This window comes from Hipposideros armiger, unplaced genomic scaffold, assembly GCF_001890085.2.
Source record: "Hipposideros armiger isolate ML-2016 unplaced genomic scaffold, ASM189008v1 scaffold_477, whole genome shotgun sequence".
Taxonomy (NCBI): domain Eukaryota; kingdom Metazoa; phylum Chordata; class Mammalia; order Chiroptera; family Hipposideridae; genus Hipposideros; species Hipposideros armiger.
This window is the reverse complement of record NW_017731827.1, coordinates 200,020-264,052: the sequence shown is the minus strand read 5'-3', so window position 1 is coordinate 264,052 and position 64,033 is coordinate 200,020. Positions and strand designations below refer to the sequence as shown.

At 43.4% G+C, this 64,033-nt stretch overlaps 1 protein-coding gene across 1 annotated transcript; it reads right to left on the bottom strand.

The window, feature by feature from the left end:
* Positions 1-11,999: 11,999 nt before the first annotated feature.
* On the bottom strand, positions 12,000-41,813 carry MICOS10 (mitochondrial contact site and cristae organizing system subunit 10). The gene is made up of 4 exons (XM_019666741.1): positions 41,666-41,813; positions 16,411-16,458; positions 14,675-14,784; positions 12,000-12,250 (listed from the first exon to the last, which is right to left on the bottom strand). Exons 1-4 carry the CDS (start codon positions 41,727-41,729, stop codon positions 12,236-12,238), a joined length of 237 nt encoding a protein of 78 aa, XP_019522286.1. The 5' UTR covers positions 41,730-41,813; the 3' UTR covers positions 12,000-12,235.
* Positions 41,814-64,033: the final 22,220 nt, after the last annotated feature.

The window sequence follows — 64,033 nt, the reverse complement described above, 5'->3', positions numbered from 1 at the left end:
CTGGCTGCTGGGCTCTCAGGAAGTGGTAGCTGCTCATGCTGTATTATGCTTTCCCATAGAGGAAAAGCGTTTGTCTAAATTCACTCAGCGAGTCAGGAGAGGCTCGACTGGGCTGCGCGGCGCGCCGTCTGCGGCCCCGAGCAGGCGCGCGGTGCGAGGCAGCGGCGAGCGAGCGGCTCCGACGTCAGGGGTGTCTCCGCTCCAAATAGGGAGCGAGGGCGGGGGCAGCGGAGGGAGGGTGCGAACCAGAAAGAGCGGGCGGGCGCGCCGGCCGCTCCCTTCGCGCGCGCAGGAGGGGGCGCCTCGGCCGCCCGGGGCCCCGGCCCCTTCTCCCCGCCTGCCCGCGCGCCACGGGCCGGCCCTCCGCGCGGACCGACGGCGCGGCGGCGCCCTAAGGCCAGGGCCGAGAGCACGGTGCCCTCCGCCGGGCTTCTCTGCGCTCCGACTTCTCTCCGCGTAACTTGTCCCGAGACGCGGCCGTCAGGCCGTCCCAGGCCTCGGGGTGGCCAAGATGGAGGTGTTCCTTTATGGGGGAACCAGGCACCGCAATCTTGCTCCGAGGGTGTGGCCCTCCAGTCCACGGAGTCCGGACACCAGGAGACTGTCTTCACTCCGCGGTCCGGCGCGCCCAGCCTATCTGGCCCCCGGCATGCGACCTGGGTGAGCCCTGCAATCTCAGTACCTTAGTGTCACTCGCCCTCCGCCAAGCCTCCCCTCAACTCAGGCACTTGGCTTAAGCATCCAGAGAGGGGTCTGAGAGCCCCAGGAAGGACTATTCAGAACGAGGGCGCCAGGAAGTGGACTTAATTCTGTGGCTCCTGGGAAGAAGAGCAGAGCACCCGGCCCAGCGCCCAGCCGCACCTGGGGTGGGGGCCACCCAGCTAATCCCTCTGCACTTGGGCACTTGAGTGGTTTGCAGTCGTGCCTTCTTTGTTACGTGTGCCCAGTGGAGTGAGAAAAGAGCTTTGCTCTTGGAAAGTAGAAGCCGAGGACACAATCCTGGGACTTGGAGATTTGCTTTCTTATCCTAGTTGTCCGTGTCCAGCCTGGCTGGAAGCTCCCAGACTATCGCAGTCTCGCTCATGTGATGGCAGGAGGTTGCTGGGCATCCGGGGTGGCTCCTAGTGGCCTGCTGATAACTCCATGGTGTACTCGGCCAGTCTGGGCTCTCCAAGCCCAGCGTGCATCTCCATGTCTCCTAAAACTTGCTCATGCTGTTCCCTCTGCCTGCGGGTCCCTTCCCCGCCTTTCATCTGGTAAAAGTGTTCTTCAAGCACCAGATTGGGTAGCCTTCCCAAGCCCCTCAGGTGCCAGAAACTTCCTCTTCCGGTGTGATCCTGGGGCAGGGGATTACCTACCTGTTAATGCTTTCCCTTTAGTTGAGAAGATCTTTCCTCCACTAGATCATGGGCTCCTTGAGGTCAAGGATCACACGGATCACAGCGTCCCCAGCGCTTAAGGTGGAGACAGACAAGGTGTACAATATATTTGGTTGAATGCAGTATTATCCCCCATCGGTAAGTGCTTCCATGAGGATAACAATAATAGTCATAATAGCATACGTATATTGAGCACCTCACTGTGTGTCTGGTCCCATTCTAAAATGTTCCACCCACACAATACATCTATGAAATAAACAGTATTGTTATCCCCGTTTCATAAGCGAAAAACACCAAGACCTACAGAGAGGTGAGGTAGCTGGCCTAAGTCACACAGTAAGAGGCGATAACCAGCTACTGTCTGGTGGATGACCGCATCCCACAGAGCCCAACCTCGCCGCATTGCACGCAGCAAGTGCTTAAGAAATAGTTACCATTTTGCTTACCCCCACCATTCTCAATGTGGACCCCGGTAGGGTGGGGCATGAATGTCTACATTTTGTAAGAATCTACTCCAGCACTGTAGGAAGCTAATTGTGTTGCCTAATGAGATTGTCAGATCTCACAGAGAGCCAGGAATAGAAGCCCTGGACAGTTCAGCCATCACTCTCCCAAATGCAGGGAGATCCTAGAACATTCCCAGCTGTTTAATCAAGGATATGGGTTTGGAGTTGAGTCACACCTGTCTGGTGTAGACTAATAATTACAGGAGGGCTACAATGTGGGCAGGGGGTCTGGAAGGTGACTTGTTAATAATGTCAACAGCTGCCATTATGTGCCAGGCGTGATGCTAATGCTAAGCACTATCAAAGCCTTACCACAATTGCATCATTATTCCCATTTTACAGGTGAGAAAAGTCAAGGCATCCAAGTTTAGTTCCCTGCCCAAGATCACATGGCTAATGACCGACAAAACCGAGACTTGAACCCAGACCCGTCCGCTCCAAAGCCTGTGCTCCTCTGTTCACCACCCTTGCAGTGGCCTCAGAGCCCCTCCCCACACAGGGATCCAGGGTGCACTACCGGGATCCAGGGTGGTGGGGCCCCAGCGGAAAAGGCAGAACCTGTCACGTTGGAGTCTCCAAGCTCACGGAGATGCACCTGGTTGGCAGCGGTATGCCAGTTGCCCCAACAGGCCTGGCTGGCACAGGGCACGGGACTGAAGCCAGAGCCTGTTGGCCCTGAGCCAGCCTCTTGGGGCCGAGGTAGTGTGGGGCCCAGAGCTGGGGTAGAGGGCTGAAAGCCTCTCTCCCCAGCTCATTAGCAAACATCTGGGCTCAGGAAAATGACCGACCTGGAATGTGACGGGCTGTGGGGAGCTGCTCCCTCCCTGAGGCTGGGGAATGTGAGCTCCCTCCCGCAGGCAGGGCACCAGCGCAGGCCAGCTGTTTCCTCTAATCCCCGTCAGCCTGGCCTCGACAGGGGTCCAACCTCTGCACTCTCCTGGAGAAAGAGTGAAAACAAGCAAAAGGCCTTCCTTCCCAGTCCGCCCCACTGAATCACAGGGTTGGTACCGGGGCCCAGGAGAACCACAGACCCTCTGTCATCTGCCAGATAAAGACCAAGGGTGTCCACACTTCCAAGTTTTGAGTTGGAAGGGCCCTTAGGACTCATCACAGAAGGTTCTGGAGTCTTCCTACTTGGTTTGAATCCTTGCCCCATTACCCACTGACTCTGGGACTCTGTGCAAGTTGTTTCATGTCTGGGCCTCAGTTTCCTCCTCTGTAAAACACAGCTGGCATGGTGTATACTCTACACAGTTGTTATCAGGGGTCACTCATGTACTGAACAAATACTTATTGTGCCTACTATGTGCCAGAGGTGTTGGGGACACAGCCCTGGACTAGACCCCTCAGGTCCCGGCCCTCAGGAAGCTTAAGTTCTGCAACAGGGAGACAGAAAGTGTACAACTAAGCAGACGCATGGGTTTTTCATAATCAGTGTTACGAAGGAACTAAGTGAGCCAGTGGGTGATGTGAAGGGAGAAGCCTCCAAAGACATCTCAAAGAGGTGACATTTAAGGTAAGATTATGATGAGAGGGAGCCAGGACTCAAGGAGATAAATGGATGCAAAGTGCTCGGCACAGTTCCTGGAAAATAGCACGTGTCCCAGAAAATGAAAGCTATTTTAGGGAGGTTTGTATATAGCAGAGGGAAGGCGGTTGTGTCAGAGTGCCGGGATCAAGCCCAGGCTTTAGCACAAAGTTTTCTTGCGTGACTCAAGCAACGTACTTCCTGAACCTCAGTTTCTTCATCTGTGAAATAGGAATTTTGATAGTATTCAACTGCAGGCTTATTTCGAGAATCCACTGAGATGTGTGCCTGACACAGAGCCTGGCTGCTGGGCTCTCAGGAAGTGGTAGCTGCTCATGCTGTATTATGCTTTCCCATAGAGGAAAAGCGTTTGTCTAAATTCACTCAGCGAGTCAGGAGCGGAATCAGTCCATCTTACTCCATGGAGGGGTTGCGGGCACACAGTAGGAGGTAGAGGGAGCAGCTAGGTGGTGGAGGGCCTTAAAGGCTAGGCTAAATAATTTGGATCTATATCTGTGCGTTACTGGGGAGCCACCGAAAATTTCTGAACAGGAAACAACATGTATAAAACAGTATTAAGACTGACAGGCGGGGGGAGGCTGAAGGCGGGGAGGCCACTGGCAGACTGGTAGAGATTCTGGTAATGTGGAAACAACCCTTGAGCATGCTCCTTCCTCCACTGAGCTGGGACTTTACCGAGTGCAGGCACAGGCCAGAAAGAAGTTTTATGGCTGCTTTCTGGGGCCCAGGGGAGGAGTCAAGAAGCCTTAATAGATGTAGCTACCAGCTGACATGTTCTCTGCCTCACCTTCTGCGGCTTTATCTCCTGGTCTTCAAGAAGGGCATCTACATGGATTCAGGAAAGACCTATAAGTACCTTTATACTCCAGGACAGGGGAACTTTTCCTGGTCAAACAAGTGGAACTTGGGATTTATCCATGAAGTCCACCATAGAGAAGAGGAAGTAAACTGTGGAACAGCAGTGGGCTTTACTTCTGTGATATAAAAAGAGTCTGTCACGTGGTATCACAATGGCTATGCCAGCTTAAATGAGGGGTGATTCTTTTTATCATAAGTTGTTACACATTTGATTATATTATGAACTAATCACATTGCCCCTCAATAACAGAGTGTCTGACGTCACCTCGGTACTGAGTGGCAAGAAGGGCTCAAGCCTCTCACAATGAGGCCCAGAGAGATCAAGTGACTTTCTCATGATTACACAGTGACCCAGGGAAGCGGCTGAGGAGAACAGAGGATGCTGTATAGCAAGAATTTTGGGAAGCCTTTCTTCTGATTGAAAGTCACTGACCCATAGAAATGCTCAGTCAGGGCCACCCACTTAAAAAGGAAGTTGGGAAGTTTTAAAAATGTAGAAAACTAATTAAAGTCGACGGCCTCACTGAAAAACAGCAAGGATAAAACTAGGCCGTAAATATTATGATAATAAAATTGTACTCTGGGTCTTGATCACATCCAAAGATATAGGCAGCAGAAAAGGGAGGCGGCGAGGAATGACAGAAAGTGGAAGACATATGCAGACAAGGACTGAGAGAGTCCAGAGGAAACACACACACACACACACCCATCTCTCAAAGAACCACAGCACCATTCCTCTTCCCTATATACACACAGGAGCCAAGAAGACTTCATTTATAAATATTCTGTTTAGAAGTTAAATTCCTAGAGCCAGGTTTCTCATTGTTAGATAGGGAGTTAAGGACCAGGGGGAAGGCCAAACTAAACCCTGGGTTTTGGAATTAAGATGTCAGTGCGAACTTGAAATCTCTCTCTCTCTCTCTCTCTCTCTCTCTCTCACACACACACACACACACACACACACTCCCTAGCTCTGTCCCCTGAGGCCTAGAAGCGATGATGCACAAACAGCAATGAGCACATCTACAGATCTTGGTTTCTAACCACCACTCACTAAAAGGAACGAGGGGTTCTTGGAGAAATGGCGGATTCCAAGGCTGAGGTAAAGTAAATACAGAGAGTCTGAGGTGTCCAGTGCTTAAAGAATGGAGTGGGTATGCCAAAAGGATATAGGCACCATCTTGCAAGAGCTCCTATTAGAAAATTCTGGACAATTGGAGTAATAAATATTGACAGTAATGGCTTATAATCAGTATAATAAAATGAGCATCCAATAAAGTCCATTCTGATATAAATAAATGAACAAATAAATGGGGATAAGGGAAAGTTCTTCCGCACAGAATGTCAAGTAATAAGGAATAATAAATTTAGAAAATCATCAATGGATGCTAAAACTAATGATGGTTTGATCAGGAACAGGATATTTACAGTCTCAAAAGTATCTCCCCCCGCACCCCCTCAATGGGCTGGCCGACTGGCATGATGGTTAAAAGCTGGCTTGGGACGCCAGAGAGCCCCAGTTCGGATCCCACATGAGGGCCAGTGACACTGCCCTCCACAGCTAAGATGCTGAACAACAGCTCAGCCTGGAGCTGGGCTGCTGTGAGTCACCAGCAACGGCATAGGCTGCAGTCCCTGTGGCAGTGGGTTGCCATGGGCTACCATGTGTAGCCAGCAGCCAGCGTGAGCGGCCAGCAGCCAGCGTGAGCGGCCAGCAGCCGCTGTGAGCGGCCGTCCAGAAGCCGGCGACTGATCCGCCTCACCCGGGAAGAGCGCAATGATGGTGCCAACTTGGGCCAGTGAAGCAACGTCCTCCACAACTAGACTGAAGAACAAAAGGACAGCAACTTGTCTGTTCCCCTCCCCCCAATTCTCCAGCGCTGTTCCCAATTCCCCAATTAAAAAAAAAGTATCTCCCCACCATTTACTTAATAATTACAAAGAGAAAAATAATAAATTCACAGTGGAGAAGCCAAGCAAACACCACTTTAACCAAGTGACCAAAGTATGCATCACTACTGTTGAGACAAATGGGAATCATGACACACTGCAAAGGGACACATCATCGCTGCCCAAACTGCAAAACCTGAATCCAATCACGAGGAAACATCAGACAAACCCAAAATGAAAAACATTCTACAAAATAACTGGCTTGTACTCTTCAAATATGTGAAGGCCAAGAAAAAAGGCGGATGAACTGTTCTGGATTAAAGAAAGAGACTCAACAACGAAATACAATGCACGATCCTGGACTGGGGGAAATAACTAGACAATGTATTATTTCAACAATTTACAAAATTTGAATATGTACTGTGGATTAGAGAATACTATTGTATCAGTGTCAATTTTCTGATTCTGATTATTGCACTGTGGTTATATAAGATAATGTCCTTATTCTTAGAAAATATACACTGAAGTATTTAGGGGTAAATGGGCATGATGTCTCCAATTTACTCTCAAATGGCTCAAAAGTACTACTATACACACACACACACACACACACACACACACACACAGAATGATAAATAAGGAAAAATGTGAACAATTGGCGAACATGGGTACATGGGTAAAGGGTACAAAGGAGTTCCTTGTATTATTTTCACAACTTTTCTATAAGTGTAAAATTATATCACAATCAAAAACTACAAAAATATTTTACCCTTTAAAAGTAAAATATAAAGGTAGTAAATATTATCAGTATACCTTATAAAAGGGTTTCTTTCTACCTAGTGACGGGTGCATTTTACTGTTTGTAAATTATGTCCTAATAAAAAACCTCACTGAAAAGTACATATAGATTTTAAGATGTATAGGTCATCAGTAAAATGTCATGTTTTATATATTACAAGGATTTAGCAAAACTCATCAGTAACATTGACCTGAAGCTCTCATTGACAATTATATTTCTTTTTTTTTTTTTTAAAGATTTTTATTGGGGCATTGGGGGATGGGAACAGTGCTGGGGAATTGGGGGAAGGGGAACAGACAAGTTGCTGTCCTTTTGTTCTTTAGTCTAGTTGTGGAGGACGTTGCTTCACTGGCCCAAGTTGGCACCATCATTGCGCTCTTCCTGGGTGAGGCAGATCAGTCGCCGGCTTCTGGATGGCCGTTCACAGCAGCTGCTGGCGGCTCACGCTGGCTGCTGGCTACACATGGTAGCCCATGGCAACCCACTGCAGCAGGGGCTGCAGCCTATGCCGTTGCCGGCGACTCACGGCAGCCCAGCTCCAGGTTGAGCTGTTGTTCAGCATCTTAGCTGTAGAGGGCAGTGTCACTGGCCCTCATTGTGGGATCCGAACCGGGGCCCTCTGGCATCCCAAGCCAGCTCTTAACCAATGCACCACTTGGCAGGCCCTGACAATTATATTTCTGATTAATAAACACAGGAATTACTATTTTTATTTTTTAACAAATATGGCCGATTTCAAATTGAGTCAACTTGTTCTTACCAATTTAAACTCAATGAAACTGACTGGTCAATTTCAACCAGTTCAATCAGGTCAGTGTCAAATCAGGTTTAAACTAGATCAAACCATTGTGAATGATCCTTCTCCGTTTAAACCGCTTTCAACCAGCAGAGCAGAGTAGTTAAGAGTCTGGGTTCTAGAATGAGTAAAAATCCCACCTCTTAGCTACCTATCCTTGGGCGAGTTAATTTATCCTTTCAAAATCAGTCTCTTCGTCTATAAAATGAGGATAATAGTGCTTCTCTCATAGGATTGTTGTAAAAATTAGGCATCATGACGTATGTAAATCCTTACAATAGTAATTGGCATAGAGTATGAGCCCAATAAATACTATTATTATATATTCATTTGAAGTGATCAAATTAAGTTCTGCCTGGCTCAGACTGGCTTGACCAGGAATAGAGAAAGATGACTGGCAGTTGATAATGAGCTCCTTTTTCTTGTCCCAGTTTTTTCCCTATTAAAGGCTCACGCCTGCCCACTTCTGAACTCCTCCCAGCATTCTTGACATCGCAGTCCCTTGCTTACCCCTCCTGGCTCCCAACTGAGGATGGCACAATTGAAGCCAATTATCCCAAATGCAAATGCTCAGTCACTGTCCTGTTTCCTACGGAGCCAGAAGCTCCTGGAGTTCCTTGTGTCCTCTTCCTCCTCTCCCCTCCCCCTTCCTGGCCTAGCAGACTGTGTGCTCAGTAAGGAATCCTGATTTTTAAAAAGCTAAGGTGGAGTTTCAGAAGGGGAGACGCCATGGTGACTGCACTCAGGTGCGTCTTCATGGAGTGAAAACAACTGACGTGAATACTTATTCGTGAAGATTCAGTTTTCTAACCATTTTTCGGCTCTTTAATACCAGGAACTCATTTGAGACACCCTTTTTCCCCTCAGTTCTTGCTAATTTAGACTCTAAGAGCCAACTCCTTGAGCCCAAAGATTATGCCCTTTCTGTTCTAAAACAGTCCCCTACCTACCATTAAAACTATGCACTCTATTCAGATCCAAATAGCAACAACTGCTTTTTTAAATACTAGTGTCGGCACGTATATTTGACCCTCAAGGTAGGAATTACCTTTTCTCCCTTTACAGATAAAAGTGAAGTGTGAAGAGCTTAGGGAACCAAGCCCCATGGTCACATGGCAAGTAGATGGCAGAGGAGGACCCAGGTCTACTGACTCCGAATCCTATGCTCCTCCTGCCCCTCAGTCCTGCCTCTCACCTTGTTCCCCGTCTATCCTCTTCCTTGGAGGCACTTTACGGCTATGACTGTTATCCCTGACTCTCACTTGCTCCACACAGAGGCTGCTCGGTGAACATGGGAACTTCTGTCTTGCTCCCACCCGGTCTCTGGTGTCCGAGGGGAAGTGGTGCTTGCAGCACACTTAAGAGAAAAAAGTGGTGATAGCTTCCAGATGAGCTTGTTATTCTAAATTTAACATTCCTTTTGGTACTTAGAATTTCCACTTTCTCCCTTCGACCCCTTTGCATTTATGTAATTAGAAAGCATGCAGCAGGAAATTGTTTGGGTCTCAGTACCATCCAGGATGAAGGCTGTTCCAGCCCCATGGAGTCCATCCTTGTGGAAATACTTTGCAGAGTTTATTTGGACAGGTTCAAAAATAGTCCTGCAACAATACAATCAGATCGCACCACAACAAGTAAAATGTAATTATGGCTTGGTTACATTAAAAAAAAAATGTAAACAGTGAGGTTTGGAAAAACTAAAAGCAAAAGTATATAGATTTTCCCCTTCATGCCCAATATGCGCATTTCCTGCAAGCAGGATTTTAAGACTGCATCCTTGGATCTTTTGAAATGGATGGGAGGATGACACTCGCTAAAGGATACAGCTCCACAGAGTGTGTTCTCAGGCCACTTCTCAGAACAAAAGCAGACTTCTGCCTAAGGCTTGTGCAGCCTGATAAAGGCTCCCCCAGCGGGGACTCGGATTGCCAAAGTCATTCACCTAAATGAGTTCAAAATACATATTGTTCTGGGCCAAATTATACAGTGTCAAGCTCAGACTGTATGTATTTATGTATGTTGGCAGAGCAGGCCACTTTTGGGGCGCCACAGCTTGATCCTAGTATCCTGTGCCCAGTTGGGTTCCCATCCCTCTCTCCCCAAACCCATGAATTTCCTTGTATTTGGTTCCAGAAGGGCAGACAAGAAGCAAAGTCAAAGTTTCACAACCCCACAAGGGAACAGGGCCTCGGAGGACTTGAATTTCGAATGAAACTCCGAGTAGAAGAGAATCTGTGCCTTTGCCAACACACTGGAACTTTCTGAAGGTCGATGTGAGGTGGAGGCAGGGAGTGGGGACAAGATCGAGCATTGTGCTGTGGGCCGGTCTCTGCTAAGAGCCACGGGGCGGAAATACACAGTCCTCTGGGATTAAAGCAAACAGCCAAAGCTTCCTTTGGCTGGTCTTGGCCCGGAACTATTCCCTCACAGAGCTAACGAGTTTCTTAAAACACATTAAGTGGTAATTCAAAGATGCTGGGCAAAGGGGTCCATCCAAATCTAAGCCCTAGTAACCAGTGAAATAGAGAAGTCTGATTCCAGGGTCCATTTCCACTCCATTCTTCTGACAATTCTAGAGAATTAGTGAGCGTGTTGTTTCCTGTTGTCTTTTTTTTTGGAAGGGGACTTGTTATTCTTCTCTCTGCCTGGAAAAATTGGGAGGAAATATTACTTTTAAAGCAAATATGGAGAAGACAAGTGTATGGGATGAAACAGGTTGCAAGGTTATTTTTCTTTTAGTTACATGGGTTGGCTGATCATGGAATGAAGGGGGCAAAGTGAAAAACGTGGAGTGGCTGTAGCAAGCCATGGCCATGACTTCCAGTCCTGGGCTCAGGCCCGTCTTCGGGCTTTACCTCATCCAAAGAAACAAAGCAGCCCAGGGAGCAGAGGCGCCTGGACAGTGTGGGGCAGAGAGCCACTGCTGCTTCTTCTTGTCCAGAGCTTCACATACATCTCAGGAGAGAGGAGGAGAGAAGCGTGAGGGAGAGGAAAACAAGATGGGTATTTCTACCCTGAATCCACTCATTACGACACTTGCAAGAACTGTCTAATCACTGCTCCAAAATTGGGGTCAGACACGAGTCCCCCCCTGGTGCCCTGCCTCACCCCTCCATACCAGTCCCTTTCCCCTGCACGCGGGGCTACACTGACCCACTTCTAGTTTCCCAACTATAATATGCATGGCCAGGACTCCAAGCATTTGTATAAGTGACTTTCCTTATCTTTTTGGAATGCCCAAGTCAACTCCCAGTCCCAATCCATGTTATTTCCTCCTCTGCCAGGCATCCTAAGCAGACTTAGCTGTTCCTTCCCCTTTGTTCTCACCGCACTGTCTTCAACCGTCCTCTTCCAGTGTTACAAGAGTTGGCATGTCTGTCTTTCCATCACACTCTAAGCTGCTTGAAGGCAGGGCCTTGTGTGCCATCTTTTCATCTGTGTATCCCTGCTGCCTAGAACAGTGACTAGCTCACGGGAGATGCTCAATCAACAGTTACAGGATAAAGGGACAAGTGGGATCAAGTTCTGCCCATCGTAATTTTATCACAGAGGGAAAGAGATATGAAAAACTGAGTTCTGGAGTGCTGTTTATTTTCAGAAGAAATTGCTACAATACTAGTTTTGTGTCTAGCCTCCCTGGTTCAAGTGAAACCAAAGGAATAAAGTCAGAGGGCACTAAAAGTGGCCCTTTTGTCCTCAAACTTCAGCTGCCACATGAAGATATAATAAAATCAAGCCTTATGTGGCCTTCCAGCCAGGTGGGTATGCCACACGCTCTCCCTGCCCCAGGACAGAGCCCCCCGTGGAAGCCTGGACTGGGTCAAGCTCCAGGAAGCTGTGGGAAACAGTGACATCCATGGAGTGAGCCATCGACAGTCAGGTGGCATGCCCTGCCAACAGAGCCAGCTAGCTGACCTCAGTGCAGCAGGCCCTGCCAGGCCCGGGGGTGAGAACAACACACAGATCGTAAAGAGCTGCCACAGCAAGGCAAGGCTCCTCAAGACATCTGTCACCTTCATCAGACAACGCAACAGCCATCTCCACCTCCACTGAGATGGAGCAGTTCTAAGACCTTAGCAGGTGAGTGGGGAGGAATGCACAATGGCTGTGGTTTCAGGAAGGTTCTCAGGGAGGTGGGGACCAGGCGGGTACTGCTGCTGGCAGTTCAAATATCGTTCCTCATGCTCGGAGACCAAAGGCGAAGAAAATACAGGCTATGCACTGGGCTGCCTATTTTTGTTTAATTTATTTCTTTTAAGACCACCTCCTTGCAATTTCCAGAGAAAATACAAAACAAGACACAGACTTGGTTTCAAACACACAAACACTGTGCTGGAGTTTAAAGCATTGCTGGTAACATTGTTACAGGAGAACGTCAGCTTACTCCAGGGCACTTCAGTATTCCTGAGGAATAAACATGATTTCTCTTCCTCCCACGGGGATGTTCTCAGGGGTAAGTCACTGCTTCTGCTCCTGGTAAAATAAGGACACAGGTTAGAACTGTGCAGACCGTATCGTGACAACCCTCTCTGACTTGCGACTGCAGGTCAGACCCCAGGGACCAACGGGCCCCAAACCCTACCACCGTTTGCTTTCAAACTATCTCACAAGAGACCCGTAAACAGCCCGCCCAGGTTCTGAAGATCAGCTCCCCAACCTCTGAGGGAGGAGAATGGGCAAGGGCAGGGCCCGACAATCGGTACCTGGGTCACTATACTCACAAAACCCACTGAGGGATGGAGCACAGGTGAGTGGAAAGAGCATGGGTCTAGAGTCAAACAGCCGACTCGTGATGAGGTCTTTAGAAAGTTCCTTAACCTCAGTAAGATTCAGATGTCTCATCTTCTGCATGAGAATAATAAAACCTCACAGAGCTACTGGGAGTGGGGGTGGGCTAAAGAAGGACTAGAAAGCACCTAGATGAGCGGCAGGGCACAGCCGGCACTTGACAAGCAGTTACCATAACATGACGAACTAAAAAAGCCCCAAATTGGGATTTTGCTCCTCTTTTTTAGAGAATGGAAGATGACAGCACTCAAGCACAGGCTCAAGTTCAGATAAAGTTACAAGGCCATTTTGGAGCCGTACACACAAGGCTGTAAAAAATGTAACAATATTTTCCACAGTAACTCCCAGCCATTACATATAATCACCCCTGAGCCATTATCCATGGCAACTCAGTTTGGAACAATGAAAACATTCTAAACAATTAAAAAACCTGAAGCTCCTCTCCCTGTTCCTGTCGGTTCTCCCCCAAATTCAGCTGTGGAGCCAAGAAAGTGAAGGGCTCCGGAGAAGTGGGGACGGCCTGTCTCAGCTTTGGTGCCACGCAGCTGCGCCTCTCCTCTCCTCGCACTGTCCCTCTGATGACGTCACCCTGGCTCTGGCGCAGGGGTGGCTCGTTAATATGGAGGGCGGCGACAGGCCTGCCAGGCTTCCTAACTGGCCGACTCTCCCTGCTCCCATCCTCTCTCCAAACGTGTACATGGTCGGTAGGCAGCTGACACTCTGAACAGGTTCTACGACAGAAGCTGAGCTGTGGTGGGAAACTGCCATTTGAGATTTGGTGACAGCTTTTGACCAGAGTCGGCACACTCATTTGTACCCCATTTTCTGCTCTACTTGTTATAATGATGGAACGATGGACAAGTCAATCACCTTTCTTGGTTGGCCTCAACATTTCTATTTATATAGCACCTCACAGCTGAAAAACATCTCACATTTAATTCTCACAACAACTCTGTAGGTAGAGATTATTACCCTCACTTGAGAGATAGAGAAGAGAATCTCAGCGTGAAAAACTCAAGATCATACAGGCAGCAAGTGACCAGGGCTCACCCCAGGTCCCCTGGCTTCTGAGCTCTTCCCGCTAGCCTCCTGCTGCTGCCCAGATCACAGCGATTCTAGCTTAAGGGTAACCTAGAGAGTATGATTCTACTAATCCAGGGTATGCGAAGTTCTTCACTGAGTTTGTACTGCTACAAAGACTATGCCTTAGTAAGCCTGAGGCCATGAACACATCTAATAGGATATACTGGGGGTGCCCAAAAAATGTATACACATGACTTGTATTCATCTTTTGTTACTGGTATATATTGAGTATTAAATTTTAATAGTTTTTTCCTTTCTTAAAATGTGTATGTATTTTTTGGGCACCTCTGTATATACCCTTTACTTCATTCATTTGTTTTACATTTAAGCACCTCCTTTGTTCCAGACCCTGGGATACAAAAATGAACACACACCCCCGTCCCGGAGCACCCAGTTTCCTGCGACCTTGTCACTGAAACCCCACTGCAACCAGTCATCTAAAGGACGGCAATGTGAAATGCTGCTACATACAACAACGTTAGGAAACGGACTACCTTCTTCCCTCTTGAGATATGCGTTATAATTTTTTCATCTCGTCTGCATCATGAGAAATCCATCTGCAGACAGGGACTTCAGCCAAATTATGTGGAACTTATAGCCAAGAGCTGCCCTTTTCAATAAAAAGCAGAATGATGGCTGAGTCCCAGGAGTCTTTCAGTTTAGCTTGAGTATGTGTGAGACATTTACAGGGCACTCTGAGATCTTGAACAAAAGTGCTACCTACAGATATTTAACACTAACCTACTTTACCACAATGATAAACTTTCAGGCAGGTTTGTCAATTCCAGTGGGCTAACATATGAGCATATATCTGAATGCATGTCCGCCAGTCAAGGGACAGGGGAGGGGAGGGACTTTAGGCACCAAAGCAGTGTCATCCCTAAGGCCAAAGAGCAACTAGGGTCTCAGGGGTGCCACATGACACACACAGTTTATTAATTATTTACACTCTAAAGAACTCTTCTGGGACTCAGGAGAAAACTCTTTTTCTTTGGGAAGAAAGACAAATACCAGTTCTGTACATACTTTGACATATTTTCCATGTAGAAGATATGGAGCCTGGAAGTCGTGCTGACAGTTGGAGTAGGCCATTCCCAATCCCATGCCAGAACCAAAGGTTAACGGCCACATTCTCCCTGGTGAGCAGAAAAGGGAAAATCCCAACAGGGAACCATTAAGAGAAGACACAGCTTTTTCTCCGGCTTCGATTAATATTCAACAGGGATCATACTATGCCACATTTTGCCAATGTTTCATCAATGGTCAAAAAAAAGGAGAGGGAGTCTATTAGTAAACTTAATTTAGCAAGTATTTATTAAGTACCTATGCTATGTAATGGTACAATATGAAAACAGTAGGCATAATTGAACCTTTTAACTTCTCTGTATCAGTTCCAATCATTTGCTCACTTTATTTTCTTAGCATTAGCACAAATAATACCACCTTTCAGTAAGGTGCTTGAATTTTTAAAATGTAAGAATTTCGCCAATATTTACACATTTTGATTATAGTAAGTCATGCGGTTTACTCATGCCCATACTGTAAATTATTATTTCATATCACCGCTATGTGTTATGATTCTCTAGTTGTGTAGTCCCCATCAGTTCTTCATGCCAAGAGGTCAGTATTCTAACTTCAGAAGTTCTTCCCCAGAATGAAAGGGATAGTGCCTGCCCTTTGCTTAGGAGAGTTTCTGGTCAAAAAGCATGTCTTTCTGGGCCATTTGTTTTTATAACCAGCAGACCTCTCATTTTCAAGTTCCTTTAGAAAAAATTATAATTAATTAGAAATGTTTCAGCATGTAGATTTGGCCAAATGACTTGCTGGCATGAACTGCAGGCTTTTAAAATGATATCATCTTTAAGGTATCAGGTACCCTGACTCAGTGTCCGGGGGGAATTCCAGAGAGATCCAACACATTTTGATCTCTTCTGCATCCACATTCTTTGTCTAGCTCATTTACAGAGGCCTACCCAAACCCATCAATGGATGGTTTGGCAGCCGTGGATGTGTCTTCCAGAAGGGTCCCTGCTATATGTGCACATACACTAGGACATTACGTTGGAAAGGTAGGAGAGTCACATTTACATTTTTTTTTGATAGATGTGTTATCTTTATTGCAGCGATGATTTCACTTATATACATAATATATAGGTCAAAATAGTAAAATTTTACACTGAAATAAGTAGAGCTTATTGTATGTCAATTATATCTCAACAAAGCTTTAAAATATACATGGAGAAACACCATCCTATACACCCTCCCTAATAGTTCTCATTCATGATGATTTATTCACCATGTGTAAGCTGAGACCCTAGTTTTAATCTTCAACTTACAATTCCCTACTTAGCTACAGACCCATATATGCAATGATTTAATAAAATAAATGAACAAACGAAACAGAAACAGACTCATAGATACACAAAACAAACTGATGGTTGCCAGAGGGGAAGGGGGTTGGGGAGCTGGGTGAAAAAGGTGAAGGGATTAAGAAGGACAAATTGGTAGTTATAAAACAGTCACAGGGATGTCAAGTTCGGCCTAGAGAATATAGTCAATAATGTTGCACAACTATGTATAGTGCCAAGTAGGTGCCAGGCTAATTGGAGAGATCACTTTGTAAATCATATGTCTAAACCCTATGCTGTACACCTGAAACTAATATAAAATAATATTGAATGTCAACAGTAACTGAAAAAAATAAATGAATAATTTTTAAAAAGGGCAATCAGAAAAAAAAAAAAGTTAAATGGCACACTTACTTTTAAAGAAGGTAAGTGAGAAAACAAGTCCTAATCCAAAACCAGTACCTGCAAAGGAGGAGAAAAAAACATGTTAAATCTCATAACAATAACTTGACAAAAACAAAATAAATATTTCATAAACGTAAGATCTATAACATTTTTTTTTTTTTCGTAATTTGGTCTAGAGTTGCTTTTCTCATTTCCATCCTTCTTCTGGTCAGAGGCTTTACAGATGCCTTTGGTCCCCACAGTCGGGGATAAACACTATTCCCAATCTGCCTAGACAAGTCTGGGGTGGGGATCAGGCCACGAGTTCTTGAGGAGATGCTCTGCGCTGCTTGTAAACAGCCTTCGGCATTTTGGGCTCTCCTACCCATCTGCAGTAGGGGGCCGCAGCCAGAACATCAGATAAAAATGTCCACAGGAAGCTCCCTGTCCTTTCAGCACTTGGGGTGCCGGCTACTTTTTGAGGAAGATGGGAAGGAGGGATCCAGAACTATTCCTAACGGCTGTCACAAGTCACAGAGTCCAGACAGACGGAATACACCCTCAAAACTCATACGGCAATTTAACCACATTCTCTTTCAAAATAAAAGAACACACGCAAGCCCATCTGAAGGGTTTGGTAGAAAAAAAATTCTAATTAAACTTCACAGGAATCTGAGTTTGGAAAAAAAGACCAAATCCTCATTTTTACCATCATTTCTCAAACCTTGGTCATTCACTTTTTGCGAAATCTACACAACACCTGCACAATTATTTACTTAATAGTCTTCTTTTAAAAAAGAAAATCAATGCATGCATTTAATTAAATAATTTTTGCCTCAACTTAAATAATAATATTGGTGCAATCATAGATTTGAATGCTAGCTATATATTTTTCCATAAGGTATGTTAAGATAAACGTAGAACTATTAAAATAAAAATATTTATCTGTGGTACCACCTCAGGGAAACAAAAATCACTTGACATACTATAGTGATACATGTCCCAAACTTTGAGATCAACTTATTTTCCCATTATCAAAAAATGTACACAAGCCAAGGAAGAGAGCCAGATCTGATTTTTATTTTCTTTGGCTTGACAACTGTTTTCAGACCGTGTGGAGTACCCTGTGCCCTTTGCTGTGTAACTGTCTGCCGTGGGCAGACACAACCCCTGAGACAAAGGTAAGGGCTTTCCATCAAGCACCACATAAAAGTCCCGATTCCCACTGGCCTTAATGGTCTTCAAATTTGTACTACTGAAACTCCAAGAGCCTCTTCTCTGGCTCACCATGATTTTAGACCACTGCTGTGTGAATATTCAAAGTATTCCCTGTCCACTAACCTGACCTTTTCTGCTCCCAAAACAGAGAGCTTCATGTCCAGCAAGCAAGCTAATCCACATCTCATCTCTTCTGACCCACCTATGCGACCTTCCAGCTGATGCTGGCCTGAAGCAAGTATTTATGCTATTTACCCAGAATGATTACTGATAATTCTTCCCTACCATATATGTGTGCCCATGGTGTATATTTCTTTCCTATGACTGCATCCTCTACAAATATGAATTTTAATTAAAAATCATTACTTTGCCCTGTCTAATAGACCCTGCATGAGGTACTGGTTAACATGCGATATCTGAAAATCATTCATGTTATCCGTTTCCATATAATTTAATAAGATGGTAGAAAATCAGTCAATGTACAGACCATAACAGTTAAACTATGCAAGGCTGACATAGTGAGAAAGAAAAGGAACTAACAACTCAGTATTTCCCATGAGTACCCAACATTCCCTGCTCCCTCCAAATCATCTTTTAAACCAAACAACTTGATACGGTATTATCCCCCATTTTCCAGCTACAGAAAATAGCTTGCTCAAGGAGCCTCTGTTTAGTTAGTGGTAGAGCAGTGAACTGGGCTCAAGCCTGCCAGGCTCCAAAGCCACTGTACCCACTATGTCCTGACACTGGATTCCCCTATAATTTCAACCCCCAAACAATCACTGCTTCCCAAGGGAAGCTGGAGTGTCAAGATTTCTCCTGCCAGTGCAGTAAGATACAGCCAAAAACTAAATTGTACTTACCATGCAACAGCCCAGAACGCTAGGCAACCAGGGTAGTAACAAGTCTACACAAGGCCAAAAGGGCTTGTTCAGATTCATTCCCGGACTAATCCCATCGCACATGTCACAGACGCAAGTCTACCTGGTTGGCATGATTCAAGAACTTCAGGGAAATGGGACCTATCGCGATTGATACTCCTTGGCAAGAATCTGCTGTTGCTTGGTTTATAAAATGGCACCAGGTTCAATTTCAAAGAGACTTGCCTCACCCCCTTGCAGCTGGAAGATGAGTAAGACAGTAAATTGGTACGAGAAAATGAGGTAAAGGATTTGGACTGGCTTACAGATTTCAAACCAGGCAATGGGATGGGGAGGTAGGCCAGTAAAAACATAATGGCTTACAATCAGAGCTTTTGGTCTTCTCCATCTGGAAGGCAATTTTTTGGCAAACAAATCAAAAGCCCAAAAGGAAAATATTTCAGCATTTTTCTTGTCCTTCTGACTCCATGCCTGTCTCTCCTGTTTTCCCCCCAAGGAAAGAAAGCTCTGTGATGCTCAGCTTTTCCTAGCAGTGGACCAAGAATGATTCTAAGCCCACTGCTACCAGTATTGCTCAACCACAAAGATGAGAGCAAAGTACTTCAGCATCAATCAACAGAGCAGGAAGTCTTTAACCTCTAGGCTTCATTTAAGTTCAAGTATATGCCCAGCCACCTACTGTTGCTCCTATAAAAAACATTTATCCAGGGGCCGGCCGAGTGGCGCGTTGGTTAAGAGCTGGCTTGGGACGCCAGAGGGCCCCGGTTTGGATCCCACATATGAGGGCCAGTGACACTGCCCTCCACAGCTAAGATGCTGAACAACAGCTCAACCTGGAGCTGGGCTGCTGTGAGTCGCCAGCGACAGCGTAGGCTGCAGCCCCTGTTGCAGTGGGTTGCCATGGGCTACCCTGTGTGGCCAGCAGCCACTGTGAGCAGCCGTCCAGAAGCCAGTGACTGATCTGCCTCGCCCGGGGAAAAGCGCAATGATGGTGCCAACTTGGGCCAGTGAAGCAACGCCCTCCACAACTAGACTGAAGAACAAAAGGACAGCAACTTGTCTGTTCCCCTTCCCCCAATTCCCCAATTAAAAAAAAAAAAAAAGACATTTATCTGCAAGTATAGATATGAGCTCACAATCAAAGTTCCAACTCGCCAAGAGACGGGGGTGCCCTATGATATTAGTTAAATTGGACTGCTGTACTTTTAATTCTTAAGAGTGATACCCACCCATCCACACCCACCATTTCTGTATTTTTAACACAAAATATCAAAGAGTAATACAAAAAATGATTTTTCAAGGCCCATGTCTTAACATTAGCTATCTCAGTTATTTAAGAGATAAACAATGGTGGAGCTGCTGATGAGTTTTACAGGTTCAAGTTCTCACATGCTCAATTTTCTTTTAAAAGGCAACATGTTGCTTCAAAGAAAGTCCCACCTGATCAGGGGACACCAACTCCACAGCTGTTTCCACTAAAGATTGGCACCTCTAGGCCAGGTTTAAACTTCATAACAATAAAACATGAAAGGTCTGTCTTACAATAAAAACAAACCAACATGGAAAAGAGAAGAGCTTTCTCTGCCTTTGGCCACTTTTTTCTGTTGCTGCATGACAAGCTCCCTTAGAGGAAAAAAGCCAAACGTAAAGTACAAAGCATTTTTCACCTTCCCTGGAAGCAAATATTTAACTATGAATACAGTTTATGTAACTTTGCCTCCCCCCACTCAAGCCTATTCCTTTGGTTCACACTGTCTGGAATGACAAATCACCCTAAAGTAAAGAAATGCCTGATTCGAGGTACACATCTTCCTCATGGCAAAGTCCACTTATGGGGGAAGGGAGGGGGGAAGCAAAGCAAAAAAAAAAAAAAAAATTTAAGAAAGAAAAAGAAAAAGCCACAACAGAGGAACCTTATGGAATTGACATTAGGCAAGGAGCCCATACTCTGAACCATTTCTTTGGAGAGGAAAAAGAATTGGCACCAATTCTTTCAAAACGAAATTACTCCAAATCAATCTAACCCTGCACTTTAATGCATGCTGAGTGCCCAAAAGGACATCATAACACCGGCTGGTTAGATAAACACACATTTTTAGGAAGGAGCACCTCCCTAACAGTTCATCTGATACCATTTTAATAACAAAACAACAACGCATTCCCACTGACTCCATATAAAATACTGCCTTATCTTATGCCCAGGTAGATTTTATACCAAATGTAAAAGAACAACTAACCGCAGTATGCCAGTATACACCTTAAGCCACAGGCTGTAAGAAAGAGGAGGAAATACGTGCTGATGGCTATTACTGTGACATATGGACAATTTCCAGTTAGTCAATGCAACTTGATTTAGAAAAATCTTTCCTCTGACCATGCCACATATCGTAAAGCTTTACTTCACTGCAAATAATCAGGAAGCAAACAATCAGCAAGAGTTAACAAGCAGGCTACATAATCTGACTGCAGTCTTGGGGTAGAAGGGACTTTGGATGTCAGCCCCTACACAGAAAGAGTCAGAGCGACACATGCGCCTGCACAATCAACTGAGTCAACGTCGCAACTGCCAATCAATTTTCAATGGAGGAGGAATAAACTCACTGTTTGGAGAGGGACAGAAAAAAAAATCCTCAGAAATTCTCTTAGAAAACATTTCTATCAAATTTCAGAGGGGGTAAAAAAAAAAAAAAAAGACCACAGACCCATTTTATTAGTCTAGTTAGTATGTTATTTATGTGATAATTAAGATCTCACTCCAGCTTACATTTAACACTTTAAACCAAGCTCCTAAATTCATAAGCCTAATGTATAGTGATCAATACCAAATTTGATCTGCATCTAAAAATTAATTAAAATTGCAAAACTCTATTTTAATTTATGTAATAACATATCAAGATGTACGAGCAAAAACTTTACCATAGTCAATTTGCAATTTATAAATGGGAGAAGCTACAGGAATTACAAGCAAGTTTTTAAGATCCTAGAAGCCCTGGGCCAAACAACTTTATTCTTAAATGTCTGAAAGATACAGCTTCCAGAAAACGAGGGGCTTACTGACTCTCCTGCTGCATGGACTGGCAAGAGCACTGATGCTGTAGGAGTCAGGCCTAGTTCACACCCCTGCTCGACTCCTCACCAGCTGGCTCTCTGACCTTCACAGGGCTTTAACCTCGCCCAGCCTCCACCTCCTCATCTGCACAGTGAAACCCTTAGAGCAGCGGTTCTCAACCTTCCCAATGCCGCAACCCCTTAATACAGTTCCGCATGTTGTGGTGACCCCCAACCATAAAATTATTTTCGTTGCTACTCTATAACTGTAATTTTGCTACTGTTATGAATCATAATGTAAGTATTTTTTTGTTTTCCGATAGTCTTAGGCGACTCCTGTGAAAGGGTCGTTCGACCCCGAAAGGCGACCCACAGGTTAAGAACCGCTGCCTTAGAGGATTGCTCTGCAAGGAAAATGTAAGGTATCCAGCGTGTCCGACACAATTCAGAAAGTGGTAGTAAGCTCTGCTCCCTCTCTAATAAAACCCAAAAGATGTCAAAAGTGCAATGTAATAGTAAATCCTCTATTAAAATACAACTCAGGGCCGGCTGAGTGGCTCAGTTGGTTAAGAGCTCGCTCAAGAGTTTGAGCTCTGAGCAACAGCGGTTCGAGTCAGCCCGAGCTGAGCAGCCGTGAGCTGCCAACAGGTGGCGGGGTGGCTCAGAAAAAAAAAAATACAACTCGCTGGCTTGCTTAGGGTCACATTATGGGTGAGCCACAGCTGAAAATCAGAACCTTTTCCCCACTCTTTGCATAGCTGACTATATTTCAATGGCATTACCAATTGTTTCTAGAACTACCTCAGGTTTTGATATATACAGAGGGTGCCAAAAAATGTATATATATTTTAAGAAAGGAAAACTATTAAAATTGTAATACTCAATATACACCGATAACAAAAGATGAATACAAGTCAAGTTTGACTTTTGCAATTACAAGAGGTGCTCAAAGTGGTTACCATCAGTGTAATTTTAAGTTTTTTCCTTTCTTAAAATGTGTATACATTTTTTTGGCTCCCTTGTATATTTAAATGGGGGATTCCTGGGGCTGGCCGAGTGGCACATTGGTTAAAAGCTGGCTTGGGATGCCGGTTCTGAGCAGCAGGGCCCCGGTTCGGATCCCACATGAGGGCCAGTGACACTGCCCTCTACAGCTAAGATGGTGAACAACAACTCGACCTGGAGCTGGGCTGTTGTGAGTCGCCGGCGACAGCATGGGCTGCAGCCCCTGCTGCAGTGGGCTGCCATAAGCTACCGTGTGTGGCTGGTGGCCAGCGTGAGCAGCCGGCAGCCGGTGTGAGCTGCCAAGAGCCGCCGTCCAGAAGCCGGAGACTGATCTGCCTCGCCCGGGAAGAGTGTAATGATAATACCAACATGGGCCAGTGAAGCGATGTCCTCTACAACTAGACTGAAGAACAAAAGGACGGCAACTTGTCTGTTCCTCTTCCACTGATTCCCCTGCGGTTCCCCTCCCCCAATCCAATTTTAAAAATAAATAAATAAATAAATAAATAAATGGGGGATTCCTTCAGCTTCACTGCTGAACTAGAACACTTTGCTTTAAAATATAATAAAGGCTTTCCTAGAGCTGTCTGTGTTTAATAAAGCTATTTTTATGCTTTGAACATGGATTAATATCGAATTGGCCTATTTATAATGGGCATGTTTTCCTGTTCAATCATGCTTCTATCAACGCTATTACAATCATGAAGTGCATTTGTTATAACAAACAAGAATGAGCTTTTATAGAAAAGTGCCCTTGGGACTGAGTTTAGTGAGAATTACATTTCCAAGAAACATTCCTGATTTATGAAAGATGCTCAGGGCCCAATTTATGAGGGAAAAAAAATAGTTTTAAGTCAGCTCCAAACTGTGTTACTTAATCCTTTGAGGCAAAGACAGATTGTCCCAGGTGTCCATGTGTAAATGTCAAGTCCTGTGAATTAACCAAGAAAGTGTGCCAGGCCAAAGGCCCAGGGATGGTAAACTTGGTCTGTGTTAATCAACTTCTCAAAAGTCAACATTGCTGCAGGGTCTAGAGGAAACAGACTAAGAAGGTGGCTGTTTTACAAGACCTTAACCTTCCTGTGGCTTCTCGGGACTAGACAGAGGCTGGAACATCTGTAGGAATTTCTCAGGTGGACATCAATGGCCAGCATTCTGACCAGAACAGGCAAACCAGTCAGCAGGAAGGAGTAAAGATAGGGAAGGTAAACGTGGAAAGCATTACTGGTGTGCTCTGTTTCAAGAAGAGTCAAACTCACAAAAGGGTCCTTTTAAATGAGTGCATACAGCATATGATCCAACTTTCAGAACCTGACGTTTCCCAGAGTGCACAAAAGAAGAAACATAGTTGTACACATTTTACAAAACTGCAATTAGTTAATTCACATGTGGGCAGAGTATGTAGGAAAATGAGGAGCTCTGAAAGCTAATTATTAAAGGAAGACAAAAAAATGCAGAAATAAGTTTCAATAAACACAATAAAAGAGGCAATGCATTATATTTATGGGGGGGTAGGGAGCTTTGGAGGTACTAACATTTACAGTGTTAGGCACTGTATTTCATTTCTATACATTATTTCATCCACGGAACCACCTTTTAGGTGTATCATGATCCTCTCTTACAGAAGGGGAAACATTGTGGAAGGGTTAAGTGACTAACCCAAGCACACACAACTAAAACAGGAGAATTCAAACCCAGGCTGTCTGCCTCCAAAGTCATGGCTCTTTCCTATACAGGGGGATAAACCTCATGGAGAGGTCAGCATAACAGCAAGGACTTCGCTATTGTTACATAACAAAGTGTCTTTCTGGATTGTGGCACTCTGCATGGGTAACTTAGGACTGTGTTACTCTTCAGTCCCTCAAGAAAACAACACAAACTACAGATGTTGACTTACCAGGAGTGGTAACAAAAAGCCGGAAATTACTTACAATAGAATCAAGGAGAAATAGGCAACAAATCAAGCTGGGAAATACTTCCCTGTGCATAGCTAGAGATAAGATGGATCCAAATGGGCTGACAGCTGACAAATGACCCCAAATGAACCCAAACTGCTCAGAAGGGTATTTTTCAGTGAGTCCCTTCCCTCCCAACACTTCTACACCGCCCCACCACCCCCGCCTTAACATCAGTGACTGGATTCTTTTCATCCTTGTGAAAGCAAATACAAGGATCAGGGATCCCTTATGCCCTGTGTACACACCATTATACTGTTGCATTATTGCCGGTTCCTGATGCAAATGAAAAATTCAAGGGAGAAACAAGTACCAATACTTTCTTTTCCTTACACATTGACTTGATCGACATTTATCAAGTAGAAGGCCCTGAGGACAGATTTCTTTACTCTTGGAAAATAAGGATGCCAGTATAACAGTGCCTGTCCCTGGCTGGGGAACGGTGAGGACGAAATAACGTAACGTGTCGGGAAGTTTAGAACAGTACACTGCACACAGTAACTGTAGTTGTCTTCTCCCACAAAAAGCATTTCAAGAACAAATCGAAAGTTTAAATATTTACTGAGCACCGAAGGGCAAGAGTACTGGGTCCAACGAGAGTCAGAAACACGTAAGGCAGTCTCGTCCCTGGGTAGCCTGTGATCAAGAAGGGGTAACAAGTCAGACAGCTGGAAAACTGGACGATGGCAACGCCTCGGTGCCCTGAGAGGGGGACAGTGTTCGGTGGGTCCAGAGGAGGAGGGTGGGAACACATTTAGCCGGAAAGATTTTTTTTTTTTACTCTTTAAGAGGTGTGTCACCCAATAAATTTAATATTTAAAAAAATGAAAGAGGTGGCATTTGAGTTGTCTTAAATGGTAGACTTTTAACAGCCAGAGGTTTTATTGTGGGGGGTGCGGGCAGTCTAGCTGAAGCATGAGGCATGTCCTGGAGAGTGGGAGATAAGGCTAGACGGGGGTGGGGGGGTGGTGGGGGCATTCGGAAGGCGCCAGAAACTGGGCCAAGGAGTCCACACAGCACTTAATTCAGTAAGCAGGGGACTTCCCTGAAGAGTTTTTTAAAAGGCTAACAAGACTGAGGCTGTGCTTGAGGAAGATTCATCTGGCTAAGGTGTGTAGGGTTACTTGGAAAGGAAGAGACATTTTGCTGGAAGGATTTACAGGATTTAACTGATTAAGTGTATGTATGTGTATCTGGGCTTTTGGAGGCTGCAGTGGGGAAAGCTGTCAAAGAAAATGCTGAAAACTTCTACCTGGATAACTGTAAAAACATTGATGCTATTCATAAGTCACCAAGTAACCTTTTAGTACCAAGTTCCCTTAATAAATCTGAAATGTAACTTGATTTATAAAAACGCAGCATCGACATTGTTTTCAGGAATGCCATACGATATTAAATGAAGAGCAGTCGCTAGGAATTTATGCTTCAGGATTAAATCACCTCATTTTGGTCCTCACAATAACCTTCTTTTACTTAGCTCCACTTTATACACCAAGAAACTGAGATACAGAGAATTAACTTGCCTCAGGTCACACATGGCGGATTTGAACCCAGGCAGTCTGACTCCAGGGGCCTGGTCCTTGGTCACCATGCTACACTGCTGCCAGGGTAGTCCCCCCCCCCCCCAGATATATGAAGCCGTTATAAACATTAATTTTGATTTACCAAAGAAATCTAAACACTTCAAAATCCATCCTGGCCAACCATATGTATGGGCATTTCCTTAGTTATACAAACTGAGTACCTACTGTGTGCCAGGCACTATGCTAGGCCCTGGGGAATAACTTCCAACACTCATCCAGGTCACTGCCTAGTGTGGGAGCCAACTGATAACATACAAGGTACAATGACTGATATAGGATGTACTAGAAGCGCTGAGCAGGGTACCCAAACCATCCTGGAGAGTTAGAGAGAAGAGGGGGGAGGAGATGGCAAGAGGAAAGGACCAACGGGATCTCAGATTCTCTTTTCCATCCATCCGGCTGAACGCTGTCTTCCATACTTGGGTCTCTCCTCAACAGCCCTTCCTCTGTGCCTTCCCTATATTCCATTCTAGGCAAAAGTGGAGAAGACAGTTTAAGGTAAGCAGTGCAGATTAACGCATGACTCAGCGTTAATGATCAGGGATTAGGAACTTCTAGGAGTGGGAGTGACAACACTTACTGATGATTCTGAGATAATGGGTCTTTAGGTAAAGCTACACATTGTCATGGACAAAGACAAATGGGGATAGAAAAAAAGATCCAGTGGTTCTGCATTTAAGGTATTGTTGGTGCAAATGGTGACTAGCCTAAATCAGCTCTGCAAAGGTGTCGGAAGGACAGACTCACCTGAATCTTGGGGCTTTCCTGAGCAAGCAACCTCTTCTTTGCTGTTCAAATCTGGTTCTAATAAAGTGCCCGTGACTACAAGGCTAGGCCACGGCACCCAGGTGGCTCTGTATTATGGTAGCATTCTACAGTTGTTCTTAAAGGCATCACTATGCCAAATCAAGGGGCTTGCATACCTTAAGAAACCAAGAATTAGTTTTCATAAACTGAGTGAAGAAAAAGCCTTCTAAAAAGGAAATGATGAGCTGAAATAAAATGAATTTCAAGTTGCAGCTGGAACAAGAAAAATAAGTTATTTTTCAATGGTCACAGCCAATCTTTTCTGGGAATACATAAGATTAGTAGCATTTATTCTAATGTCAAGACAATATATGATTGGAGCAGTATACACTGTACTTCTTCTCAGAGTGGGATATTTATGAGCTTACAAGGTTCAGGGTTTGTCACATACAGGCCTATGCTGAAATTGTAAAAGAAAAAAGAAAAATTCCTACAACTAATGGATTTCAATTTAGTAATCTGAAATGATGCCAAGAAACTAGAAGCTTTCTTAGGACTACCTTCCTAGCAAAAAGTGAATTATGTTGCTTAAATCATTTGCTTCAGTTAATCATTTAGAATCTATCAAACAGGAATTTTGAGTGGTTTATATGTGTAGGTTTTGACAAACAATCAGAAACATTTGTTCTAACTTGTAAACATTTGTCATAGTTAAGTAAGTCTACAAATCTGTCAACAATTATGTCAGTGTTACAATCATTCTAAGTTATCCTAAGCATTCTAATGCACATTTAGATTGGATAAAGAAATTTAAAGGAAAAGTGGTGGATTTCAATTCCTCCCATATACACTGTAAACTATTAATCAAATAGTTTTAAAAATTTTACCTGAAGATGCATAATTAAAGCAACTTGGAAAGTCTGTATCATCCTAAAGAAGCCCCTCAGCCACACTGCGATCTGCCTGCCTACCTGCCCTGACTCCCAGGTGTGCTGTGCATTTTTCTATTCAGGTCCCTATTATCGATTAGTATTGACCCCTATTCTCATATTTTTCCTCATTTGTATTCATTTACCCTCTATTTCTTGTTCTTGTCATGCTGTCTAAACAGCATTTCAAATTCACTTTCTCTACTTCTTACTTTTTAAAATGACAAGTTATCAATTCCAATGGACTTTCACTTTATAAGTAATAGTTTTTTTGTCCTTTTTTTTACAAGCATGCATTTCGTTAAAAAAAAAAAGACCTTAAAATTATGAGCTATGCTTTTTAAAAAGTCATTCTAATTATTCTGTTTGTTCCTTTTTCTTATCTTCTTCATTTCCCATCTGTTTTAGTTGCTGGTCTGAGCGTTTTGGTTGAGTATATCTCACCAACACTAAGTATTTTTCATCTTTCTCATTTTCATTTCATTTTTGTCTTTTTGGTTTTTAAATAACTTTTTGAGGTATAATTTATGTAGAATAAACTACACCGATTGAAAGTGTACAATTCAATGAGTCTAACAGATGTACATACCCGTGAAACCACCACCACAATCAAGAAACAGAATACTGCTATCAACTCATTAGAACAAAGTTTGAGGGAAAGAGAGAAAAAAAACAAAAGAATACTGCTATCACCCCCTCAAAACTTTCCTTGTGCCCCACTGCAGTCCATCCTTCCCTCCACCTTTGGTCCCAGACAACCACTTACTTACTTTGTCATCATAGAGTGATTTGCATTTTCTAGAATTTTTTATATAAATGGAATCATAGAGTACATACATGCACAATTCGTTTTATTGTGTTTTGCTTTACTGCGTTTCACAGACGGTGCATTTTTAACAAATTCAAGGCAAGACCCTCCAGCAGCAAAAAGATGACGATTTGCTTCATCGCGATCTTGCAGTGGTCTGAAACTGCATGCACAATATCTCCGAGGTATGCAGGTACTCTTTTTTGTTTGTTTGGGGGTTTTTTGGTGCCACAGCCCGGGACAATATATACTCTTTTGTGTCTAGCGTCTTTCACTCAACACAATGATTTGAAATGCATGTATGCTGTTGTATGTGTTGTATGTTGTATGTTATTATTATTATTATTATTATTATTACCGAATATTCTACTCTATGGATAGTCCATATTTTGTCTATCCCTTCACCTATTGATGACATCTAGGTTCTTTCCAGTTTTGGGGCATTATGAATAAAGCTGGTATGGACATTCGTATACAAGACCTTGTGTGGACGTATGTTTTCATTTTTGTTGGGTAAATACCTAAGAGTAGAAAGACCAGATAGTATGTTTAACTTTATAAAAACCACCTAAAAGTTTTACAAAGTGGTTGTACCACTATTCATTCCCACCAACAGTAGACAAGAGTTCCAGTTGCTCCATATCCTAGTCAACCTTTAATGTTGTCAGTCTTTTATTTTTTTAATTAGTTTTCAGATGTACAAGACAATGTAATAGTTAGACATTTACACTCTTCACAAAGTGATAACCTCCCCTCCCCCAATCTACTACCCCTCTTGTCAGTCTTTTTAATTTTAACTATTTTAAATAGGTGCACACCTATTATTAGGGGCATCTCATTATGATTTTAATTTGCATTTCCTTAACGACCACTGATGTTAACATCTTTTCAGGTCCTTATTTGCCATGAGTATAAATTCTTTTGCAAAGAATCTTTTCAAACATTTTACCCATTTTCTTAAATGGGTTGTTTGTCTTTTTATGATTAATTTAAAGACTTATTTATTCTGGAAACAGTCCTTTATTAGATATATGTATTGCAAATATTTTATCCCATTCTGGGACTTGCCTTTTTTTTTTTTAAAGATTTTTATTGGGGAATTGGGGGATAGGAACAGCGCTGGGGAATTGGGGGAAGGGGAACAAATTGCTGTCCTTTTGTTCTTCAGTCTAGTTGTGGAGGATGTTGCTTCACTGGCCCAAGTTGGCACCATCATTGCGCTCTTCCCAGGTGAGGCAGATCAGTCGCCAGCTTTTGGACAGCCACTCACTGCGTCTGCTGGCCGCTCACGCTGGCTGCTGGCTACACAACGTAGCCCATGGCAACCCACTGCCACAGGGGCTGCAGCCTACGCCATTGCCCGCGACTCAAGGCAGCCCAGCTCCAGGTTGAGCTGTTGTTCAGCATCTTAGCTGTAGAGGGCAGCGTCACTGGCTCTCATATGTGGGATCCGAACCAGGGACCTCTGGCGTCCCAAGCCAGCTCTTAACCAACGCGCCACTCGGCTGGCCCTCCTTTTTGTTTTCTTAATGGTGTCTTTCAAAAAGCAAAAGTTTAAAATTATGACCAAATCCAATATATCAATTTTTTTCTTTGTGACTTTTTGCTTCTTGTGCTCTAAGAAATCTTTTCTGAACTCAAAGTCACAAAGATCTTTCTCCATATTTTCTTCTAGAGGTTTTATAATTTTAGTGTTTGCATTTAGGTCTGTGATTCTTTCAAGTTAATTTTTATGCATGATAATGAAGCTCAGTTTTTTCTTTATATGGACACCCAGTTAGTTATTCTAGCACAATTTGTAGAAAAGATTTTCCTTTCCCTGTTAACTGCCTTGGCATCTTTGTCGAAAATATATTGACCATATATTTCTGGACATTAGCCGATTCCACTGGTCTATGTGTGTATCCCTCCCCCATACCAAACTGTCTGATTAACTATAGCTTTACAGTAAGTCTTGAAATCAAGTAATGTTATCCCTCCAATTTCCATGTTTCTTTTCAAAAACTGCTTTGGCTATTTTGGATTGTTTACATTTTCATATAGATTTTAAAATCAGCTTCTCAATTTCTATAAATATCTCTAAGCATTATTTTTCTTGCTGGAAAAACAAATAAACTTCCTCACTGAGTTGCTAGGAGAGTAAAAAAGGGCTAATATGTTAGTGTATCAAATACAGTGGCACATAACAGGCATTCGATTAATGTTCGTTTCCTCTCTCTTTCCCTCTCTTGACCTTAAAATAAACAGGATCCAATCTAGCAATGCCCTAACATTTCTCTAGTGGGTCAATGACCATAGTAAAAATATTACCACACCAAATGACTTTTATAAGTAAATATTTGTATTTTTACTTGGATTCAATACTAAAATGCACTTGCCAGAGAAAGCAATTCAGCATATTTACTAATAAACTGTTTCAGGCCACATTTTAGGAAAGCATGAAACCACAGCCAGACAGAAATTTAAATGTTTTCAAGTTCCATATAGCGCCTAATTACATTATTCCAAAATACTAACAGAAAATTCTCCTCTAGCAAGATCACAAAGCTCCATTATTCATATTGATGCTGCGAATGGAAAAAGTACTTTTACATTTGTTTAGAAACACATACAAACACTGTTTAGAAATACATATAACAAAATATGGCTACTAATTCAACAATTAACATGTACTAATTTGAAACCCAAACCTATAAACAACCAAAACCCTTTGAAGTATTTTAGTTTAGCCTAATTGATATCACTCCACGAAATGGAGAGGTATCAGTTTGCAAACACAGGCCACCAAAAGGCAATTTTTGGTGAGCCACCAAAGCTTTGTGGTAACCCACATTTATCAGAGGAACTGATACTTAAAGAAAAACAATAATTTGCTTTCTTTTTCCATGACTATATTTCAAGGCCTCTTTCATTACAGTATTTTTTTTAACATTAAAATGGCCTGAAACAATCAATTTAACTACACTTAATTGATTAACGGATGAATACACGAAATCTGCTGGTTAATTTTAAGCAGGTTGGTTACTAAGTCATTTACTATCCTTTTCTTAACAAGGAAGGAACAAGGCCAAACTCTCTTTTCATGAAGATATAAACACATGGCAAAGAGATAACTTCCATCCTGTTGACTGAGCTGCAAAATACCAATGACCTATCTCAAGGAAGACCAGAAATTACTGTTACCTGGGCTCCCCTCCTGCCTCTCCTATTTATCTGTTTACATCAGCTTGGCATCACCCCTGACTGCTCCCACTCATGAGCCTGCCTTTCAAGCTCTGTCAATATTACCACTGTACTGTCACCATTGCTTCTGTCTCCATCCATTTCATTCCTCTGCCCTCACCTTCTTTCTGCTTTCCTCTAATTTCATCATTTCTGGCATGATTCTGCAATACTACCATCTCTCTGCCTTCATTCTGGTCCTTTCCAACTCATTTCTGTTCATGCTACTTCAGTGATCTTTCTGAAATCAGAAATTCAGCCACCTCGCTCTTCAGCTTAACGTTCAATGGTTTTTTTCAATGCTACGCGAAGAGTTGTCATACACCCCAGCAATTCTACTCCTAGTTACATATCCAAAGAAACGAAAACATATGTTCACATAAAAACTTGCACACTTTATAGCAGCATAACTCATAATAGCCAAACAGTGTGAATATAAATGTCCATTAACTGATACACGGATAAACAAAATGTGGTATATCCATATCACAGAATATTATTTGATAACAGATGTCAATACTACCCAAAGCGATCTACAGATTCAATGCAATGCCCATTGAAATCCATGACATTTTTTGCAGAAATAGAAAAACCCATCCTGAAATTCATATGGAATCTCAAGGGATCCTAAATAACCAAAACAATCTTGAAAAAGAACAAACCAAAAAAATTCACTCTTCCCAGTTTCAATATTTACCACAAAGCTACAATAGTCAAAAACAGTGGGATGCTGACATAAAGACATATACAAAGCAATGGAATAGAAAAGAGAGCCGAGGAATAAACCCTTGAATATACGGTCAGGTGATTTTTGACAAGGGTGCCAAGGCCATTCAATGGGGAAAAGACAGTCTTTTCAACAAATGGTGCTGGGAAATTGGATATCCACATGCAAAAGAATGAAGTTGGATCCTTCCTTACCGGACACCACATACAAAAATTAACTCGATATGGATCAAAGACCTAAATATAAAACCTAAAACCATTAAACAAAACACAGGGCAAAAGCTTCGTTACATTGGATTTGGCAATGACTTCTTGGATACAACACTGTAAAATAGTAAAAAAAAAAAAAAAAATCTATACCTATATCTATCTATCTATCTATCTATCTATCTATCTATCTATCTATCCCGGGGTCCTGAATCCCTTGGAATTTCCTGGGAGACAGGAGTGTCTTTTTTTCTAATGAGGCCACTCATATCGAGGTTGGCTCCTGATAGCTTCAGGATGGGGGCTGGTCATCAGAAAGACCAAAACAAGCTTGGAATTTTTATCCCCACCCTCTATCCTCCAAGAAGGGGAGAGGAGCTGGAAATTAAATTAATGATTGATCATGTCTTTGTAATGAGGCTTCCATAAAAATCCCGAACTACGGGGTTCTGAGAGCTTCCAGGTTGGACACATCTATGTGCCAGTTAGGCGCATACCTCAACTCCACAGAAATAGCAGCTCCTGCTCTGCAGACCCCTTCAGGACCTCATCCTATGTATCTCTTCATCTGGCTATTCATTCATATTCTTTAATGTCCTTGGTAATACACTGGTAATCTAGTAAGTAAATTGCTTTCCTAAATTCTGAGAGCCATTCTAGCACTTATCGAACCCTAGGAGGGGGTCGTGGGAACCTCTGATTCACAGCCCATCAGTCAGAAGTACATGTAACAGTCTGGACTTATGATTGGTATCTGAAGCAGAAGGAGTCTTATGGGACTGAGCCCATAACCTGTGGGGTCTGTGCTAACTCCAGTTAGTGTCAGAATTGAACTGAATTATAGGACACCCAGCTGGTGTCAGAGAACTGCCTGGTATGGAAAACCCACACGTCTGATGTCAGAAGTACTGTGAGTGTGAGAGTAAAGGAGAAACAGTTTTTGTTTGTTTGTTTTTAAAGATTTTATTGGGGAATTGGGGGAGAGGAACAGTGTTGGGGAATTGGGGAGGGGAACCAGCCAAGTTGTTGTTCTTCAGTCTTCGTTGTGGAGGGTGCCAGTCACCATTTGGCTTCCCATCAGCAGCTCGTGGCCTCTAAGCTCAAGGTGCCGTGTTCAATCTTAGTTGCGGGTGGGCATAGCCACCATCTCATGCAGGAGTCAAACCGGCAGCCTTGTTGTTAAAAGCGCAAGCTCTATCCACTGAGCCATCTGGGTAGCAGCTCTGCTCAAGATGCCAAGTTCAGTCTTAGTTGTGGGTGTGCGTAACCCACCATCGAACAGGCAATCTTGTTGTTACACCAGCTGAGCCATCCTGCCACCTGTTGGCAGCTCAGCAACAGCTCAGCTCGGTTGCAGCGTCACTGTCCCATGTGGGAATCGAACCGGCGGCCCTGCTGCTCAGAGCTCATGCTCTTAAGCCAACTCTTAACCAACTGAGCCACTCGGCCGGCCCCAAAACAGAGTTTTTTCATGCTCAGACACCAAAGGTACAGGCAAAAAAATTTAAAACAGACAAACTGGATTTCATGGAAATTTAAAAATTGTGTGCTTCAAAAGATAGTACCAACAGAGTAAAAAGGCATGGCACATAATGGGAGGAAATATTTGCAAATCATGTATCTGACAAGGGATTAATATCCAGAAAATGTAGAGAACTCCTAAAATGCAACAACAAAAAAAGATTCAAAAATGAACAGAGGGCTTGAATAGACATTTCTCCAAAGAAGATACACGAATGGCCAATAAGCACATAAAAAGATTCTCAATACCACTAGTCATTAGGGAAATGCAAATCAAAACTACAATGAGATATTACCTCACACCCATTAAAATGGCTACTATCAAAAAAGAAAGAAAATAAGTGTTGGTGAGGATGAGAAGAAACTGGGACTTTTGTACACTGTAGGTGAGAATGTAAAATGGTGCAGCCACTGTAGAAAACAGTATGGCAGATCCTCAAAAAATTAAAAATAGAGATACCACAGGATCCAAGAATCTCACTTCTAGGTATATGCCCAAAAGAATTAAAAGTAGGGACTCCAAGAGGTAGTGGTATACCCATGTTCATAGCAGCATTATTCACAAGAGCTAAAACATGGAAGCAACCCACGTTTCACCATCAACAGGTGAATGAATAAACAAAATGTGATGTATATGTATACAGATACATATATACGAATAATATTCAGCCTTAAAAACTGAAAAAAATTCTGACACGTGCTACACCATGGATGAAACGTGAAGGCACTATGCAAAGTGAATAAGCCCTTCTCAAAAAGACAAATTCTATATGATTCTACTTAGATGAGGTCCCTGGAAGAGACAAGACCAGAGACAGAAAGCAGACAGAATGGTGGTGGCCAGTGCTGGGGGCAGGTCGGGATGGGGAATTATTATCACACGGGTGAAGAGTTTCAGTTTTACAAGATGAAGAGTTATGGAGATGGATAATGGTAATGATTGCACAGTATTATGAATGTATTTAATATACCACTTCACTGTATACTTAAAAATGGGTAAGGTGGTAAATTTTGTTATGTGTATTTTATCACACACACACAAAAACATTGGGGGGAAAATACCCCACAAGGCTATAAGGATTAAATGAGATACTGCATGTAAAATGTAACACACTTAGCACAGAGTCTGGCACATGGTAAGTGCTCAATAAATGGTAGCCACTACCATGGTTCCCCCAAGGAGCCAAAGTCTCTCTTTCCTCTGGGACATCGCCTGGACAGTTATGGGGCCTGGAATGCAGTCCTCCACCTGGCCCACCTAACACCTACACATTTCTCCCAAGATGAAACTCCAATGTCACCACTTCCTTTTCACATTCTTCAAGGAGGGGAATTATTTTCCCTGGGAAACAGAAAACACGTTAAACCTCCCATCCAGTCCTGAGTGACAAGCACAAGCCTCCACCAGGGTAGGCCAGTGCCTATTCATCTTGCATGCCAAGCCCATAAGCCCCACCCGGACTTTCCACAATCCCTCATATTGTTTTGTGCAGTGTATACATTAACGATTACTATGATATAGATAAACTGGAATACTGACTGGCAGGCTTCCATACCACCCACAATAGAAGAGATCAGAGCAAATGTGTTACTCTAACTTATGATTGCAAATGCAGCTAATATTTATCAAGTACAAGTGATGTCCTAACTGATCTATCGACAGAAATTACCTCATTTATTCTTTACTTGCAACAACCCTCAGGGGCAGGTACTATTATCTTATAGATGAGGAATGTGAGGCACAGAGAGGTACTTATTGGTATATTTATTTCTCACGGAAAAAAAATCAGGGAAAAGCAAAGCGAAGGCTCTTCTTTTCATGTGAATGCTACCATAGCCCACTGAATGGAATACATTCTAGGGGCTGCTTATAAATGCCTGTGGCCTGCATTTTTTCTCGTCACTAAGAAAATGAAAAACACTGCTTGCAAGGACAGCTTTTTCTCTGGGCAGTGCCAGAAGCTTGGGAAACCCCACCCCCAACCGCAACATCTCCTTCCCCTCTTTTAGCTTTCCTGGCCAATCCATGGATTAATGACACTAGATACCCCTTATTGTGTTCTCACGGCAGGAGTGGAACGCAGGGGCAAGGGACAGCACCAATTTTACAGCTTTTCAAGTCACATTAAGGATTCCTGGGACCGCCATATGAATCCAGGAAGCACTGGAATCAGGTTTTCCTCAAAGCCTCCGCCTGCAGCTCTGCAACTGAGGCCCTGGCCATTGTCACACAGACACTAGTTCGAGCGGTCATGAGATCTCAGCCTGCCAGCGCGGGCCTCCAACATTCTCGAGGGAGTTGCAACAGGGCCCTGAGGGCAATGCCAGTGCTTCCATGACTCACACTTGCAGGGCTTAGATGTCCTCAAATTGCAGGGAAACACCTCCATATGTTTCATAACTGTGATTTTTTTCATCTCCTAGAATCTTATTTTCCCTGGGAAACAGAAAACACACATAACCTCCCATCCAGTCCAGAGTGACAAGCACAAGCCTCCTATGTTGGCAAGATACTATGCCTTCTAGTCTCATTAACAAGAATGTGTGACTTATTCATGTGAGTATATACAAGACAAATTAGTCAGCACGGCAAGGAAAATAAACGGCATAGCCCTTTAACTGAGTGGAGAATGAAAACCAGAGCATTCAATAAATGTGATAAAATTTAAAAATAAGTCCATAAAATTAGCAAAACCCATTAATGACGAAGTCACATAAAACTAACGGAACACGCCATTCATAAAATGTAATATTCTTTACTCCTTTTTTAATTTCCTGCAGCAAGACACTGGCACTGCCACTTAAACCAACATCACTCTCTATTTGTTTAAAAACAAAAGTGCTCGCTGGTTTATGTTTCTTGGTTGACTGCTCCTAAACATTTCTAATACTACTTTATTACTAAGATCTACTGACAGTAATTTACACCCCCAGATGAAGTTAAAAGTTGGTAAAAGTCCCAAGAGTACAAGGACACACAATCAAACATGCGAACTGGCAGAAATTCACATGAAATCTACCTTACCTGGAATTTTTAATTTAAATGCTAATTCATTCAGTTAATAAACACACTGAGCAGCAAATATGGGCAGAGAACATAGTCTACAAAATTCTCAGCAATACTTGTCATTCATGTAGCAATAAGTACTGTAAGCCTCCTCCGTGCCGGGGACTTGGGGTTCAACAGTGAAAACAAAACAGTCTCTGGTTCTTGTGAAGTTTATATTCTAGGGAGAAGAGACAATTGAGTAGAGAAACAAATTGCAAATTTCAGCTGGTGATATGTGCTATTAAGAAAAATTAGTGATGTGATGGAGAATAAATAGGACACCTAGGAACTTAAATGTTAACAAGGTTATATAATTTTTCAAAAGATACATTAATCTCAAATTTTATGGGTGAACTAGGCAATGCCTATGGATGGCAGTGGCAGGAATAAGAATAGAAGTCAAAGAGAGGAGTAAAAATGTGAGGAGGAGAAAGAAAAAGAAAGGAACAAGAGCTGGAAGAAGAGAGAAACAGATGTGTAATGAACAAAAGCTCATTGTGCCAATTACAGGGAGGCCTGTGTTTTGTCGATCCATGGGCTCAATTTATGAGATCAAACCATATTAGAAAACACGTATCCAACCATCCCCCTAATAAACACAAAATAGATATTTTAAAACCAGAATTAATGGGGGAAATAGAACTGCTTTTCTTATGATAGCAAAGGGAGGGGCAGGGGTATTTATAAATAAATGTATCTCTTCCTACAGGACCAAATCATGTGAGAACTTTCGATTAAGACATTCTAGAAGGAAGGTCCAAGATGGCAGAATACAAAAACAAACAAAAAAAGAAACTTGAAAGAAGTTAAGCTTTTACATTAATGTGGACATGAAACATTCAATAAATAATCTCTTATTGTTAAAAAAAAAGACATTAAAAAAACCCCAGAGTAGGAGATCCTTGAAAAACTTTTTAAATGAACCACTGCCTAAAGTACATGCTTACAAAAGTTATTTAACTCATCTGTATAATATCTAGAACAAACATGAGCAATTTTTCAGCAAACCAGTGGGAAAAGAGCAAAACCAGTTTAGGCTCACAAAAGGAGCTGTCCATTCACCTTGGCTTCCCTTCGGTCTCTGTCAAGGTAGAGAGTATACAATTATCAAGATGTAACTGAAAGCCTGCACTGGCCCTTTCCTCCCTGCCTCTATCGCCTACAAAACCTCTATCTATCTCGTCACAGGCTGCCATTCCGTGTGTCTCCATTTCCATTTTGAAGCATCAGGAAAGCCAGTAGCCAAAGAGGTTTAAAGAGTTCTATTACTGCCTATAGGACCAGGAACTAACGCACTCACTACAGAAGAGTTCAGCTCCACAGTCTCAAAGACCATCAGACTGAATGACCGCCTCCCCAAATTAGATTTCCGGACTTGCTCTCTCTTATGCCCTGTCTGTACGTCCATGACAAAAAGGACAACCCCCTCAAAATCCAAACTTAAGCCCCCCCCTCAAAATTAAAACCCCCTTTTCAACTTCTCCACTCTCATTCTCAAATTCAACTAAGCAAGCAGAAAAGCAAGCAAAATCATGACTTCTTTTCTCACTAGTCTCTCTCCTGCCACCTCACAGAATCAGTTACTAAGTCTTATATGTGATTTAACGTATATGAGGTGCACACCCACCTCTACTGTTTTACTTCCAAACTCTGAGTAATGACATTACCACTTACCCAAGTTCTAACCTTGGAGTCATCTTTATAAGACATGAAGATGAAGCAAAGTTAACTAGTTAGAGACAAAATTTTAAAAATAGTATTTATTGAGTTCCTCCTATGTACTTGTCACCATGCTGGCCTAGGAAGTGGGTTATACTATTTTCACTTTAAAAATGGGGGGAAAAGTTTGTAGTTTTTCAAATATACCCATTTCTTTCCGGCCTAACAATTCAGACTTTGATCACTTCACAATTACAGTACTGTTTGTCTCTCCTACTCCAAATCTGATCTGCATAAAACATTGCCAGAACGATCATACCAAAATTCCATTTCTATCACATCAATTCCCTGTTGAGGTCAGTGAAAATGCCTTCTGTTTCTCTATTTGCCCACTGAGTGGCCCAGAGCTCAATAAGTATTTGTCGCTTAAAACCATCCTATGATTCCCCACCAGCCTGGTACAATGAGCCCTGGAAGCAGAAAGTAATCGATTTAATCTATCTGGGACAGAGGTGTTGAATGTACAGAACACATGTGAAAAAGTCAAAGGCAACTCAAAAGCCTTCAAGATAAAGTGGAATCTCTCTAAGACGTTTCACAATTCTGACTCCACCCACACCAGTCATCTTTAGGCAGTGCTGAAATTACAGTGCCTGGATTCTAAGCCAGCCCCTCCACTTCTAGCTACTTAAACTGCTCCATGCTTCAATTTCCCCCTCTATAGAAGTTCAACTCGGTCTCTGCTCACGTTCTTCCACCCTCCCTGACCATCCAAGTCCAAGTCTTTCTCCAAAGGTCAGCTGAAGGCCCATTTCCCTGGCAAACTCTCACTGGCTGACCTCAGCCCATCACTCCACTTACTTGATTTATAACAACAGCACCACAGCAAAAGGAGTCTGAATTCCTTTTTAATTTTTAGCTGTGATCATACATCAGTGTGCCTCATCTAATTGTTTCACCTATGTATGCCCCACCCCCCACCTATGTCCCACTCATGAATGACAGTGACACTACAAACTGCCTCAGGTGATCATCAGCAACACAACAGTATTAATATCACCAATTACTACTACCACCATTTACTGAATACATAGTAAGTGCCAGGTATTATGCTAAGAATCTTACGTATTTTTCTATCCTTCAATCTTCATAATCCTCTTAGGAAATCTGTCTCTTTATCCCCATTTCATAGTTAAGGAAGATACATTACCCAAAGCTACAAATCTAATGAGGATGGGAGTGAAGAGTGAGAGTGGGTGATTTCAAACTCGGCTCTACCTCCCATTCTTAACGACTACATCATGCTGTTTAGTAATTACTTTGGTTATTTCGTATCTAGGTTTTAAATCTTCTCTCCTAAATGTAAGCTGTTAACAATAACAAAAATTGTGTATTTCTTTGGTCACTTCCGGAATAACCCATTCTTAGTAAGTGGTTCGTACTTGAGCCTTTACATAAACTAACTCATTTAATCCTCATAACTCTGTGAGACAGTAATTTTTATTGCCAATTTACAAATGAGGAGACAGGCACAGAGAGGTTAAGTAACTTGCCCCAAATCACACAGCTGGTAAGTGACGAATTCAAGGGTGACGTGGTAGCTGTGATACATTATTTCATTTATTGACTCGTCTGAACAATTTTTATGAAGCACTCTTCTAGGGACTGGGGGATATAGCAACGAATAAACCAGAAAACATCCCTGCTTTCATGGAGTTTACAATCTTACTTCTTTTCCTATATTTTCTCTGGAGGGCAATCCTAAATCCTCTTAAATATTCTTAAGACTTCCATACAAGAATATCAAATTTGGACAATAAAAATTAGTACTCAAGAAAGAGCATGGGACCTGAAAGCCAGAAAACCTGGGATCTAGTCCCAAATTTGCCATTTATTAGCAACTTTGTCAATTATGAGACCCTGGGCCACTACTCTCTTCCCCTGACTTTCAATTTCATGACCTGTATGAGACAACGTATGAAGTTGCGCGCCTAGCACACTGTCTGGCACTTAGCACACGCTCAGTAAAGGAATCTCCCTCTTTCCCCTTCCCTCCATGCAGTGACTTCATAATTTGTGTCGTCCTTGAGTACAAGTTAAGAGGTTACGCGGAGTTACATTAAGGACTACTCCGTGACCAATCTCTTACTTTCCAGGGCAATTCTCATTCCAGATCACCATCACCATGTCTCCGATTGCAGACCCCAGACTACTCTGACGCCGATACATCAGGTTACACATCGGGAATGACAGCAACTCACGTTAGGGCCTGGCAGTGTCTTGAAAGGGCTCCCGATGACCTTCTTCAGAAGGCACTTTTGTTGCAGCGGAGGAGGAATGCGGCCTCCTGACCAGGCTCCACTCCCCGTGCGGGAGCTGTGGCACCGGGGGGAATTTTGAGCCTCTGGCACAAGGTTGTGTCCTAGATACCGTCTCTCGCTCCAAGATATCTCAGCACCTCTCCTGCCACCTGCCACCCCGACTCCCACCTCGTCGGGGCTGCGACGCCACTCCTTCCACTCGGGCGGCTGCCTAGGCCCCCCGGGCCCGTGTCCCCCGCCGCCGGAGTGACTGACCTCCCCGCCCGGGCTCGGGTTAACTAGCCCTGGCCTCAGGGGCTGGAACAGGCCAGGCCGCCCGACCTCTTACGGGGCTTCCCTTCCGCCCTCCTGGTCGGCGGACCCTCGAGCTCCGGGCGCGGCCGGCCTGGGACCACACGCCCCTTACCTATCTTCACCACCGCATCCGCCAAGCACCGGTCCCACTTCCTGCCGTGCTCTGACTCCGACATGTTCCCCACCCCGAGCTCCAGCTTTCCCGACCGTGGGGCCCCGCGCGCCGAGTCCCGGCAAGTCTCGCGAGAGGCGGTCGCGGTTCCCAGGCCCGGAAGGCCCGGCGTCGGCGTGCCAGATATCGCGAGAGGGTCTGACGGCTTCCGTCCTTTCCGGTTTTCGGCAGTTGGTCGTCAAGGTGACGGGTTACGGGGAGGCCCGAGGTGACCCTGACCTTGGAGCCGCGCCTACCTAAGGGTTGCGAGGCTGACAGGTTTCTAAGCGGCACCCAGCGCCCAGTGGGAAGGCCCTTCCTCCGCACCAGCTCCCGACTTTGGCCCTGGAAATTCCCAGGGCAGCTGAGGCCACAGCGCTTGGTGGATTCATTTACGCACCTTCGCTGCTTTCTACTCTCTCATTCCCTCGTTGATTGCAGTGGAACTCCCGCCTGCGCCACGAACACAAAAACTGCTCTGGCAAAGGTCACCTATTGCCAAACCGAGTGGATGCTCTTTGGGGCATTGCAGACCACTGCTCCCTCCTTCCTGACTCTCCTTGCCTTCGCCTTCTCTTCGTTTGGAGCCCAGTCTTTCCTAGTTCTCCTCTCACCCTTCTCTCAGGGTGTCCTTTCAGGGCTGCTTTCTGTCTGCCTCCATCTTCTTGTCACAGCAGCTTGCCTCCCCCTATAATTCGCTATGTTGTATTGACATAGCGAATAAAAGGCGCTCCTTCAGGGCCTGAGCTGCCCCCTTCTGCATCTGCACACTCCCAGTTCAGAGCACAATGCCTTGGGCAGTAGAAGTTTCTAGGAAATATTCGTTGAACTGAATTCGTTCACCCATTTTTTTTTTCTTCACTTATCCCTGGCACCTTTAACAGCGGAACTGCTGTACAGTCCTTACTGTAACAGGGCCCCTTCCTTCCGAAAGGCTTCTTCCATGACCAGCCTTCTTCCAGCTCTCATTCGAGCTGCATATCAGCTTGTATTGTAAATTGTTGGTGTGGCTCTTGCATGGGACTGTGAGCTCCACGGTAATGAAGGCTGTGCGGTTCCTGTTTCCCCCACGGCTAGCAGAGCCTGCTGTATATGTTGGAATCTCAATAAATGTTTTTTGAATTGATGTAAGAATAAGTGGATGCGTAAATAAATGATTGAATTATAAAAGAGAAAAAAAAGTCTTTGTACTGAAGGAACTTGACAGTGTAGCATTTATGTTGAAAAAGGAAAGGAAAATCAACTTCACTAAATACCTACGATGTGTCGCAAGTAGCACCAGGCATCGCATATAATTTCATCTACCCTCGCAGTCGGCTGAGATTAGTATCTTGGTTTTCACAGATTTGGAATATCAGAGAAGTGAAGCAATGTGGAGGATGCACAAGCCTCTGCATGGTGTAGATTTAGAAACCAACAGAAGTATTCTTTATTGGATTCAAGAGAGCTGTAAAATTTTGTGGAAGGCAGAGAGCAAATTACAAAAGCAACCAGAGGCAGATGGTATGGCATGAATGCTGGAGCCAGGCTGTCTGGGTTCAGAGCCCAGCTTTGCCATTTCCTAGTTTTGTATCTATTATTCTCTCTAACCACGGTCCCAATACGAAGTTTTATTCACTGTTGTATCCCCAGCCCTGGAAGGTTATCTAGCCCATAGTGTTGGTTGAATGAATTAAAATAACACTCTGGAGTTTTTATAGTTATTGGAGAACAAAGATCAATATGAGTGAGAACGATATTTTTTTTAAAAAACCAACAATGCACACATTAAAAACTTCGTTGCGTTCAAAATGATTAAAAATAGATTTCTCAATGCAGGGGAAGGGCGTTACAAACATGGAAAGGTGAAAAGTTTGAAAGAACTCTTTGCTGTTGGGCTGGAATTCGATGTACCAGTATGAACTCATGGCATTTGATATAATAGAGATAGATATAAAAGTGTGTGTGTGTGTGTGTGTGTGTGTGTCTGTGTGTGTGTGTCTATGTCTGTGTGTGTGTGTGTGTGTGTGTGTGTGTGTCTGTGTGTGTGTGTCTATGTCTGTGTGTGTGTGTGTGTGTGTGTCTGTGTATTTCCTGATCCAATTTGCTGAGAGGGCCTTAAAAGCAATGACACACCAGTAGCAATAAGCAAGCTAGATCTTGGCTTCTAAATACAATTTGTTAGTAAAAGAATCCAGGGCTCCTTAGAAAAACACCCAAGATTCCAGGGCTGGAGCAGGGAAAAAACAAAATGACCTTGGAACAGCTTCTTGTGTCTCAAAATAAGGAAGTCTTTAAAGGAGGATAGTGTCATGCCAAAATGTTTCAATAACTACAAACTGCCTGATGTAGTTCTTGGTTCCAATTGGAACTCTGGGTAAGTCATTATTATTATTATCATTAGGACGTCTGTCAGTTGTATGGAACAAATTTCCCAATGATAGACATTTGCATTGCAAATGGGTTGACAGTCTCGTAATAAAGCCATTTCACAGCACGAGAGCTATCATCTTTTTACGTTGGTTAGAAGAAAAATGAAGAAGTGCAAACTGTCACTTAAGTACACAAGACTGTATGTAGCCCCAACCAATTAATCAACTAAACATAAGCTCTTTGTTAGTTTACTAGGTTGTAAATCCAGCTTCATTAACAACACAGATTAGAATATTTTATAGCACAGCACCTGCATAAATAAAGATCTTTTAGATTCCAGTGGGTTTTTCTCAATTGCCCTTTAATTAAAAACTAATTAAGAAATTTCTTTCTTAATGGGAGATTCACTTTTTTGTTTTGTTTCATATCTTATTGTTTCCAAGGGGGGGTCTTATATTGTTTTGCCCCTTCAGTAACGTGTCCAGAGTCAAACAGCTACTAAATAGTTTCTTTGTTTGATTCCAAAATCCAGGTGCCCCACCCATTTTTTACACGTGTGTGTGTGTGTGTGTGTACATGTGAAATATAACAAGCATGCAGAAAAGTGCTAAAAAACATAAATATGGTGTAACAAATAAATTGTTACAAAGTGAACATCACTAACACCTCAGAAGCCCACTCCCCGATGTGTCCTTTGCCAGATCATGTCCCCTCCGTCCCTCTAGCATATATCCTGACTGTTATGTTATTCATGTCCTTGCTTTTATTTAAGCATTGTTACCTGATTATACATCCTTAACAACATGGTTTAATTTTTCCTGGTTTTGAACGTTTTATAAATGAAATCCTACAGTCATGTTCTATGGTATTTGACTTATTTTTGCTCATTATTATGCTTTAGGATTCATCCATGTTGTTGTGTGCATAGTTCATTCTTGTTTCATTATACTATATAGTAGATAGTTGTAGTCTACCCATAATTTGTTTACTTCTTCTACTGTTCCGTGGATAGCTGGGTTGTTTCCAGTTTGGGATTATTGCCAACAAGTCTTCTCATTCTTGTGCATGTATCCTGATGCATATGGGCATACATTTTTATAGGACATATAACTAAGAAGGGCACTAGGGTATGCTTATCGTCAGCTTTTCAGATACTGCCAACTTTAACCCAAAGTGACCGTACCGGGTTACACCCACACCAGCAGCGTATGACCATTCCTGTCACTCCACATCCTTGCCAACAGTTGGTTTTTAATTACACTCTACAATTGTTGCGAATCATACTTGAATAAGGGGAACTCTAAATCCAAAGTGACCGGTATTCTTCGAAGAAGAGGAGAAGAAATACAGACAGACAGATACAGAAGGAAGATGGATGGCTATGGGATAATGGAGGCAGAGATCAGAGCCATGCGGCTGTAAGCCAAGGAAGCGATCACCAGAAGCTAGGAGAGACGCGTGGAACAGGTCCTCCCTCTGAGCCACCAAGAAGAAATCAGCCCTGCTGACACCTTGATTGTGGACATCCAGCCTCCAGAACGGAGAGAGAATAATTTTCTGTTGTTTTAAGCCATGCAGTCCATGATACTTTGTTACAGCAGATCTAGGAAACTAAACTAGCAGAGAACACGCTCGATTGGAAATGGAAATCATTTCCAATCTGAATGCCAGGGTACTGAGCCACTTAGGTGCACGTAGCTAGCAGCTCCCATCAAATAGGCCTCCCTCCCTATCCGCTATTTCTTCAGATTCTTGCATTTGCTTCTTCCCCTGGTACTTTTGGGCCTAGTGCTGCTAATGGTTCTTACTGGTATTTACTCCAAGGTATTACCATTCCTCTCGCTTTGGAAATATTATAGTAACTTTATTAAATGCTCCTCCATTTCTCACACTGAGGGTACCACGTGTTTCTTGGCAGGACCCTGACTGGTAAAACTATGTGAGGTCTTTGTCCCTATCTAACAGAGGTCCTCTATTCCCTATCTAGCCCCACCCACTCCCTGAGTTTCCTTCCTAGCTCATTTCACAATTTGTAATTATTTTCTCTATTTGCCCCCCACCCTGCATCCCCCACCCCCATTTCTCCCACCAGATGTATGGTAAGTTCCATGAAAGCAGGGACTTCACTTTTCTCATTGTTATATCCCTAGAACTTTACACAGTGTCTGGTACATTGAAGGCATTTAATTAATACTTCTGGAGTGATGAATGAATGATGTCTTTTTCATTTTTGCATCTCTAGCACTAGCCAGGCCAGGTAAGTACTGAGTGGTGCACACTTGATGTTCTGTGCTCTCACATGGCCTTTGAGGCCAGAGGGTCCCAGTGTGGGACACAAGCCGACTGAAGTGTAGCCTCGTGGCCAGTATATGGTTGAACTGAGTGAGTTTGAGTCTGAGGACATGCTTGGAAAGGTGCTTTGGAAGGTGCATTTTCTGCATTTACCTGCATTCGAAGGGATACTCAAGTTGCATGTAAATGGATTTGTGCAAGAGCATGAGTTTGACACAAACGGCATCACTGAATTAGTTTGGATTTAAGCATGTAAGCTTGAGAGTTGGTGCAAGTGTAACCATCATAGCTTGAGAATTACTATTTCAAAGGCCAGCCAAAATCATACATGTGTCCACAGTAGAGCTTCCCTGGCTAACTTAATGTCAAGTTAGCTTTGATTTTTACCTGAAGTATATGAGCCCAGCCATAAGGAGGTTACTTGCTATCACTTGCCTGTTCTGTTTGGTTAATAAAAAATTAGGGACTTCTTGGGCAGTGCCATTTGTTTGGTAGAGAAAATATTTCTAAATATGGGATCCAAGGGTGTGGGGGGGGGCATTCTTGGCAGAAAATAGGTTGGGTAACCTCTTCTTTTATTTGTTTATTTACCTTAATTTTATTTTTATAATTTTTAATTTTTCAATTACAGTTGACATAAAATATTATATTAGTTTCAGTCTAATCACATAGTGTTTAGACATTTATATAACTTATGAAATGATCATGCTAATAAGTCTTGTGCCCATCTGACACCATATATAGTTATTACAATATTATTGACTAGATTCCCTATTTTGTACTTTACATCCCCATGAATGTTTTTATAACCGGCAATTTGTACTTCTTAATCCCTTCCTCTTTTTCACCCATTCCCCAACTCCCAACCATCTGGCAACCATCGAAATGTTCTCTGTATCTAGATAGTTTTGTTTGTTTATTTTGTTTTTTAGATTCCACATATAAGTAAAGTCATATGGTATTTGTCTTTCTCTGTCTGACTTATTTCACTTAGCATCATACCATCTAGGTCCATCCATGTTGTCCCAAATGGCAAGATTTCATTCTTTTTATGACTGAGTAATATTCCATTGTATACGTATATATGCCACATCTTTATCCATTCCTCTATAGATGGACGCTTAGGTTGCTTCCATATCTTGGCTATTGTGAATAATCCTTCAGTGAACATAGGGGTGCATATGTCTTTTTGAATTAGTGTTTTGGGTTTCTTCAGATAAATATTGGATAGCCTGTTCTTAATTTCTGTTCTCATAGCCAAAGAGGTGGGTGTCTCAGCCCTGAACTGGCACTTAGATCTGTCTATTTCTAAAGTCACATCTTTACCTGAGAAATTGATGCATGGATTGCAGAGAGTCTTTTTAAAAATCCCTGAAACTCTATGCAAATCTTTATGTATGAATACATATCTTTGTTTCTTTGAGTCCATAGCTTTCCTCAGATTCTCAGAGGGACCCAGGATCCAAAGTAGGTTAAGAACTATTGACCTGGAGCCAAATATAGGTCTTGGGGACAGCGCCAGTCCCTCCAGCAGAGGGCAGTGGCGCCCACATTCACTGACCTGCTTGACCTTACAACATTGGTTATCAAGAGATCAAGAGGTTGAGCCAGGTAGACCTGACCTGTGGGTACCAAAAGAGAACACCAACCTTCCCCTGTTCTTCCTGTTGGATTGGTTTTGAAATTCTGTTTCCCGCTTCCAGTTATTACACCGTTGGATATGTAAGCTCTTAAGCAGTGGTTCTGGGGAAGACTACCTTCTCCCATCAACTTCCTGAAAGGGCCTGGAAAATTCTTCCCAGGGACACATATCCTTCTACACTTTGTTGCTCCTTTGTCAATGCTGGTTTCCCTTGCGTCCTTCATGGATATATTTAGACCACCGGAACAAACACCGAAACAGAGGTCCCAGTTAGAAGACATTTTTCAATGGAAACTTGAAGTAACTGACTTTGATTCTCAGTTGGATGGTTATACCTATAGAATAAACACCTATCTCCTTAACTTAGCTTTCAAAGCCTTTTGAGAATGGTTCCACTTCAACTCTCGCTACTCTCTCACATATACTATTCCTGCAGTTGCTTTGGGTTTTCCAACAAGCTCGTGAAGAGGTCACTCCTTCCTTTCTGATTGTCTTATCTTTCCCACCCTTCAGCCTCTTCTTCCTCCATGGAGCCGTCTCTGGCTGAGACAAAATTGAACAAAGGTTAAAGTCTCTGAAGATCTGAAGAAGCAAGCCAAACATAACTAGGGGGAAGAGTCTTGCAGGCACAAAGAGGAGCAGGTGCAAAGGCCCTGGGGTGGAAGTCTGCTTCGTCCTGTAGAGGCACAGTATGGCTGGAACAGAGTGTGCAAACAGGAGATGAAGTCAGAGCCATGGTGGAAGCAAATGGTATAGAGCCTTGTAGGCCATGGCAAAAAAACATTGGTTTTACTCAGAGAGATGGGAAGATAGAGATTTTGGTGGGGAGGAGCAACACCATCTCACCTGTGTTTGATAAAGACCACTCCAACCATTGTGTTGAGAAGAGAACGTTGGGGAAAGGGCAAACGCAGAGAGCCAGATAGGAAGACAATTGCAATCATCTGAGAAACGTGGAAAAAGAGGCAATGAGAAGGGGTTGGCTTCTGCATATATTTTGAAGGTAGAGCTGACGGGGTTATCTGATAGATGATATGTGGGGTTTGAGGGGAAAAGAAGAGATAAGGATGGTCCTAAGATATTTGGTGTGAGCAAACGGAAAGATGGGAGTTGACATTGAGATGGGGAAAACAGAGAAACAAGTGTGTAAGGGGAAACAGAACCAGGACTTCACTTTTGGCTAGGTTAAGTTTGGAGCTGCCCAATAGACCCAGTTTATGTGCTGCCCCGTAATTCCTCAACCCCTTCTCCTCCCAATCCCCTGGCCTCCTGCTAAGTCCAGGCTTCAGTTGAGCTCCATCGTACCTGCTGCAACAGGAGCCAAAGAGCCACAAAAACTCCAGGCATTCGGGCCCAAGTGACCAGGCCACAAAGGCTATGAACCCTCCCAACCCTTCTGAGCCAAGGTTACGTTCTAAATCAGAGCTGGGGGAGCTGGCATGCCCAAGGAGCCCCAAAAGGCCAAGGACTACAACCCAGAGAGGCAGAGGTAAACTTTTATCATTGAGAGACAAGAGGAGTCAACTGATGAACCCTACTTCCTTCTGCAGGCCAGAAATAAGCCTTCTCCTACCCAAGAGGCAGCACCGAGCTGCTCTGGCTTCCCCCCTCCCCTCCCCCAGCCTCTCTGGAGATGTTCCCGTGTGACCAGGCCTCTAGCTGTGTTTTCTCGTGAATATCTGGCTTGCTCGATAGTGCACCCCTTGTGTTTGCTGTCCCTCACTCCCTGCCTCATTTCCCTCTTCCTTCCCTCTCTGCCCTGATTGTACTCATCCAATGCAGCCTGCGTATGTGTGAGCTTCGCCTCAGGCTCTGATTTTCTTACCCAGGCTAAGTCAACACTCAGTAGAAATGCAGAATAAGCAGGGGAGAACGACAGTGCTGGAGATAAAAATGGGGAGTTCAATAAATATAGTATATGCTTCTTTAAGATCACCTAAGGGATTATTATGGCCAGAGGAGGAAAGCAGGCCAAGGACTGGAACTTGTGACACTTAACATTTAGACGCTCGGAAGAGGAGGATGAATCAGCAACGGAGAATGAAAAGGAATGACCATGTGTGGGAGGAAAACCAAAAAGAATGGCTTCCTGGAAGCCAGATGAAGAAAATGTTTCAAGAAAGAGAACGTGTTGAACTGGGTCAAACGATGGAGGACTGGCCATTGGATGTACAATCAAGGAGGTTATTTTGATTATATAGACAAGGGCAGTTTCCTTGGAGAGGTCAGAACCAGAGCCTGAAGACAGTGGGTTTGAGAGAGGCTAGGAAGAGAAGGATTGGAGACAAGAACACGCAGTCTTTTCAAGGAGTTTTTCTCCAGAGAGAGACAAAGAAAAGCGGCAAAAGGTTAAGTAAGGGGTGGAGTTGATAGCAGGTTTTGCTGGATGGGGGAAATTACTCACACTTGTATGTGGATGGGAATGATTTGGCAGACAGGGTAACACTGATGACACAACATAGAGAAGAAGGAGATGGTTGCAGCCTGAAAGTTCCCAGCAGAAACACTAAGAGTTTAGATTCCAGGGGGCTGGACGTAGGAGTTTTATTTCTAAGGAAAGAGGGACAATGCTAGACATCTGGAATTTCCTCTCCATGGATGCCTGGGTCTCTAGGGCCTAACTTTTAAAGTTGAGCATTTACTTTTTGATGTGGTTAGAATCCCTGAGCCCACAATACGTTCCCAAGAGTCTTTAATTAAATGGGAATCTGGTGCGCATCTGTGACTAATTAATGCTGATCAAAAACAATTAAATATTAAATGTCAGCGCTGTTACCTGGTTTCTCACTAATAATTGCAAAGGGCTGAAGGTAATTATCAAGTCCTGACCTCTCTAGGAACCAAATTCACATTAAAATAATGAAAAACGAAAACTGAGCTAATGAAAGAGCAGGTTTTGTGAATTTTTTAAAATATCTGAAGCAATGAAATGCTAAACGTCAGGGCAAGGATATTGCTTAGAGTTCCCTTCTTCAGTCTATGGGTTTCCAAGGGCCCACTCTCATAAAAACAATGGCAGCTCCATTAGCAATGTAGTAAACACTTCTAACATTCTCCTTTGAGTAAAATATGCCTTCATATGCTGATAATAATATATATGATAAATGTTATATGACATATATATATATATATATATATATATATATATAAAAATAAAACAATGTAATTCAATCAGCAAGCGTTGAATGAGGACTTGATTCGGCCAAGCCTGTGCTAAGCGCTCTAGGGATAAAGAAATGCACAAGATGAACCTCTGTCTTCAAGGTCTAGCCTGGTGTTCCTCAGAGAGGGTACTCCGATGCCCACCATTATCAGACCCGCCTGGGGTGCTTTGCCCTTCCTCTCTCCATTTCATCTTGTGTGATCAGAGGCTGCTGTTTTCTCCTGGTTTAATAAACAATACTTTTGTTTACATTTGTGGTACTGTTTGATTTGGGGCGATTTTTAAAGGCAGGAGGAAGAAAAGCCTTTATTCTGCCATTTTGAAAGTGGCAGGCCACCACGACCTTTGTGATCCTGGTGAGGGGTGAGGCGCATCCAGTGGCTGTGACAGATGGGCTGTTTCTTACCCGTGGGAGCAGTGTGGGAGATGGAAGGACAAAAACCAAAAGCAACAGCTTGGAGAGTGAAGCCCAGAGGGCCACCCAGCAAAGAAATGGGTGGAGGATAGAAACCATAGTATGCAGCCAAAACAAAGAGAGGTGAGGACCAAGAAATGTATGAATAAGGAGCTGCAGGTGGAAAAACAAGGAGTGGTCTGGAAGGTTCGCAGAGGCAAATTGGGGATGCATATAGTAACTTTAAATCTCATCCCTGTGCTGGCTTGAATATGCTGCCCAGGTCATTTAAAAGGGTCAGGATGGATGCACAGCTTGACATTATCTCCTTCATGGCCCATCTGTAAAGTTAAACGTAAGCTCCCTTCATGAGAGCCTGATTTCTGATGAACTGTAAAGTGCTCATTTGATGCTCTTGGGAATTTGATACTTCCAATTCTTTCTTTTTCCTGGAAATTGTGACCTCTTATTCCACTTCACCTTTTCCCCCCTTTAAACATTTTTCAGTTACAGTTGATATTCAATATTGTTTTATATTAATTTCAGGTGTAGAGCATAGTGGTTAGACATATAATTTAAGAAGTGATCCCTCTGACTAATCTAGTACCCACCTGGCACTATACCTAGTTATTACCATATCATTGATTATATTCACTATGCTTTATATCCCTGAGACTATTTTGTAACAATCAATTTGTACTTCTTAATCCCTTCCCCTTTTTACTCACCCCCAACCCTTCTTCCATCTGGCAACCATCAAAATGTTCTCTGTATCTATGAGTTTGTTTCTGTTTTGTTTGTTTGTTTATTTTGTTCTTTAGATTCCATATAAAATCAAAATCACATTGTGTATGTCTTTCTCTGTCTGACATATTCCACTCAGCACAATACCCTCTAGGTCCATCCATGCTGCCACAGATGGTAAGAAACAATCCCCTTACATGGCCAAGCAATATTTCATTGTATATATGTAACACCTCCTCTTTAACCATTCATCCATCGATGGACACCCAGGCTGCCTCCACATCTTGGCCATTGTAAACAATGCTACGATGAATATATGGATCCACACATCCCCTCAAAGTAGCATTTTGAGTTTCTTCAGATAAATACCCTGAAGTGGGATTACTGGGTCCTTCTTTGTCTCCTGCTATACCCTTTATTTTAAAGTTTATTTTGTCTGGTATAAGTATTGCTACCCCAGATTTTTTTGTTTGTTTCTATTTTCATGAAATATCTTTTTCCACCCATTTACTGTCAGTCTGTGTATATCTTTTGATCTGAAGTGAGTCTCTTGTATGCAGCATATGTAAGGGTTTTTGTTTTCTTATCCATTCAGCCCTCCTATGACTTTTGAGTGGAGCATTTAATCCATTTACATTGAAAGTAATTGTTGATAGATAAGTAGTTATTGACATTTTATTATTCATATTTTTAATCTTGTTTTGCTTTTCACCTTAAAGAAGTCCCTCTAACATTCCTTGTAATACTGGTTTGGTGGTGATGAATTCCTTTAGCTTTTTCTTGTCTGAGAAGCTCTTTATTTGTCCTTCAATTTTAAATGATAGCCTTGATGGGTAGAGTACCCTTGGTTGTAGGTCCTTGCTTTTCATCACTTTGACTATTTCGTACCGATTCTTTCTGGCCTGCAAAGTTTCTGTTGAGAAATCAGCTGACAGTCTTATGGGAGCTCCCTTGTAGGTAACTAACTGCTTTTCTCTTGCTGCTTTTAGTATTCTGTCTTTGTCTTTAGCCTTTGCCATTTTAATTATAATGTGTCTTGGGTTGGGAGGGGGAGAGGATGAGGGAGAAGGGGAAGGATTAGACAGCATAAATACGTAACTACAATATTGCCACAGGGACATGAAAGACAGTTCGAGGAATATAATTAATAATGTTGTAAATATTTTGTAGGGTGTCAGATGGTCACATGTCTTGCTAGGGAGACCGCATCATGGATAGGGTAGAGGCTTGATCACTGCACTGTACACCTGCAGATGATGTTGTATAATATTGTATGTCAACTATATGTGAATATATATATATATGGTCATGGGATGTGGAATATAGTGTCGGAGTGGAGTCAAGGGAATTGTAATAGATATGTATGATATTGGGGGGTGGAAGTGGGGCGGCGGATTGGGGGAGGAGGGTTGTCACCTCAAGGGGTAAAAAGTATAACTAGTGCACTGTGTTGTACAGCTGGAACTAATTCTAAAAAATGTGTATTTCACAATAAAAAATAATTTTAAAAACATAATAATAATGTGTCTTGGTGTGGGCCTGTTTGGGTTCATTTGCACTTCCTGGGTTTGTATGTCTATTTCTTTTGCCAGTTTAGGAAAGTTTTCAGTCATTATTTCTTCAAATAGGTTCTCAATCCCTTGCTTTCTCTCTTCTCCTTCTGGTACCTCTATGATGCAAATGCTGTTACTCTTGATGTTGGCCCAGAGGTCTTTTAAACTATCCTCGTTTTGTTTTTTTTAGTTCTTTTTTCTGTTCCAGTTGGGTGTTTTCTGCTACCTTGTCTTCCAAACTGCTTATTCAATCCTCTGCTTCATCTAGTCTGCTGGGGAGTCCTTCTAGTGCATTCTTCATTTCAGTTACTGTATTTATTCTTCACTTCTGACTGGTTCTTTTTCATGGCTTCTATGTCCCTTTTCATGCTTGTAATCTCTTTGTTGAAGTTTTAAGTTCCTTGAGCATCCTTATAACCATTGTTTTGAACTCTGCCTCTGGTAGGTTGCTTGCCTTCATTTTGTTTAGCTCTGTTTCTGGGGTAGTCTCCTGTTATTTCATTTGGGGTGTACTTCTTTGTTTCCTTATTTTGGCGGCCTCTTTGTTGGTTTATATGTATTAGGTAGATCTGCTATGTCTCCCGGTCTTGGCCGGGTGGCCTTATGTAGTAGGTGTCCTGTGGGGCCCTGGCACAGTTTCTCTGGTCACCTGTGATGGGTGCTCTAGGAGTGTCCCTTGTGTGGGTCGTGTGTGCCCTCCTGTTATAGTTGAGTCTTGATTGGTATTGTCACGTCAGTGGGTGGGATTGACCCTCAGGCTGATTGGCTGTGGGGTTTGGCCACGTCCACAGTTTACAGGCTGCTGTGCAGGAGGCCTACCCCACTGAGTGGGATTCACTCCAGCAGGCTCTTGTGCCTGTTGAGACTGCCCTTTGTGTGTGCTACTTGTGGGGCTAATTGGGTGGTGCTCTACTGTGGTCTGAATCCAACCTCCAAGTATATTGGTTCTGGAGCCTCTTGCAAGGGGCTCTGGTGCAGCCCCGGTTACCCACTGCCTGTGATCAGCCGGGGACTACCTGGTAGGAGTTACAAAGTGATCCACAGTTGGTTGCTGCCTGTGCTAAATCAGGAGGCACATGGGAGAAGCCATGCTGTGAACCAGGGACAACTGCCACCGGTACTGGGTCTGGGGTAGCTCCACAAAAAGCCAGGACACCCCAAGGCCTCCTGCCACCTGCCAGCTCCCATAACGTTCAGCCACTGATAAAGCTTCATGAAGTATGTGAGTTAGGTGAGGCAGGGTCTCAGGGAGTTACCAAGGTGAGATGAACTGTTTTCACCTGCTTAATGTAGATTCTGATTTGATGCCAGTGCCAAGCCTGGAACTACTCAGCAAAAGTCTCAGAGCACACTAAGTCCAGTTGCTGCCTGCCTGGGGCCCACGGACCCCTGAGATTTGTCCAAGAAAGAATGCAATGTGGGCGGGGCTGGCTGCTCACCAAGGAAATGCCTTGGGCATTGGGTGAGTTGGGTGGGGCGGGGTCCCTGGGAGTCACAAGGGTGGAGTGAGCGGAGCTTACCAAACCAATCAGATTCAGATTTGGCCTGTGAAAGATGGTGCCCACCTGACAGCTGAACGGGAGAAGGACCCCACACAGGAAAAATGGCGACTGTCCCTCTAGTCCTCACAGTGAAGGCACACAACTCAGTCTCTCCTGGTATGTCTCCGACATCCCCTGAGTTGCTGACCCTCCGCTGGAGCCCGGGGTGAGTGCCTGTGAGCGAGTGCATCTACGCATGGGCCCTTTAAGAGGATGTCTGGGTTTCCTGAAATCTCCATCCTACAGGATAGTCAGAATCTCCACTGTTTTCACAGCCAGATGTTGTGGGGGTCTCCTCTTCCTGGCACTGGTAGCCCAGGCTGGGGAGCCTCGTGTGGGGCTGGGGTCCCTTGCTCTCCTTGGGGAAACCTCCACAAGCTGAAATATCCCTCCCAATTCTCAGCCACCACAGCAGGTGTGGGGCTGACCCATTCCACGTCTCTGCCCCTCCTACCAGCCTCATGTGGCTTCTTCTTTATATCCTTAGTTATAACGCTTGTGTTCAGCTAGGCTTCAGATGGTGCTCCAGGTTGATGGTTCTATAATTTAGTTGTAATTTTAATGCATTCACGGGAGGAGGCAAACCCAGCATTTACCTGCTCTGCCTTCTTGGATCTCTCTCAAACTTTGGCCTTCTTAGATCCTTTTAATTCTTAATCTGTAAAGAGGAGGCAACCATAGTTCCCTTAATCTACTTTACAGATGCATGGGGATGCTGTGTGGATTAAGGAGACTTTCAGTTTGACTTTCCCCTTTGGCTGTTCAGGGTGCTTACAATAGGAAACTTTTATCCCAAGAGCTCAGACACTTTTGTCTTCCGCTTAAAGGTGAATGCAGGAAAGGGATGCAAGAGGAGAAAAGGAAAAGGAACTCATAATTCTTTTCAGCACCTGTTAGGTGCAAGGCACTTTCCAGGTGTTGTTTCTTTTATTCTTCTAATAGACATCTGGGTTGAGCTGTCTTACCAGCTTTTACAGCTAAGGGAACCAGGTCCTCATTAGTGAAGGACATGGAATTTCAATGCAGGTCTCTCTGTCTCCAAAACTATGATCTTTCCAGTATAGCACAGTGACTATGGCTCTGGCCACTGCCGCTCCCTGTTCCTCCCACTTTACTCTATCTCAGTGAGAGGAATACTACACGACAGGAGGCGGTGGCTAACCAGGAGAGAGCCACTCTCTTCTCAAAGGAAGAAGATGAGCCAACTCATGGCTGAACTTTTCTCTGAAATGTAATGTGACTCTGATCTCCTGAACCGTGAATAGAAATATTTGACTTTGACTTTTAATAAACATAAAAGATCCTATATCCATTGCATAAATATGTGTTGAACACCTAGTTTATAGAAAATGCTGTGTTAGAATGTTGGAGGATTTGGAAATATATAAAATACAGGTGAATCGTATAAAATTACTTTCACAGTTAAAATTAATTTGAATTTAGACACACTAAAAAAATGTCCAGTTTTGAGTTTGAAATTTGTCACTGGCGTTCACAAGAGAAGTCAGGGCTGGATTTGTCAGTAGGGAAGTCACTCACCTGGAAGTACTGAAATCTTGAAAATGGATGAATTTCTCGAAGAAGATGGAATTACAAGAGATAAAAATAAAGACAAGGATAGAGCCTTAAATTACACCAGTTGTTAAGAGCTGCAGGAGAAAGTTAAGCCAGCAAAGCCCTAGGGATGAAAGAGGAGGCAGAGACAAGGGAAGAAATCACACATTGGGAACCATGTACCCATTGGATGAGACTGGGGAGGAAGTATGAAGAAAAGTTCCCAGGAAAGAAGTGCTGCTACACCATATAGTCCCTTGCTCTTGGTGCTGCGGTGGTCGGCATGGTAGTCCCCCAAAAGATATGTCCTCATGCTAACCCCTAAAGCCTGTGAATGTGAACTTTTTTGGGAAAATGTCTATGCAGCTATAATTGAGAGATGAGATTATTGAGATGAGATCATCCTGGGTTATCTAGGTGGGCCCTAAGTATAACGACAAGTGTCCTTATAAGAGACACACAGAGGACAGACAAAGAGAGCAGAAGGCTATGTAAAGATGAAAGCAGAGATTGGAGAAATGCAGCCACATGTCAAGGAATGCCTGGAGCCACCGGAAGTTGAAGAGGCAAGGGACATATTTTTTCCCCTGGATCCTTGGGAGGAAGTGTGGCCCTGCTAATATCTAGATTGTGGACTCCTGAGCTATAAAACTGTGAAAGAATAAATTTTTGCAGCTTTAAGCTACCAAGTCTGTGGTAACCTGTTATGGCAGCCCTTGGAAACTAATATAAGTGCAAAATAAGAAATCTTGGGCAAATTACATGACTTCTGTGGCCCTCAGGGGAAGACATGTAATATAGTGATTAAGAGCATGAGCTCTGGAGCCAGGCTACTGAAGATTGGATATGGATTCTGCCATTTAAATAATTGGGCTATTACTTAACCTCTCTGGGCTTCAATTCCTTATTATTATAATAAGAATAATATTAGCAAATAAGAATAATAAGATTAGAAAGGGCACGCACACAGAGCTCTGAGGAGGGGAAGTGGTCCAAAGTGCCCAGTGCTATGAAGAAGGCAAGAGGAACAGGAATTTTTTAAAATGCCATGGAATAAGAATATTAAGAGGTCAATGATTCTCTGCAGAGGTAGCAGAGCAGAAACCAGAGAGCAAAGAGTTCAAAACAAATAGAGAAAGCTGATTCATAACACAGAGGAAAAGGGAAGAGAATTTGGATGCCTATATAATACCCACATTCAAAGTGGGCTCTGGAAGTTTTAAGACCTAAATATAAAAGGTAGAAATATATTCAATGAAAGAACATTATGTAGGAGGATATCTCTGTGATCTAAGAAATAGGGACAAATTCTTAAGGAGGGACATCTATTAACTCTTCTGCCATTTATCTGAAGGGACCTGGATCTCACATCATCTCATGAATAAGAATCAATCTTTGCCTGAATTATTTCATAGGAGGAAGAGAGAGAAGGAGGGGGGGGAGAGAGAGAGAGAGAGAGAGAGAGAGAGAGAGAGAGAAGGTAACAAAGAGAGAAGGTAACAAAGAGATCACAAAGCAATCTACTAGGGATTGCTTATTATACTAGTCAGGACTCTTGATTGTGAGAGACAGAAATCCAATTTGAAATGGCTTAAACAAAAAGCCCCAGGTTTGAATCTCACTGGTCAGGTTTGGGTCATGCGTCCATCCCTGAACCAATCGTATGGCTAGGGGAATGAAATACTCTGATTGCCTAGGCCTAGTCATGTGCTCAGTTCTGGAATGAAGGGTGAGGTAGGGTTAAGATCAGCCCACTGGACAAAAAAGTGAGCAAGGGATGGTTCCCTAACAGACATCTAAAGGTGACTAAGGAATTGATGCTGATCAGGCAAAATCAGCAGGTGTCCCCTGGAGGGCTCAAGCAGCATAGGCATCTGCCCTGGGGAGTCAAAGGAGGCTTCATGGAGGAAGTGGACATTTGACTCGGGGCCCAAAGAACAAGTAAGAGTTTGTCAGGTAGAAACGATATTCCAGGGAGAGGGACAAGTTATGTGCAAAAGCATAGAACCGTGAATGGGCATTGCATGTCTAGAGAGGAAAAACGTTCTCCATGGAGGGGAATGGGGCTGGAGAGCTGCTGGGCCCAGCTTACAAAGGCTCTGTCTGGGGAAAGATAGTATAGACCTATGTCCAATATATTGATATAAAATTATCATTGTTTAATATTAATTGCTCTTCAATTAGATCAGTAAAGGGGACTTCACGTGAGACAGAATAGCTATTGTTTAGAGTGTCAGATGCTGTGGGCAGCGATTTTTGACTCTTGTTCACCGATGATCCACGTGCTTAGAACAGTGTCTGGCATATGGTAAGAGCTCAATAAATATATGGGTAATAAATGTCTGAATTTAACCTTAATAATTTGATTACATGACATTCCACAAAATCCCCGAGTACAGGAATGGGGTGGGGAAAGCTTAATAAGGACAAGAGTAAGGACTAGAAATTGATGGGGCTGAAAAGAGAGAGAAAGAGATAGAAATAGATAATGATAATAATAATAATAATACATTAGTGTTAACACTGAGCATGTATGTACTAGAGATTGCTTGTACTAGTCAGTAAATATCTAAATATCTTGTATTTATTATCTCATTTAATCCTTACAACCACCCTATGAGGCAGGAATCACGATCCCCACTTATCAACGAGGAAAGTGAAGCTCAGAGAGGTTAAGTGAGTTGCCCAAGATCACACAGCTAGTAAGAAGCTATGCTGACATTCCAACCCAATCTGTTTCTCTCTAGCGCTAAAGCTCCTAATAAAAATAAATCCTTATAAAGCAAGCACCTTCTACATTCCAGGCACTGTTCTAGGCATCACACACTCCCTACGCCACGACACATCTTTGCCGGTGGCATTATTATCACCATCATGTCCATGTTACAGACACAGAAATGAAGGCACAGAGAGGTTAAGTAATTTACCTAAAGACACATGTAAACAGGCAGCACAGGCTGGATGTGAGCCCAGGCGGACCAGCTGCAGTCTCCGGACTCTTAACTGACACCACCCTGCCACTTGGCTGTGACACCCTGCTGATTCAGAGGGCCACTTAGGCCACAACATATGAGCCCGTTTGTTTTGGTAAAGGAAGCACAGGCTCTAGCAATAGCCAACAGTTTGAATGCCCGACTTTCCACCGACTGGCTGGGGGACTTGAACCTCTCTGAGCCTCAAATCCTTCAATTGTAAAATAGGAATAATAATAACATTGACCTTGCAACTGTCAGGGTTCAATGAGGTAGTGCCTATAAAGTTCCCGGCATAGCTCCCAGCACGGATCAAGATATTTTAGTGACTTTTTTTGTTTGTTTTTTGCTCTCGTTTTGTCAAGGATATTTAACTTAGATCAGGTATCATAACTCTTTTTGTGCCATGGGCCCCTTTGGCAGTCTGAGGAAGCCTTTCTCAGAATAACGGCCTTTAGATACAAACAATAAAATGCATAGGATTGCCAAGGAAACTAAATATCATGAAATGCCATTGTCAAAAATGTTTTAAATTTGAATTTATGATACAGTAGCCCATGTGCTTGTTAATGCATTGAACCTAGTGGCAGACCCAATAACTTCCGTAAGTTCAAAGAAGTGACGAGGGTCAAAGACATTTGAGGTTCACCTGTGTCACCTGTTGTGTGAAATGAAAATACCTGTGATTCCTGTTGGTGGCGGTCACTGCTCCTGCTAAGTCTACTGGGGTTCATTGTGTACATTCATAACCAAAGGAAATGCTCAATTCTAGTCAGAAGTTCGTGGAAAAAAAAAAAGTAATTTTTTTCCGTACAAATTCATGGACCCCTGGTTTAAAAAGAACTGATTTTGAGGAAGGCGGTGTTGGGGAAACTGTGGAATGGGAGGGTTTGTCTGGAGGTTCCTCGTCAATGGGCCTCTTCAGTCATGCTTTTGGGTGTCATTTATTTGGCCCGTATGGAGAGAAGTTACATGTCTCAAACTCGCTATGTCCCAAACCAAAATCTTGACCTTTCTTCCCTGCCCAGATCTGCCTCACTCAAGCCTTTCTTAGCTCAGTGGGTCATAGCTCCCTCCTTCAGGCAGAAACTTTGGGGGTGCCCTGATGCCTCTCCCTCTCATACCTCACATCTAATCCATCAGGGAATCCTATCGACTCTGCTTCCAGAATAAACCCAGAATCAGACCACTGCTCACCCCCGACCTGGTCTGTGCCACCTGCTAATGCAGCAGCTGCCCCCGCCCCCGCCCCCGCCCCCGCCCCCACTCTCCTTGCTTCTTCCCTGCCCTTCTCCAGTCTGTTATCCACAGAACAGTCAGGGTGGCCCCTTCCCTCACACACCAACATTCTCAGCTCTCACATCTTTTTAAGACTTCAGGCAAATGTCACCTCCTCCGTGAGGCCTATCCTGATTACCCTATTTAAATGTACAACTGTGTCTCCAATACCCCTAGCCTGCTCTGGTTTTTCTTTTATCCTTAGCATGGAAGACCTATTATGTCACATAATTTACTTATTTACTATGTTTATTTTCTACCTTTCTCCTCACTCTATTCACCCCCCACTGTTTTGTTCACTACTAGCGCAGGGGGTGGCACATAACAGGTGCTCAATAAACCGGGTAAATCCATGAATAAAGCAGGGTTGGCGGGTCACATATTCTAGGGGAACAGCTCAGAATTGTGCTCTGTGCCCAGCTGCTGCTGACAGGCTGTGTTTCCTGGGGCAACTCGTTCCATCTCTCAGGCTCAGTTTCCTCATCTGTAACATGGAAACCACAACAGCCCGTCTCACAAAGTTGTGAGGATTTAAGCGAGCCAGTCGGTAAAGGGCCTGGCACTTTGCAGGTGTTTCATAAACGCTAGTTCCTGGTCCCCTTCTGATCTGGAGTAAGCGACTTCCTCCTGTTGGCATGGGGTCCCAGGAACTCCCATAAAAGGGCAAGGCTCATGTCCCTCTCCTTCGTCCTGTTCCCAAAAAAGGCTCAGAATAGAACCAAAGTCTCCTAGCTCCACTTGGAGTTGTAGCCAACAGACCACACGACCACTTTTTTCCTGTCCACTACTTTCTTTTGAGGTGGAAAGTAGTCGTTGGAATAACTTACCCAGGGGCAGGGAAAGGAAAAAACAGCAAAAATTGTTTTAAAAGGGAGTTATACAAGCATATGCAGGAAAACCCCATTGAGGGACATAAATGCTGATTCAAAAGAGGAGGAAATATGAAATTTGACAGTTTTCCAGGCCTTCCCTGGTCCTGAATTTCCTCTCTTCCATCACACATTTTTCTCACCCACAAAATGGGCATTAAGAAAGATGACAGGTCAAAAAATAGACCATGTAGAAAAGAGGAGGGAGATCGAGGTTGCTGTTTAGCCGGAGTATAAATGCTGCTCCCTATGCCTCCCACCAGTTCCCTAAGCCATGATGAGGAAAGGCAGGCTCGAGCAGAAGCTGATGTCTCCCCAGGGATGGAGAGTGAATTCCAGATCACTAATGGAGACCGGTTTCCAGGGCCGCTTTGATCTCCTGCCGGATCCAGGGCCGGGGACCAGCAAGCCGGGACTCCAAGGAAAACCGGACTTCTCAAGCAGCTGTCTTCCCACAAGGGCGTGTGCCTGCAGCACGGGGTGGGTCCTGCTGTCCAGCCCAGCTTGTGCCTGGCTCCTGCGCCCTCTCCCCTCTGCCCCAAGGAGTCCTGTCTCCCTTTTCCCTCTCCACCCAAAACAGAGCTGAGCTGGCGTCTGAAAATGAGTAAGTGTGAAGCGAGGCTGCACACTGGTCTTTGTTAAGGATTTGTTTTTGCCAAGCAGCTTGGTGGAGAAGATTGCATTTATTGGTTATTTTTAAACCTGGATTTCTGGAATTTGATTTGGAAAAAAAAAAGAAAAGAAAAGAAAAAAAACCAAAAAACTCCCCCCAGAAACTCAAGTCATGAGAGGCTAGTGGCTCCGGACATCCTTTTTGGGAGGCTTGGTATTCTCTAGAGTGGCCAGGAGCCCAGGGAGTGTTGGGCTGGCAGAGAACAGAGATGCAGAGGGGTTCCAGGCAGTTCCAGAAAGCATCCTGCTGTCCATCCCAGAGGAGAAGACACCACGCCCTCATGATGCCTCAATACTGGCACTTGCATGTGGTCTCTGGTTGCATGCCAGGCTCTGTGCTGGATGGTGACGGAAACAGTGTTGGTCCCTGGTTGTATGGGGCTCATCCTTTAGGAAATTGGTGGTCGCAACATATTTACAATATGAACTTGACAGGGGAAGATATAATACAAGGTTGGAGGTGGACCTTCTAACCTAGCCCAGAAAGATCCAGAAAGACTCCAATTATGAAACCTGAAGAATGAGTGAGAGTTAGCAGAGCACAGCCAGAGAGAACCGTGGGTGAGAGAAAGAGTTGGTGGTGGGGGTGGGGACAAGAAAATAGTGGCTTTGAAGGCAGAAGACAGACCTGACTTTTAGTTCCTGCTCCACCTCTGACCAGCTGTGTCGTTTTAAGCAGTTTTCGTGCCTTCTCTGCACTTCATTCTCCTCATCTGTAAAATGTGGATAATCTGAATCCTTTACTTACAAGAGCTAACATTTATTGAGCCTGTGCTGGGTCCAGGCACTGTTCTAAGCATCTTACATATATTAACTCAGAGGATAACTTCCAAAAAAGATAAAATTTTCACTCTCATATGGATATGAAAGGAACTTATATCAAAGACTTTACAGAACCTATTAAGTAATGAGGGAAACTATAAGATGTTATGACTAGTTCAGAGGAGAAATCAAAGTACCCTACAATTATAGTGAGACAAGGAACAATGAAATTAATTTATAAATAGATACAGAACTAGCAAAGTTGGTCAATATCCACAAAACAATAAATTTTAAAAATTGCCTTCTACTGGACATGACTTATTTCTGTAGACAAGAATCATTTGCATTATTGTCAGTTTTTCTATAGCTTTACAGAGCTCTAGAGTAGTAGCTCAAAGATATTGAAAGGTAAAGATAACCCTGACTGGTGAGCCAGTCAGGACACCCATTCAATTTCAAGGTCTTTCCGATTGGTCCCTATAGTCTGTTCCCAACCCCTTACGATCATAATAATCTCAAAGAAAAATTAATTATTCTTAAT

Coding starts and splice junctions, on each gene's coding strand:
- MICOS10 (XM_019666741.1), bottom strand. CDS start 41,729: ATGTCGGAGTCAGAGCACGGCAGGAAGTGGGACCGGTGCTTGGCGGAT. Junction 16,459..41,665: donor GGATGCGGTGGTGAAGATAG/GTAAGGGGCGTG, acceptor CCTCCTTTGCAG/GTACTGGTTTTGGATTAGGA. Junction 14,785..16,410: donor CTCACTTACCTTCTTTAAAA/GTAAGTGTGCCA, acceptor TCTGCTCACCAG/GGAGAATGTGGCCGTTAACC.